A 70238-nucleotide genomic window follows, 5' to 3' on the forward strand; every position below is an offset into this window, starting at 1 on the left:
AAAAGAAAGGAGGGGGGGAGAAAGAAAGGGAAGCTGGGAAAAGAGAAAGGGGGAAAGACGGGATAAAGAAGGCCGGGAGAAGGCTGGAACGCCGCTGCGTGAGGGCACAATGGTGATCCGGGCAGCGGCAGTCAGCGCGCATAAAGGCTGCAATAAAAAAAGACAGGAGATATGAATCCAGATGTAGAAGGAAAAAAAGCCTCTCTTTTCTCCTCCCCGTCTCACAAGGGAGCGTCTGTTGCCTCTAGTGAGCTTTTAAACTTATCATAAATGTATTAAGATTGTGCCGGGCCATGAAACAGCTGTAGACAATTAATCTTCTGCAAATCTTATCCGAAGAATTGGTTTCTGCAAAGTAACATCTGCTGCGAGGGGAGATTACTCATGGGCGGCGCGGGCGCGACGCACTTTTATGCATAGGGCACCATCATTGCCAATGAAGTAAAAATTTATAGTTTTCCCTGTTCAGTAAAAATAACATTCGGCTGCATTAAAACGTCATCCATCAACATCGTCCCTGGACTCTTGGTCCGTCTCAGCCCCAGAAAATTAAGAAAATATTCATTTTAATGTGAACTTGTAAAACGCGCTGCTCCGTCGGTCTGATGTTTTCTGCGTTTGCGCGTGTGGGTGTGTGCATGTGTGTGTCTGCGCATGTGGTAAGAATGTGTGTGTGCGCGTGTCTGTGCGTGTGTGCGTGTGTGTTTGTGAGTGCATGCATGTGTATATGTGTCTACATTCAAATTTTTTTATAATCATTCTATTCTAAATTGCTATTCATATTTAAAGCCAAGCACATTTGTAAGGGCAAATGTGATTTTCCTTTTTTACACTGTTTGTAGGTAATCAATAAAAAAACAGAAGAACCACTGTGTTTAACTCAATACACATTGGAACCATGAATTTTTTAAAATTACATGTTACATTTAGAGCCCAAAAAGAGCTATTTTCACAATTGTTGGGAAATTTTGATATCAACGTTTTGCTGCAATACTTTAGTTAGAAATCTAAGTGAGCATTGCAGCACTGGGATTAAGAAATGATAGTATAACTGGGCAGAAGTGTGGTAGAGTGGTTAGGGGAGTGGATTTATAACTGAATGTCTATTGCCAGGTTTGGCACTGCTGTTGTACCCTTAAACAAGGTACTTAGCCTGAATTTCTGCAGTAAATATCTCACTGTATAGTGATTATTTGTAAAGAATGCAAGTCACTCTAGATAAGAGTGTCTGTTCAATGTAAATGCGAGGTAATACGAAAGAATGGAAATAGGTGTGGAATTAAAAATGAGCAGAGCATTACACTGGTTTACTAAAAGCCCCGCTGACTGTATTATTTGTGATCTTACCATATTGATCAAAGAAAGGATAATTATGTTTGCCGTACATCCCCAAACTGTGGGCCACTGGGTGCATACACACTACTATTTTTATCTAACAGTATTTATTCATCAATTTTTATCTGTTTAACTCTATTTCTCAACTTAATCCAGTTCGAGAACAGGGCTTCAACCTCGGAGTCAACCCTCGGATTAACTACCAGCAAGGCAAGAATCGATTATGGCACCTTCTGCAGGCTTGTGTTGTGTTGAGAGTTTAATGGTTTGCACTAGTTCTGCTGCCAAGCTTAATATTAACGGTCTCTGTAGAAAGCGTCGGCATAATTTAGCACTGGTGCAGAAGGTAGCAGAGCCAGAGGCCTGCATCTGGACATTATATCAGATCCAGGGGAGTGAGGTATCGATCTTCCTGATGTCTTCCTCTCTCTGCATTACTTCCTCAAAAAGCCTGCGAATAGCCCACTACTACAGAATAAAGCGCTGATTGCAACGATACCCTGTTTATTAGCGACCAAAGCAGATCAGCAGACCAAACTGCTTATTACCTCAAAACCAGCTAAGTGTCCGCTTGATCCAATCCCAACAAAAATGGTGAAAGCTCATCTTCCTAAATACATTCAGCGCTGGCTCAGGTCTTTTTAATGTTCAATGACGGCTATTCCTGAGGTGTACCTAAATGCTGCGGGTCTCATTCACAGCCACATCTTCCCTTTCTTATGAAGCCACACCATTGTAACAGGCAAACTCACAGAACTGTACTGAGCAGAGATTGTAACTTGTGGATTTTATTCTGACTAAACCATAAAAGCAGAATTGAGGCCAGATTGATTCTGCCCTGCCTCTCTCTCTCTCTCTCTCTCTCTCTAAATTAAATTCAAGAATGCTTTATTGACAAAACAAATGACTAAATATTGCCAAAGCTTTAATCACATAAAACTATATAACAGTATACATTCAAGTAATAAACACACTAAGAAGAGGAGTAAAAATGAAAATGCATTTACGTGCAGGATACACATGATGATGTTTCATCACTGTCCCCCAGGTTATGGCAGGCAGCTGCATATTGTACTTGTAAGTTTGTGCAGCTCACTTATATTGTTATGTAAAACAATTTAAGTGAGCGGCACAACATTACCAGAACAATATGTATATTGTATACACTATCCAATATGTGGAAAGTGTATACAGTGTATAGGCCCACAATGTCCTAAATTATAAGCCTATATACTGTATACACTTTCCAAATTCACAGTGAGCATAGAGTGCAGTTCATATACATTTGGACAGTGACACAATTTTGACACAAAACTGTTTTGGCCCCGTATTTCAGGACATTGGATTTGGAGGAAACTGCCCTATAAGCACAGCATTAGTTACAACATACATAAAGTTGTTGCGCATTGGAAATGGAAATGGAAATGGGGGGGGGAAATCCATATTAATGATATATTTAAGCATATCAGGGCATGTTTTAATAAGTAGTGGGTCAGAAAATGTATTTGGTCATTAAATGGTCCATATGCCCTGAACGTTTTTTTCTGGAAATGCAGCTTTGAGGACTAAGGAGCGTCATATTCAGACAGCCATGCCCTAAATGCCATAGTTGGCAAAGCTGCAACTGGCTGGTGTCTGGCTCCTAAAGCAGAACAAGTCCTGGCTTCATTCAAAAAGTCCTGAATGGCTTCACCAGACTATGCTGCTGGGCCTCTAATGACAGAAGGCTTTATCAACACAAACATTATTCTGTACAAGTCGGATATATTGGAGGGGAAGGGATTCATTCAGAGACAAAGAAAAGAAACATTTAAGGAGTCCCTCAGGGGCCCATTTTCTGCCTGTCTTTATTTTCTCTACATTAATTACATTCCTGTGACTTTTTCATTCCCCAACTGCCGTCTTCACACAGATGGCAATATTATTTACAATATAGGCCTCTGCCTGGAACCAAGCCAGATGCAACCTTAATAGGAATTTGATCATCTGTAAATTTGGCTGCTTGTCAATTAGTTCATTTATTTATTTATTTTAATCTTTTTTTTTTTACAAACAAGCAAACAAAGCAATATGCGGTGCCTGTGCTGCGGCAGAATGTGCTGTGCATTGTTTTTATGTCAGCAAACGAAAGGAAAATCAGACCCCTGCAAGTGCTTAAAGAGTACATAGTCTCTGTTGTCCAGATAAAAAAAATTTGAAGCATCAAATTAGAAAATTAGCATATACTTAGCCAGCGCTGCTTGTCAGATCCTTATAACAAATATAGCAGGTCACTGTCTCTATCGTTATCTAAGAGTTCTACTATAGAGGGTATTCATTAAGATGATAGAGGACAACAAGTGCTACCTATTTCCGTGACAAGAGGGAGAGAGTGGGTATAAAAATATTACAATGGTCTTGTGACTTGCCAGATCTGTCCACACAGAATCACAATTACACGAAGCCAAAATTTTCACACACTGATCATTCCATACATACTGATAATCATCATGAATCAACCCATTCATTTTGACATTATACATTTTGTTAAGAGACTGTGATCCTTGGGTTATAAAAGAATGCTAAAGTTCACCAATGGGATTCAATTTGACTCTTACACGCTAACATTTCCACACTGGTATCTGTAAATATTTCTAATATGAATCAAGAATCCCTACCTCTCAAATATATTCTTATATTCAATCATATCATTCCTATTTATTTTTACATCATTGAAACACTCAGTAAACACTGGGTATCACAATCTTAAATTTGATTACTCTCATAGTGTTATATTTACTGCTGGCAATTATAACACAAGCACAATGGGTATTTAGGTTATTCAAAGAAGGGATGTCAACATTTGTGGTTAAATTTAGATGAAACATTCTGCACATGCTAAATTATTCCTAAATTATAATTAAATTATAATAGTTCATATTTATATTCAATAGTTTTCATTGGAACAATACTTCATATTTCATTTCATGAAAAGGGGTCTCCATGTTTGTGACACCTCCCACAAATTCCCTTCCCATTGCAAGTTATCAAAAATCTACCCCTGCTCACAACAGCTAACCATGCACTGTGTACCAACAAGTATTGATTATAACGGAGTATGGCTACTGGGGCAAGAAGTTTAAAATATATTCAAGTCTCTTATTGCTGTCTCATTTGTCCCGTCTGTGAAAATTAGAAGATTATGCTATGTTGAAAGGTCTTGAGAGATTCTACTGTGTCTCTACTCTGAAGGGGGGTCTATCGCAGGTCATCCTAAATCATTTGATTCCAGCATGACCCCCAGCTTCCCTTCACTGATAATGATATAGCACTGTCTTGATCAAACAGAGCTCAGAGATATTGTTTGATGCCACTGCTTTGTGCGAGCAGTGAAAACACAGAATCCATCTCTGGTGTTGTTCAAGGAGAAGAGGTCTCCATTTCAGTCTGAGCTTCCCATAAATCTTTAATTATGCCTCCTCCGCGGGGAGCACTTTTTAAAAACATTTTTATTAGTGACCCAGTGCCGAAAAATGGAAAAATTCACTGCGGGGTGCCTTTTTAATGGACTGCATTTTATATAGTATAGTTTTGTAATTTTTGTTAAATTCTGCATTTGTTAAGATCGGGCTGTTAGAAAAATGAAATGAAGGCATACCAATAAGCACAGGGGTATTGCGGCAAAAAGTCCCAAAGATGATTACTTCTTTAGAATTGATTTTGTAATTGTTTGAATGGAAAAACTTTGCCTTTACTAAAACAACTAGACCTACTGGATGATTGGATGCCACAAAACAGAGACCCTAATATTTGAATGCGGTATCATTTAATATCAGGTCCATTTATTTTCTAAGAGTGCTAAATCAAGTTCTAATCCACCTTTGAAAATGTGGCAGCAGGGTCCAGACCATATTTGTACACACAGGCGCCGGAAATAGGCCGTGTCTGAAATTTCATGTTCATTTGTCAGAGCCGTTAAATTATATTTCTGAAAATCAAACGGAAAGTCAGACTCGCCATGCCCCGCGCGTCCGATGGAAAACGCATTTGAAATCTCTTAAGAGTTCTGTTCGACTGAACTACCTGCCGTTGCACATTATGGTCCAGAAGTTGAGATTATCTTTAAACCTCGACATGTATTGTTCAATGTGACATGCTCAATTTATCATTAGTTGTGAAGTGAGAACGGATGAGTACACTTTCAATTTAGTTCGGAGGTTTTCTACATTCATCTTGCTTCTTCATCATCCATCATTTCCCCCTGTTTGATTCGTACAAAAACACACTTTCATAAGTTTAATGCAATTAATCATAAGGAAAAGATAATTTTATATTAATGGACCGAGGCATTTATTTTATTATTTATTTGATGAACTTGCACGGTGATTTTGATGGAATCTATTCCAGATAAGCTATTATCTCCCGCTCAGTAAGCACACATTTGTCCTCCTTTAAATATTTCTTATAGTTTCGTCATCGTAGACCCCCCTCCCCTCGCATCTTTGTGTATATTTCCAGCCAGTGTTTTCCCATTAGAATTGCCGGTGCAGGCTTTGTATCTTCATCTATCCGCTCATGATAAATTGAAAAAGTAGCGCTGATAGATAGGAGGTGACCCGAAAACAAAAGCAATTACGGGAAAGGGTGATGCGCTTGTAACACTGAACCACTGAAAGGCTTTGAACTAAAGGTGCAATTTTGTTGCCGTGGCAATAAAAATCTAATAAAATAAAGACCACTACTGAAGTGCAAAACGCAGATCCAAGCACAGCTTGCAAGCATCAACATCAGCACAACAAACGACTTTCTTCTCATAATTTGCCACTTTTTGTTCCAAATTGTCCCAAGTTGTCTGTCTATTAAGACAGCTGAGAAAATGTAGGCTTTTAACAAAAATTTGCAACACAGGCAAAAATTGTAAAGGCATTGCAAAGAGGCCACATGCAAGTGCAATAAGATGTAAAAACAACTATGATGTAAAAACAGCATTGGTCATGTATGAATTCACTTTTGCAGTAAGTGACTAATATATTGCATATATGATATTTGTTTACACTTTTGTGGCAGTAGGTTGCCAGGTTGGCTACAATGAGAGGAATAGAGCAAAGATAAGAACAAAGAAGAAGTCTCAGTAGTATGAGAAGCCCTTCTCCCATCCAACAACAAGCTTGCTAAATCTGAATGACAAATTCAATAATATTCTATGGCTCCTGTTCTTATCACGTGTTCTTCCTGATCACAGCACCTCACCCGAAGCAACCTGAGATGGTCATCTTCTAAATTTGGCTTCCCTTCGTCCCTCTAACTATGACTTCCTCTTCAGTCCTCACAGTCCATATTAGGAACATGATGCAATTGTGCTGGAAGCCTGTTTCGTGAGATGCCAAGCAATTTATGTGAAAGCATCCTGGAAGAAAAAAATGGATTCTATAATCCAAGATTGAGAGGTGAAAAGCTTCTGTTTATTAGGGTCTTGTATTTTATTTGGGGCAGCAGAGAATGAGCCTTTTTACACAAGACTCCTGTCTCTGATGCCAAGCACCTTCCACCACATACACAATACTCTGCAGGAGAAATGGTACCTACCAACTGTCAGCCTTTCCACATCAAGCAAGTAAATGCAATAACCACATGCCTATATCTAACAAAGGTTCATTATAACCCGATTGTCTATTTCTCTACCAATAAAATGATATTAATCAATGAGAAAAACTAAAGTGTAGTACAGATGAACTTACATATACAGAAATTTGTCTGTGTAGGACAATTCTGTGATTCTGCGAAACCCGCCTGCCTCACATCTCCGACCCCTCCATTGGCAATATGGGAAAGAGATTAAAAAGGAAAAGTTCCTGCTCGATGATTATGCAAATGGGTCAACGCAATTCACTTAGGCATCTGATGATAACTAAATAAGAACATAATTATTTCTCAAACTGAATGGTCTTGAATCTCACCACAAATCAATCAGATCTCTTCTCTGAGAAGTTCGGACTCTATTGTAGCTCAATCAAAAAAAATCAATGTGGACCAATTATAGCCTGTTTCATTAGAGTATGCAAATGAGAGAGGCTTGTAAATGAGTTTCTCTTTTCTGTCGGCTCCTCCGGCCTCCCATCGGCTCACCCTGTAAGACCACACAGGCGCATGCTTACTGGCCTCTAGTTGTAACTGAGGGTATTAAAATAGGACTCTCTGCACGTGAGGATTCAACACACTAAAAGTAATAGAGCCACGTTCCCTCAAACAGGGATGTGATTTGTTTCTGATTAATAAGGAAATAATGATATATAACCCCAAATGTCTCTGGAGGCCTCTGGAATTCTCTCCTGTGATCAGCCGTCAAAGAGTGCAAAAGCAGTGTGTGTTTGTGTGTGTGTGTGTGTGTGTGTGTTTGCACGTGTGTGTGATTGTGCTTATGGCATACCCAGATCTTATGCCTCTGGTTGAGAAATGTAGTGTCTGAAAATCAGCATTCACTGATTAATCAGGAAAAATCACATCCCTGCACAAGTGCTTCTGGTATCGCCTGATTGTCTCTCCGTCCCTTTATCATATGCCCTTCCTAGTACATCTCCTCTAGCGTATGTGTTAACTATGTTCAGATTTTAACCTGTGCTTTGTGTCTTACACGTGTCATCAACGGGGCGCTAGCATCACTGGCATTGCAGATAGGAGGAACCTGACTCACATCCAGAGAACTGCGGGTTGCAGTCCCAGGGCTGTCTGATGCTGCCATGGCCTGGAGCACTATACTTATCCTTGAGTGCCCCCATAAATACCCAGTTGCAACAATGGAAAAAAATTCTACATTTTTATGTCTTTTTTTTACTGGATGCAAGAGAAGACGACTGTGCATCCAACAAGCAGGGTAGCCCCTGTACTCATCTCTGCTCTGAGGACACTCCTCCACTGGCTGTGTTCATCAAATATGGATTCCATCCATCCATCTATTATCTATACCTGTGTATCCTGGTCAGGGTCACGGGAGGTGCTGAAGCCTCAGCATGAATTATGTGAGAGGCAGGACAGTTCACCAGTCCATCGCAGGGCATACAAACCATTCACTCACACACTCCTACAACTATGGATTCAGCTTTATCAATGTAAACTTTCCATTTGTGAAATGAAATGGCATTCTTTTGAATGTTCTCCTCCAAAACAGATGATGTCAGCTGACACTTCTTTATCACACCATAGTTCACAAGTCAAGTTCGCACAGACACAGTACATGACGCTCAACAGGCAGACTTGCAGGTCCCCAATCAACCAACGGGGGGGGGGGGGGGGGGTCACTGGTGTGCAACAAGACACAATTATCCCAGCCAACTAGAACCCTCCCAACCCTGGGCAATGCTAGAGCCCACCCATACACCTTAACAGGATGAGCTACCCAGTAGCCCCATGCACAAAGGCAAGCTTGAAATGGCAGCTAACATTTCTGATTGCCTTTTGTCCTTGGAAGATGCCTACAATACCACTCCAAAAGCAAAGGAATAAAAAAATATCCATTTACTGCATTTAAAAAGTCTGTTTTACCAGCTAAATCTAGATAAATGTAAACACTTAAGGCAATCAGAATGTCTTGAAGCAAACACGTTTGCAGCATGAAGAGATGTAATGAGATTAGGTTTTTGATAAAATATTTGCTCGTTGAGATTACAAAAAGCAACATTTTCACATTAAAAATCAAAGTACTCGTGGATCCACTATCAGCCATTACGGGGTAGAACTGACAGAACTCTTATGGTGCAAAATCAAGGCTGTGGTGTAACCTGTTGCATTCAACAGTGAATGTTATTGCTTACTTTTAATTTGATGTAGATTTTTTGAATACTTTCATAATTTGCTTGCATCGTTCTGAACATAAAACTCTCCATAGACAGGCCTAATCTGGCTTTACTGGTCACTTTTGGCATTATAGCAGAATTGCTGCATATAATATTGTATAATGTAAAGTTTATTGTTTCATGTACTGTATTTGACATTTATATATTGAATATTTATTGATATATTTGAGGTTGAATGAGAAGTCCCTGCTTGAATGAGATTCTACTTCTCTATTGTTTGATAACATTTTAAAAATATTTGTTTCAAATAATAGTTGTGACACATATGTTATTCCATTTAAGTGCTCAGTGTGGTCACACATCAAGTAATAAACCTTTGACCACACAAACTGGGTTTGATTGCAAGATGTAAAACCAAGATTTATTTAAATTTAGCTTGTTTTCCACATTCATAATTCATTTGTCATTTGAATTGGGGCAAAGCGTTAACGGCTAATATTTGATTAGATTGAAAAAGCTTTCAATATCACAAAGTGTTTTTTCTTTGACAGAACATTTTACACCCTTGCCACCCTAGTGAGAAATTTATTTTTCAGAGTAGCACTAATGTCCCAAGAAATATTTCAACCCCCAACCTCCATGAAGTAATAATTCTAAACTTTAGTATCTTTTGCATTGACCGTATGTTGTTGTAACACATAAAAAGAAATGAAAAACACTGAGTATGGACTTGTGGATGTACACATGCAGTTATATGGGTTTTAAAGGGTACCAAATCTAGATTTCGACATATCAAATCAAAGAAAGTTATATAAATCAAAATACCATCTATAGTAATGAAGTGAGTAGATTTCAATGTAATGTACAACTACACCCCCATATCTAGCTGTCCTGGAGTCAGGGACAGGAAGTATGTCCAATTTCCATTACACCGCAGCTAGAATGAAGAAACTATTCTACTCTTCAGTGGGAGATTTATTGGGTTCTGTGTACAGCAGTTCTGGGATTCGGCAGTTCGAACAAATTGTTTCATGACATTAAAATTACACTTATACTTTAAATAAAATGAATTGTTTTGTATTAATAACACCACTTGACCATAATGAAAAAAACCTGTGCATAAAACCCAGTTACGCTTTGGTTTCAATGGAAACTAATATTTAAATCCTATCTTGAACGCTTAAAATTTATATTAATCATCAGCATGCTCTGTGCCATAAATGTGGTCATTAAAGAATCCATGGCACTTTTGGAAGAGTACCCAGTAAAATTTCCAGCGTTAATTCAATCTGTTAGAGTTGAATTAACACTGGACATTCTACTGTGTAGGGGACCAGATTTTATTTATCTGGTCACCTAATAATCCCCTACATCTGATTGGGCACACAAGCCCCTGCACTCCCCACCAACCACTTTGATTCTCTGGGTTGTCACTGCATTACAAAACAAAAAACTATTCAAAAATGAAAGCACATATTTTTTCAGGTAATTTTTCACTGAAGGTGATTATCTTCTTCGAATGGGAATTTAAGATAATTCACTTGTATGTGCTCATTGACAATAAGGTGGAACATACGGTGTTTTTCTGAAACAGTTTCAAGGACAAAGTCAACGTGGGCTAAAATAAATTAAGCACAAGCATGCGCCATAGCAAATGTTGAGCAAAAAGCTCATTTTTGATGGTTTTAACATTGGCATACGTCAAAGTAATGTCCTCTAAATGAACAGCGTCTGGTTTGCTATGCGGTAAGATGTCGACTGTGATTACAAAAACCCAAAGGATGTAAAATTGCTATATTTGTGCTTGTCCTCGCTGTTCCGTTTCCAATCGTCTGCAATTCCTTTCGCTGTGGACCCAACTGGGGCGCCAGGCCTCCCCGTGTGTGGTGGACGTACTCTGACCCGTGTCGAACCGCGTCAGCCTGGCCCAGGCCTTTTGGCACGCTGGAGCACCCTGCCCCGCCGCCCCGCCCCTCCCCCCTTTCATTCCGGTTACGCTCCTTTCACGAGACGCACACAATCTCAGCGTCATGTGGACCACATTCTTCTCACATCTGAGGGGCGCTATGCCTGTTAAACGCCGTTGAGTATCCCCCTGGCAGACACCCTCACATCTCATCCATTTTCATCCTTCTGATCCGTTGACGAAGCTGGATCTTTTCTGGCGCTGATCACGAGTCGCCCGTGCGTCGTTCAGGGTCTGATCCCTGAAGGTTTCAACCTTTTGACTGCCGTAAACAAACGCCTGGATTCGATTCAACGTTTGTCCTTGACTTTGGCTTACAAATAAATGCACGTGTTTGTTCTTTCACGAACACAGCACCACAACGCGTGATCTCTGAACTTGCCAAACTGTGCTTCATGAAGAAAAAATAAATTTGTAAGTCAAAGTTAAGGATAAATGCTGATGAAATCCAGGCCATTGAGGTGTGCGTGTTCATGAGCAAGTCTGTATACTACACACAGAACACTGATCATGTTTTGTTCTCATTTTGTGTTTAACTCAGTCAATGTGAATTGTTGATGGGTACCTTTAATACAGATGAAACCAGCTTTGTGCAATTTATCGGTTTAATTGAATTTGATCCTCAAGAAAACCCTACCAGCTTCCTCTTTGCTACTTTTGCACTTCTTGTCGAAGCCATAAACCTATGGATTAGATATGCAACATGTAAATCCTTGAGACACCCGGGCGATTTGGACTCAAGATTCGATTGAGTTGCTACATTCATTTTTTTTCCCGCCCTGGATCTTATCTTTCCTACACTTTTCAAAAGACTCTATTGACACTTAACCGAGGATTTGCCTCCTCGCTCTGAAAACCAGGGAGTGAGAGAATTAGAAGCGAAAGAAAGCACAGATTATGCAGAGCAGAGACAGACAGCATTCTCCGCTCTTCCAATGGGCTCCTCCTCTGAATAGCAGTATATCCTTCAGATGTCAGGCTACAGTGACATACAGGAAGTGCACGGTGAACACCAAGGCACATGATCCAGGCAGCACCACAATGACACCTCAGTACTCCGTTGTGCGTTAGCCTTGAGGATTAAAGGTTACCGCGTGTTAATAATTGTGTGAAAACACTTACCATCTTATAAAATCATATGCTACTAAATGACTCACAATTCAATTTCAAAAGAAGAATGAAAAATATGGGTAAAAGTTTTTTTATGAATAAATATTAATGTGATGGGACACTTATTGCCCAACTTGAAAGATTAGTTAGGAGCAAAGTCATTTCTGACAGCTGACCCAACATAAGACAGTGGTGTCAGAAGTAGGATTTAACAGACGACTAACCGATTGTATTTGTGCCATAGGCTACGTGGGGACACGTAATATTCTTTAGATGAGGCCTAATTTAAGACTAAGCTACTACAGACTATCATAAATATGTTAGTTATAATTCACATTTGGGCATGAGAGACAAGCATGTGTTCCTATCCGGTGTAGCCCACTCTTCTCAGATACTTCACATTTTTATTTACTGATTTTTTGTGAATGGTATTTTGCCAGAAGTGCCCTTATATTAGAATAAGTGTTCCATTTAAATCAGGGCAGGGTCTGGAAAACGACCTTTTCCAAAACATTGCGCTCTAACAAATGACGGGTCATTTATGCCCTTGTGGTTAGGCGAGCGCTCTATAGTTCCAGGAAAACAGTGATTTAAAATGATGTCGTACTTGAACTACATTCTCCAGCAAAATAATCGAATTTGGCCGTTTATTCATATTTACTGAGTATACCTGCATTTCATTTGTATAGATCACATCGGGGATAAAAACAGAAACCGAGAAAATCTAATCAGAAATGCTGGGACGTGGCGGACAGTCGCTTGAAGGCTGCCTTCTGAAATGCAGCGAGGTCACTGCCTAGCTTTTCATGATGTGTCTTTGAAATCTATCCGAATCACATTAAATTGGATATAAAGATGTGCAGACACATACATCACAGTAAATGGAGTGCTGGAGCGTTGCTCGTGGAGAATCCCACCTCAACAATCGGGTTATAAAATCGGCTTCAGATCCGATTAATAATTCACAATCCTGTTAGGGGAGAACAAACATTTCTGTTCAAGCAATTTAAGTTGCGGAATTGTTATTAAACCCGGGTGCTTATACGGACCGGGAGATGGTCTCGATCCGAGAGGCAGAGAGGCTGTGAAATGTAAGCTGGCTCTAGCTCTCTGTGCCGGAGAATAACTCAGCGCTATTTCACACTCGCTGCTTTCTTTATTAAACTACCGTCACAGTAAACACACATTACCCGCTCTCATCTTTTCGAGCTTTTTTTATTTAGGATCACGGAACCCACTCCATCTCGGTGCTGGCAGGATGACTTTTTCTCCCATCTAGGAGTTTCAAGGTTTGCCCTGATGAGGAAATGATCTCCAGTTTTGCAATCAAGCTATTAGCATGATGAGCTAGTCATATTCCAATCAAGCAGTCAATGATCCTTTTAGCTCCTCCCAAACATTAGGGAACCAGAATTTTTTTTTCAACAGGGATAGGAGACTAAAGCCAAACAAGTCAGAGTTGTGGTAATCTTTAAATGTTTTAAGGTTTTAAAGAGCACATTTGCTTGAAAGCAAAAAGCAGGCTACGCGGTGCATGAAGGTCGTGACGGCTCATACAGCCAGAGTATTTATACAATAACACTTTTGCAACTTCTTTGGAATGTCTGACACTGAATTTACACAACATTTAATAAAAGAGGTCTAGTCATTTGGAAGATTTTTTTTTTGTTTGTTTTTGTTTTTTATGTTTGACTTAATGAAGTCTACATAATACACTGTGAAATTATGAACGCATTATGCTTTTATAATTTATTACATTTTTAATCTGATGTCCTTTTAAAAAATATTTTGATGAACATTTTATATTTTTTGAAACTGTTATTTACATGAAATTTAATTTATGAATGCATTTAAGTTGTGTTGTCTGGTGATCTTTTATATGTGATAAATGTTTCAGATTTTTGAAACTCATTAGTTATGAACATTTCTCAATCGTGTCAATTACTCTTTTTTCTGATTTGTCTCTTGCTGTGACACTAGGAAAAAACCATCACTACCAGCATTTTCCTTCACTATTTTGGTCATGTTGAACTCGCTTTTTAATCTCTAGACTAAACTATAACATATCCGTTTATTTCATGTATTTGCATTTTTAGAGTATAAATTAATGTAAAGGCACTTCGATGCATTTAGGTGAATGTACTTTTTCTTTCGTTTTCTTGGCAACGTTTCTTTGGCCAAGACTGCCCCCTAGTGTTACGCTTTTATTATGACAATGATGGCAAAACGGGAAAAGACATGAATCAAACCATATATCAATTTCACAGTATTTATAGTAAATATTGTTTTAAAAGAAACCTTGTCCTCGTTTCAAAAAGTGTCTGATAAATCAAAGAATGAGTGTAATTCTAAAAAGTTTAAATATGATTTGGATCAAGTCAAACAGCTGAAAGTAGAGTAGCCTAACATCCAACAGGGCCATTTAAACACATAGCAATGACTTATAAGTTATTAAAGAGCGCGATCTGCCCGGTGAAAAATAATTCAACACTACCTTATACCACTGTGCGCTTCAAGAGTGATTTTCATCTCTCTGAAAAGACAAACACAATGGGCCTGAACAATCAGAAGTCTGCTTGGGGTTTTGCGTGCTCTGTTTATATTCAAGTTTACATAAGCACGGGTGTCCTTATGATATGCATACTATTTTTGTCTAATTTGTGACACCTTTCCACTTATATATACTGCTGATATATGCAGTACATATTTTTAATTGCAGAATATTTGTAGCTGACCTTGTGCTAGACATACTTAACCCAGAAATTGTGGATCTGAGAAACAGCCCCAGCCTTCATCATTTGCATGTTGTCTGCCACAGGTTCCCTCTCTAGAGCAGGGGTGTCAAATCACTGACATTACACACATCACTACCGATTTCTCAGACACACTGCCATTATACAGGTCCATAATTATCTCAGTCTCACCACCATTATACCAGCCTGTAATAATTTTGCAGTAACACCACCATTACATAGTCCACCACAGAGCAAAACGAACCGAGGTGTGTTTGTTCTGAAAACATTTCAAAAATGGAATATTATTTCATAAGTATTGAAAGGGTTCATTTATTTTACAAGCTGAAACAGCCAAAGACAAACAGCTTTTGATTTATGGGAGACAGTTTTATCAGGAACTTGAGACTCAAAGTACACTCTCAGAAAGCACAGCTGACTGAGAGCTCCTTACAGGCTGAGAGTTGCCACAATTCCAAACGTATCCCTGAGAAAACAGTGTATAATAAGCCACCACAATTATCTGCCAATGGGCAGTGGCCCGGCTTAACGAGGTTCTGATCACCAGCCAACTCAATGGCTACACAATGGCTGCCATGGCGATTGCATGAGAATGCACTTTTGTGGTAGTTTAAATCAAGACTAGTTTTTCAGTACTTTTCTTTCTTTTTCATCACTAAGCAACAACACCTGGAGACAGAAACTGGATGCAATGAAACATACAGTCCTTCTTTTAGTTGCCTAATGCTGCAAGACACTCAGACTATATGATGGTTCATCCAGTGTAAAAAGGTCCCTACTTTTAACATTGTGAACATTATTATGGATAAAATATGTAAATAGTTCCTAGACTTCTTTTTTTTTTTTTTTTTTTTTTTTTTTTAATTGTGGTGCCCAACCTGGGGCTGAACATATCCAATCCTCACCCAGCCTGCTTCTTCTCACACCGCAGCCCACAGCCAAGATCACAGAGAATTGTGTTGGAGGAAGATCTTTCATATGCAGCTTTGTCATTCTGTTAACAGGCACCTGATTGGCCTATGGGGCTCATCCTTGCACCACAGTGTGGTGCCTTAACCAAATGAACCACCCAGCAACCCCTTTCTTTGACCATTTAAGTGAACAGAAATCAAGGACGCCCAGCACTTCTTACCTTCCTCGTGACCACTGAAAGAGTTCAATTAAAGTGAACTCCCTTTAATGTCTCTGTCACAGATTTTTGCTGATTCTGTACTTCTTTTAGCTTTAATATACAAAGACAGCACTTTTTTTAAAACCTCCCTGGACCAATATTCATAAAAGCTAGTGGACATGTTACTGCCAATTGTTGTAGGAAACACCCAACAAGACAATGGATGTCCTATATTGGATACATAAGTTGAATAATTGCCATTTGTCTTTCAGAGCAGTGCATCAAATTTATGTTATTTTAATCTAAATCTACTTGCACTGTTTCTGTGAGACTTGTGAACTTTGATTTTCTTCTTACAGGTTCCTTCTTTGGGATTTCTCATAATGACAAAGTACTTTAGATTGTGCTGGGAAAGAATGTTTTCTGTTGGTTTATTTAACAGTATACTACAAACTTCCATGTCAAACACTCAGTAGTAGTGCAATTAAAAATCTTCCTTAAATCCACATTCTGAGAGAGTGGGAATCATGTTACACAGGAATTTTCTGTATATTGTCACAGTGCAAGCTGGCGAACAGTCATGGTTATTTCATTTGTTGATTTATTGGGTGAATATTACCTGTAGTCATGTGTGTAATAAATAACAATGATTTAATTTTTTGGCTACATGTGGCTGTCGGTTTTCATAATGAATTTCCATTCTTTTCAGGAGTTTGCTGTCAGGTCCAGGGTCCCTGAGCATCTTCTAATGATGTACTTGCGCCCCCTGGCCTACACCTTCACAACGACAACATGGACATGCTAACCTTTCTGACGCTTGGAAAGAAAAATCTTTACCTTGTTTGTAGCTACTTAAGTTAACACTCTCTGCAATGTCCAGACTGAATGCAAAGAATGACAAATGTGTAATCAAATATCAGCGATAAAAAGGCATTTAATGAACCATCATACCTCAAATAATAATGTTTGCATTATCAAAATACCAAATACGGTCTTCTTTCATGGATGATATTTACTCGGCACCAGTGTTCCCGGAACTCATTTATCTTATAGATCACTGCCACATTCCTAAATCGTTTAATTTAGCAACCAACTTGTTTCGCTCAGCGAAAGATTGCAGTAATCGGTCCCGCCCGGTTCCGCCTCGCAAGTCACAAAGCACGATAGACCAATCAACGGTCTTTCGCGGTTAGATTTCAATACCTATGAGGCAGCATGGCGGAGCTCAATACGAGTGTTTGTATCTCAGGATTTGTTCTCGGGTCATTGATGTTTCAGCACTTCAACAATGACTCTGATGTAGTAAGTATTACGAAGATGAGCTACAATGGCTAAGTGTGATGCTGTGATCAGTGGACGCCGCTTGTTTGATGCTTACATTATTTGCTGGCTATCTGGAATTAAAACTGCCTAGCTGGCTCAATGGCTAATCGTCTCATTGTCGTTTATGACATTGCCTGGTGAACTGTGATAGCAGCGAAAACTATGTAGCATTAGCTAAAAACATAGCATGCTAACTTTGCTAACTGATGTACTGGACAAGGAATTCTGTCTAGAACGCTTTACAAGGTATAGCGTTCGTTAGCTAGTTATCGATAGCTAGTTAGGGGAACTATTTTGGAGCAATAGCCTACGCAGTGCAATGTAGCTAAGCAAGCTAGAGAAATGACAGCTTAGTCCAGGCCAGAGGAAGAAATAGCGAAGAGACGCTTAATTAGTTGGGCACCCAGGTAATGAACACATCAGCCAATTAACGTTATACTTCCAAAATGAAACGACATAAAAAAAATAACTGGCTAGTGATATCAATGTTTACAATCGCTTAACTACTGACATGTTTTGTGATTCACACGAATTTGAGTTTAGTTGAATTACTTAAATGTATTGACGATTGTTTGAAGTTATACACGTTTGTTGAGAAATTGCTGATATCACTCAAATTTATTAAAATTACTTTTTTAATTGAAATTTATTAGAACTATATACTGTCGAGGTGCAGCCCCATTTTACAGTCTACAACTGATAAGATTTCATTTCAGCAAGAAATTTGGGGTAAATCGTCAGAGTACCCCCTATGCCATACATGCAGCTATCAGCCTTTTGTCAGTAGCTGCTCTGTTAAAAATATATTTTATTAAGGATTTATCAGAATTTATTTTCAGTTGGACTCAGTTGTATGCTTCTGGTTACAGGAAGGGTTCATTCTTGGGGAGTGCAAAGCTGAAGAACGGAGCAATATCACAGACTCCCAGATAGATAATATTCAATTTGAACACTTAATAAGTGAGTATTACCAGCATCTTGTGTATTACCAGTGGACACTATCAACTTGTGCGATGTGTTAGAACTGGCCTGAATGATCTGTATGCGTAATATGTAACAATGTTGTTCTCCCTCCCGTTCCAGACATCGAAAAACACATTTCCTGTCACAGACTCAGGAGGTCAGTAGAGCGGTTGCCACTGTAATTTCTGTCAGCATCATGCAATGCATTATTGGCAGAAAGATGTAGAGATGGGACTCAAAGCAGGACCCACAAACTGTCTAATTTCTGGTGCTGACCTGTTATTTTTTCTTTTCCGTTTTGCCTTTTCCCTCATTAGTTTTTATAATAACACTGGAGAGGTGAACCAGGACGACATTCAGCGTATTTTGTCCTCTTGTAAGGAGGTAAGAGCTTGTGCGTCACCCCTACCTTATTAATGGACATCTGGTAACTGTTCACTCACAAGGGTTGCTGTTCTCAGACGACCCCGAAGGTGGAGGAGCAGGATGTGGCAATCCTGGGCTTACAGGGTTACATGTGTCCAGCAGTGCAAATTCCCTAAAAGGACATTGGAGGCAGATTACAGTAGAGAAACAAACATTCACTTCTCTGGCAACAGCCTTGGTGGACAACCAATGTGCCAACTGCACACTCCCTCAAGATTTGGGACATCTGTTGCGTCGCAGTGTGTGACAAAGCCGCAGATTTCTAGAGTGGCCCTCCTTTTATTTCCTCCACCACAATAACGGTCACGCCCTTTTAATAAGCATATGCGTATGCCACATCTGCCTGGTGAGAAGATTATGCTGGCAAAGGCGAAATGCTTATTAACAGGGATGTAAACAAATTTGTGCACAAAATTCAAGACCAATAACGGTATTGTGCACATGGGATCTTTTATGAAACATGGGACCAAAACTTCGTTTCATTTTTTTCCCCCAGTGTATTTTATTACTTTTGCATAATGAATGGCAGTTTTGCTTATGCAGACGTGCACATCTGAAGGGGTGAGTGTAGGATACTTTGTTTAAGAAGAGTTTGAATGTGTTGTTCAGCAAATTTTAAATTGTTTGGGTCTTTATTCCCTAGGAGAGAGTGATTGGTTGGTACAGACAGCGGAGGAATACAGAACAGCGAATGACCTTTAGGGAGCAGTTGGTCCATCAGAACTTGAAGAGAGCGCTGTCCAATCACGAGCTGGTCTTCCTGCTTCTGACGCCAACTGAGGCCACACCTTCTGGCTCCACACACCGCCTGGAGTACTCTGTGTACAGGTCACATGGAAGGTCAGCACTAAACTAGGACTGTGCTCGAGGCAAATCATTTTTCGTCAATGTTCCATTCATTCTAAATGGTAAACAATCTTTGAGATATGTTGGTTCCAGTTTGGCGTCACCAGAAGCAGCAAATGATGCATTTAAGAGATTGTGCCACACCATATACAGTCACCCTCTCAGCCATAGTAAAGGTGATCTGCAACCACACACGGCTGCTTGAAAAGTAAACATATAAAGTTCATCAAGTCTTTTACAGTCACTTATCAATAATCTCATATTTGGTGCCAGTGAGCGCTGAAACACAGAACCACACAACCCCTCCACTTTCAACCCTGAAAAAAGTGAATGTTTCAGTTTCTTACCATTTCATGGTAAATGGTAAATGGACTGCATTTATATAGCGCTTTTATCCAAAGCGCTTTACAATTGATGCCTCTCATTCGCCAGAGCAGTTAGGGGTTAGGGGTTAGGTGTCTTGCTCAAGGACACTTCGACATGCCCAGGGTGGGGTTTGAACCGGCAACCCTCCGACTGCCAGACAATCGGTCTTACCTCCTGAGCTATGTCGCCCCAGTGTTATTTTCTTCTTCACAGCCAGTATCATAATCTCCCTGTCCTGGTCAGTAACCTGGGGATGCTGGAGCAGCAGGACTACTGGCACTCGTCTGTACCCTGTTCCTCCTTGAGCTACAGCCAGGCAGTGAAGAAACACAGGTGCTGTTCTCTGACCTGTTCTTGGGGTGTCATTTTATTTTATTTAATAATAAACATGCATTACGTTTATGTCTCTAGGGCCACAAGTCCTTATGGCTGAAAATTATGGCCCTTATGTACCTTATGGCTGAACATTTTCTCGAAAGTGCCTCTTGTTGAGACATTCAAGGTCTGAAAAAGAGGCGTTTCATTCATTAACAAGGAAAAATCACATCCCTGGTAATCCTTAAGTACTCTGTGGGTCTCCCTCTCGGCCTGTGCAGGTCCAAGTTCTTCTGCTTAGATGGGTCCCTGAGCGAGGTCAACGAGGTGAACAACATGAACGACACCCTGCAGGCTGAGCTTCAGGTGAGCAGGAGTCAGGAATCAGGTGGGAGTGTGAAATCGGGAGGGATTTCATCCCTGTGTTTGCTTTCATAACAGGCCGCCTGTGCGGAGGTGGAGAAGAGTGAGCGCTCCGTCGAGAAGCTGCTGGCAGATATCTCTGCTCTCAGGAAAGCGGTCACTGAGAAGAAGTGGAAGCACGCTTCTGAAAGTAAGACACGGGGGAATTTTAGCCACCTCATATTGCATTTTAAAAAAAGGTTTGAGGAGGGTTACTAAGCAGTTTTGGCAGTTGTCAAAAGTTGCCGTTTCTCCTTTCACTTGGTGCACACAGAAGAGATGGTATGGTGCTACACTGAGCTCTCATTTCATTGACTTTTGAACCAGTCAAGTTTTTAACATGGTAAAATGCAATTATTTATTCAAATTGGTAAAATCAGTCCCACCCTTTTTTTTTTTTGTTGTTGTTTTTGTTGTTTCTTGTTCTTGCAGTTGCACGAGAGTGACTGTAGCTGCAGGTCTGTCGGTACTGAAGTACAGTGCTGGACACCTGGCTGGTAATGAACTGTTGAAGTATAACCCACCAGACATTGTGTCTTTCCAGAAGATCAGCATCCAGCCTCAAACCCGCTGCAGGAGAATGTGATGCTGTGCGAGGCCATGAGGACTCTTTTCCCAGAATCCCCTCTGATGCGGACCCAGACGCTCACCTTCAGGGGTGCCCCGGCGGCGGAGTTCTGCTGCGGCGCCAATCACGGGTTCGACATCTCCGCGTCTCTGCCCCTGATCCTGACCCACTGGGACGCCCACGCTAGGAAGTGGACAGGCAGGAAGGCGCGGACCTGGGGCAAACGCCGCCTCACAGACACGTCCCAGCCAACAAAGAGGAAGAGGAGGGGCGTGGCCGATACGGACAGCGAAGGGCCGCTGACGGTCAGCGGGTCAGAGACCGAGGATGAGCTGCTGGCCTCTCAGCACGAGAACCGCGAAGTGTCCAACTCCCCAGTGTTCTGATGACACCTAATGCCATTATGCCTTAAGGTTTCCTCACCTTTTCGGCAAAAGCTTAAACAGATTTACAGACATGCAATTAACGTTCTAAAACAAGATGCTGACTAGACTACCTTTTTAATTTCAAGTTGTGTGCATGATAATCAAGGATGGTTTTAAATGAATGCAGCCTTTAAAAAAGGCAGCAGAAGCAATGTCCTCATTGGTTACAGTACTCTAAACTGGAGCAGACAGCCAGGAAAACGGGTCTGCATTAGTCCAGTCAGCTTCAAATGAAAAGATTTCAGTCACACTAGAACTGCACCCATCAAGGATACATGTGAAGCCTGCAGCTGTAGCTCATGAATTAACAAATATTTAAGAGAAGTTGACACAACACCCTAAAACAGAGCAGCACCTTTGAGTTGTATATTTTGACGCTTAAGTTTGGCCTTGTTTATTCTCAGCATCAGTAAGGTTTACATCGCTTTAATTTCATATAATCAAAGGTCTTTGCTTAGCTGGTTTGCGGACATTTATGGCTGTCTGCACTCTCCTGAACCGACTGTGGAAATTCTAGAAATGGGTGCAGAGGAATATGATTGGGCATTTCAAATTGTAAGAAATGGGGAAAAATGCATTTCAGAAAAAAAAAATTGTTTAAATTAGGCTTTCCCTTTCAGTTAAAGAAAAAAGCTGTACTGTATAAGATATAAGATGACATGATTATATAAATTAAATTAGTCTTTCAAACATCTGACCTTCCATAATGTGTTCTCAGACACCATAATGCATGATAAATGTTTATTAACTTTAACAAAGCCAATTAAATTCTTTTAAATGACTGGAGTCATACAGTAAGCAAATCCTTTCATAAAACATTTTGTACAATTGAATGCAGTTATTGCAGTATCACAGATGGCATTTGACTAGCTGAGGAGGCTACTCCGGATGTTTGATATTGCAGATGTTGGGGTCTCGCAGGAAGGTGGGGTCTTTCAATGTCACCGACATAAAACCTGCCAAGAAAAAATGTTCAGGTATTCATTCATGAATGATTATCCCACAACGCACCTTGTGTTACTGTTTGTGTTCTTTTTACTGGCTGTTTCAGTTGCAGATATTTTTGAATGCTTTTCTCTTTTGTTCAGAAATTATCTTCAATAAATTTTTGAAAAAAATAAAAAAACTATCAAACTTAAAGCTGTCCAGTGATCCATACATGGTAGAGGCACATCATTGCAGTAGTTTGCGAGAAAAAAGTCTGAAATAACTTCCCAAATTGGCTCATTCACTTGTTTGGAGTGGCCACATTTTCTTCTCTGCACATTACATTCAAATGCTGTATAATGACTGGCTTGTGGTAGCCATGTTGTGTCACCTGTTGTGTCTGATGTTAAGTTAATTTATTATTTATAGCAAGCATTACAGCAACATGCTAAGTTTTGCTTAATGGCAGCAAATTCAATATTGCAGGCATTGGGTCCTTGAGATGAGAGGAAAGAAACCTTGGAACTATGGCTGTACATGAAAACAAAGATGTTGTCCATCCAACCTTTATCTATAGAGCATGGACAGGTGAAAGCACTATGGACAAAATAAAACTAGTAAAAGTAAGGTGCCATTTGATGTGGTTGTTGGACAATGGTTCTAGGTCTTCTCTGGTTCCCAAGAGATAAATATTAGTATTGTATAATAATCGTGTGCCTCTCTGCTATAAACCTTAATAAAGTTAATTAATAAAAAATGATGTGCATACATTGATGTGCAAGGCTATTAACTATATTGGCTATAAACTATATTCTCCAAATGAATCACATAATTTCAGTGAAAGGTAGAGGTGCAAAATTATAAGGTGCTTGTCTGAACAGGGTTGCTCCAGTCTAGCTTGCACAGACTCATTTTAAATTGCACATATCATATGACTAACTGGCACCATATTGATATGGCTTAAATTAATTACAACCATCTACAAACAGTGGCAGTTTGGTTTTGGAAAATTGTTTTGTGAGGGTTTTAACAACCCATACATATTTTGCAGGCATTTAGCCAAAGTATTGTAAAATGTAAAAAAATAACAGTACAATGCCTAAGCATCTTTTATGGCTTGTCCTTTAGTAAGAGGAAGAAGACAGTGTCCACTTCTACAGGACAACCAAAACCAACTTACCCATATGCTGAGCTTTCTTTATGGCCTTTGAAATTTCTTTCTGTTTCCGACCACATAGCCCTGAATGGGGAAAAGCCATGTCCTCTGTTCATTAAAACAATCTCATCTCACAGTAAAATAAAATACACAACACAAAAAAGTCCTACCGGTGATGTGGCGGCCATAAATGCGACCTGTGTGTGGTGATACGAACTGAGACAGAAGCTGTAGAAAAAAGGTGATCAGCTTTCAGAAAGGATTTGAAACGGAAAGCGCATGTGAATAAAAGATCATATTAAAATGGTAACACAAAACTGAGCATTAAAACGTACAGGTCTGTATTAAAAGGCAAAACATCTGTAATTAAATTGAAGCCGACCTGCACATTTTTGTAATCCACCGTGATATTGCTGAGGATGCAACCCTTCTCTGGTTCCTTGAAAGGATTTTCCATCTTAATGGGCTGTGTAGGGAAGTAGAAAAGTTGCGCACTTTCAGGAAATCTTGCAGCCTAACCTCTAACCAAGGACAGTGACAGCAATACATGACCTCACTTCGAACGTGAAGGATTTCCCTGGTTTCAGTGCTCAGCACTGTTAACATCCTGATGAATACGCTGAGATCTCACGACATGAATTACGTTGGCACCATTTTATATGTTCTGTTCACGAAATCATTAAAACCATACTGCATGATCCTGTGAACGTAATTAAATCACCATGGACACCACCTCCCAGCCATGATGTAGGTTGCCTTTGAATATCTTACCATATCTGCTTCACTTTTCCGGATCTCAGGCGCAGTACTGGAAAGGCTTCGGACAAAATGCCCTACATGAGAGAAAAATACAACCCGAAATACAACTTCAAAATTAGCAGAGAAGACTGAGACTGTGGTAGTTAGCTAACACTAGGTTGCGGTCGAGAAACAAACGACGAGTCAGCTAGCGTGCAACCTCTGCATTAATTAAAACATTGAGGGGTACCTGTTACGGTAGTTGAATGTTTTGCCGTATGCTGCGAAAGAACATGGTGAGCAAACCGACAACCTCTAACAACGAACATCTTATAACCGCGTTATTGTTCCAGATACACCTTACTAATTTCACGTAATTCCCATGTAGCTATAAGAGAACTGGCCGCCTCTGTCATTGCGTACGTCCCCGATTATTGTCCCGTTGTGGAACTGAAGTTATAAAATAACGTTCCTAGATGTACAAACAAACGTAAAGTTAGGACCGATTAAAGATTACTGTTATTAAATTAATAGTAGCACTATATTGTTGTATTTTACTATTAATTTATGTCAACTAAAATTAGTCTGAAGGCATGAATGCTTGTTAACATACTTTTTCCGCCCGTACGGCATTTAAAGTGACAGTATGACCTCGTTCCTGATTGGATCCTTAGGTTTAAATAACTTTGCTGCACACCAACCGCTAACAGTATTAGATGAGTAGTTTTTTCCGGGATAAACGTGGAAGTTATTGTTTTGTTTACAAATGGAATTTTGTATTAAAACGCGCACGAATAGCGTTTTAATTTAGCTTTCTAGCAAGGGGGCTAACGTTAGTATGAGCGTGAATGTGATGCTATGGTCGCTTTATGGCTTGGTAGCAGGGGAAATTTAAAAACGAAATTGACTTTCAGTCTAATGGACCATCCAGTAGATTTTGTAATGTGGAAAATGCTGTACAATAGTTAGCGTAATGTTTTTTATTATTCAGCTACCAAAGTCAACAGTCGAAGCACGTAATGGAACTGTGTGTGGATATATGATACATTTTTAATTGTGCACGATATAGTTAAAAAACCAGGAAGATGGTGATATCATAACGTTATAATATCATCAACACATCTTGGATAGAAGAATGAATGACATTGCTGTGCATCGCGAAATCAAAATAAAACGCGTTTCTTCACGTAAAAGATCAAGGGATTCCCCGAGAAATCCTCTCACTCCAGCTATGAAGAGGGCAACCTCAAATGAGGAGCAATGCGCTGGTCTGCATCGCCAGGATGGTACAGAGGCGAAAGACAGACCTATAGCTACAACTGGACTTAAGTTCACTGAGGTAAGCTGTTTTCAAATCCAATTCACAATATCCCATCAGTCTAAAACGGCTCTCAAACTCGGCCGTGGGCACCATGTGCATATTGGTGGTCAAACCACAATTAAAGATATTGAATAGTGAACTGTTCTTGACTAAACACATAGTATCTGTTGAGGAACGATTTCATTTTTAAGCCACGTTATGGACGAATGCGGTATTACATGACGTGAAGAATAAATATCCCATATTTATACATCCCAGGACCTTTAGCTTACGTCAGATAAACTAATGCTTCTCTAATTCTGTTCTCTGTTACTGCATGGTAAATGCTTTTTTAATAAATTAAGTAAAAGGTGAAATTAGCAAAGTTCTAATTAAAGGAAGTGTGGACACTTGCTCACTGACACTAAAGCGTTTCGGCGAAATGTTATGGGACAAATGGAGACAAGCCAAACCTGCATTATTTTGATAAGTTTAAGGGAAGACTCTAGAACTTTAATGCACATTTACAATTTCAACAAACTTAACTGATCAAGAGTTTGGCTGTGAACAAAAATGGCTGGAACAAAAATGACTGGGCTTGTGAGGCAGTTCTTTGACATATCAATTGGCATTATGTTGGCCTTGGATATTCAAATCTGACCCTCAAGGGCAGGAGAACCATGGGTAATTATTTCCCCCCAGTCAGGGATTGATTTAGACCTGGGATGCCAGGTGAATTGAATCTCTTGCCAGTCATCAATTCAATCCCTGACATAGTTTGTATTTTACATAAAACATACATACGGCATGATGACACGATGACTTGCTGATGTTTCATGCTCTTTGTCGCCCCCTTCAGTACTGTAGTGACAATGAAGATTTATTCGGCGACTATGACAGCATTGCTGGTGATACCTCCTTCCTGGCTAAGATGGATGACATGGAGCTGAACCTGGAGGGGCCCTGCTCAGACTGTAGGAGTGAGAGAGACCCTTCCTTTGAAGAGCACACAGATGTCAAACAGCAACTTGAGCGCCCTGAGGCAGACTTCACTGCACTAAAGACAGCAAAAGAGCAATGTAATGAAGATCTAAGAGATTCTACCTTTGTCTCGAGTTTAAGGGACCAGTCATTTGCAGAACTTCCAAGCTCCCAGCTTGCATTTCAGCAGGAGGTTGTGAAAAAAGCTGGACTGGACCAGAGGTGTGCTGCCTCCACACCTGAAGTGAAAATCAGAGAGAGATGCGTCACCCCGGAGAGGAAGAAGCCAAGGAGGAGCATGACGGAGCAGCTGAAGAGAGCCATGGCTGGGAATGCAACCACATCCTCAGCCCTCGTGTCTAGGACCACGGTTCAGAAAGAGGCTGTGGTTACCAAGGAGATCAGTGTTGCCACACATGCCATGGAGTTCATATCCAGTGAGACTGATCTTGGTCCCTTCTTTGGCCTCCCTACCAAAGTAAAGGACCTCATTTCAAGGCTGCGAGGAATCCAGGACCTGTATGGTAAACAGCTGTCCACCACACTGTGGCACATTGTCTTGAATTACACCACAGTCTGGTACTATATCTTTACACAACACCTTGGTACAGTATCTTTAAGTGTACCACACCCTGTACAATATCTTTAATTATGTTACACTGGTACAATATCATTAATTACAGCACCATCTGGTACTTTAATTGCACATCTTGGGAAAACTGGAACAAAATTATCTATTTTGGTGTGGGCTTTTTTAAATCAAAGTGTAAAAGTGTTAGCAAAGTAAAAGTCTGAAATTTAAATATGTGAATGGTATGAATTATACTCTATCCAGGATCTCATTTACCAATCTGTGAACTTTCACTGTGTTCAAATGTTGCAATATGTAGTGTCTTACACTAATTGGAAAGTTTATATTATTGCTTCACATTTTTTTTTAAATTGGTATGAGAGGATCTGGTTTTATCTCTCTGAACTGCAGTGCTTTCACCAGGTGTGCAGCAGAGGCCTTGTAGGCCTGGCATGTGAGGCTAGCTTACGCCCTTTCTTCCAGAGTGGCAGAAGACGTGCCTGACGCTGGACTCGGTGCAGCAGAGGAGGAACCTGATCTACTCCCTGCCCACAAGTGGGGGGAAGACCCTGGTGGCGGAAATCCTGATTCTCAGAGAGCTGCTGTGCAGGCATAAAAACGCGCTCCTGATCCTTCCATACATCTCCCTGGTGCAGGAGAAGGTAGGATAACACAGTGCAGTTAAAGGGGCAGTTCACACAAAAATGAGATTAAGGTGTGTTTCCACTTACCCAGAGTGCTGTCCATCCAGATAGTTTTCTACATATCTGCTGCAGTTTTAACAGCGTTGACGCTGCGCCCCAGAAAACAGGAGTGCTTTGGTTGAGACTTCGCGTGGAGATTAACAGTCGGTATAGTTTGTGGAAAGTAGTTCTCGATGAAACCGTGCACAACTTAAGCTCTGTGGATGTTTGTGAGTAACCATGAGATAATATTTGGAAAGTGACATTGTTGAGTTTTTCAGATGTTAATTTTTGGTGCTTTGAGGCTACAATAGCTACGGGCCTATTAAGGTCCATTGTATCAGGTTGAGCTGCAGCGGATATCTAGAAAACTTGTCAAATATCAGCAAAACTATACGGATCGATATAGCACTCTGGGTAAGTGGACACATACCTGAATGTAATATGTGAGTGAACTATCACTTTAAACAGAAGCTTATCTACAGGAGAAGGCAGGATAACAAAGTGCTGTAAAAAGGCTCTGGTTCATGTGGATCGTTCTCCAAGTATGAGGCCCTGGTTAACACACAGCCTTTCATAGGTATAAGGCCCTGGTTAACACACAGCCTTTCATAGGTATAAGGCCCTGGTTAAAGCATATTCTTCCATAGGTATAACCCTGGTTAAGGCATATTCTTCCATAGGTATAAGGCCCTGGTTAAAGCATATTCTTCCATAGGTATAAGGCCTTGATTAAAGCGTATCCTTCTGCAGGTGCGAGGCCTGGCTGCCTTTGGCCTGGAACTGGGCTTCCTGGTGGAAGAATACGCCGGCAGCAAGGGCAGGTTTCCCCCCGTCAAGAGGATGAGTAAAAAGTCCTTGTACATCGCCACAATCGAAAAGGGCCACAGCCTGGTCAACTCCCTGGTGGAAACTGGCCGGCTGGACACCATCGGCCTGCTGGTGGTAGACGAGGTAAAAAAAAAAATTAAAAAATTAAAAAAGTCCAGAGGACAAAATGTATTCCAGAACATTCTGCTGAACATTCTCTCCTGCTATCAGAGTGTCAGAGCTCTTGACATACCCAAGTCCTCTGCCTCTGGTTGACATTTAGGTCCTGAAAACCAGTATTTCCGGATTGATTCTGAAAAAATCGCACCCATGATTACAGTAAAACGCCGAAGCAGAACAGGCTTGCCTAAGACTGGGTTTCTGGTACCATATCTGTGTAGTTGCAGTGGGTACGAGGATATTTGGTTTGCACTCCTGGATAAGACCTGTTGAGTATTCAGTGTCTTGTGCCTGCCTGGCAGTTGTACAGTGGGTCTGAATCACAGGCTCTGGGTGAACCTGGTCAATCAAGTCATAGTTTCCTCCCCTTTTTCTTTGCACTCAAGAAAAAACTAACAAAAGCAGTAAACTACGAGGATGCCTTTGTATAATGACCTTGTATTTAAGATACTACTACTACTACAATATCAGATGGAAGGTGAACAAATAAAAATTTACAAGACACAGAATTGGGCAACTTTAACACTGAAAACAAAAACGATAAAACCAAAAACAGGAAAAGTGAACTGTTTAAACCTTGAATAGAAAGCAAGCTTAGAAAAATGAGGTTCAATGATGACAAAATTATGTAATTGAACCTCAATAGATTTAAGTTATGACACTGACCCAGCAGTTCTAGTGTTTAGAGGAAAGCTGTTCCAGAGTCTAGGAGCTGAGACATAAGGCATTACACTAATACTTTGTTCCCAGCCCAGGTGATGCTTTGCAGGTAAACTTTAAAATCAATTCTGAACTGTGCTGGCAACCAATGTCGAGATGTTAAAATTGGAGTGATATGTGATGTCAGATTTTTCCTGGTCAGTGGTCATGCTGGTGAATTTTGTACAGTTTTATGACAGGCCAAAGCTTGACTTACTGCTTACGATGTTATCTATTTGGAGATTTGCTGAGACTTAGGAAATGCATACAGGACAGTGGTCTTATTTAAGGGATTGTTGGACATTGCTGTTTTTTCAGCTGCATATGCTGGGTGAGGGGAGCAGAGGGGCAGTCCTGGAAATGGCTCTGGCAAAAGTTCTATACGTAAGCAGTAAGTTTCACTCCATGGGAGTTAAAATGATGTTGCAAGTCATTCAACTGCGGCACTGTGCAGTGTTTTCTGTTGCTGTTTAGAATGGCTCATACAATTTCAGTTCATCTTGAGTTCTGTGGTTTCTGTGTCATTTAAGATCTTTTTTTTGTGTTTTGTGGAATTCATGAGTTAAATTTTAATTCAAATTTTTGATTATTATTATTGTTTTGACAGAAGACACACAGATTATTGGAATGAGTGCCACTCTCAGCAATGTCGAGGACCTGAAGGAATTCCTGAAAGCAGACGATTACACCAATGAGTTCAGACCCGTATGGAATTTTTTTTTGCATTAAAACGCGTAACTCCACTCCAAACGCATGGGTTTGATTGAGGAAAATGATTAATTTGTTTGCTGAATTGGTTAAATGAAGTTTTGGTGTACTGGGGTTGAACAGGAGCCCTACATCCACACAGGCTCTTCTCACTTGAGATCAGAAACCTTTAGTTTTCAGAATTCCTACTTTCTACAACCAAGGTTTCACAATTTTCACAAATTTCACTGACTGTCTACATGCAAATAACATTAAGCAGAAGAAAAACAGAGAATGTGGCGATTCATTTGTGATCCTGAACTTCACTTGAACTGAAAATAAAAGTGGTTTGCTTTTTGAATTGTTTTAGTAATATTAATCACAAAGCACATATCCATAGGCCATTTTCAGTGTAAGATGGCAACCTTTTTGGGTACACACTTAAAATTTCATATTCAGCTGATGCTCCTTGGGTTATTGCACTGAATCTGGTGACACCAGCAATTTAAGCAGGTATTGGATTTCCCCAGTGCTTATGAGGGCCTGAGACACATGTCTGATAACCTTTTGTTTTTGGGTAGGTTGGGAGTTATCTAACACTGTTGCTTTAGTCGTTTCTTTCTTATGTCCAGGTCCAACTGAAAGAGTATGTGAAGTTGAGGGATTCCATCTATGAGATTGACCCGAAGGAAGAACAGTGCTTCAGACTATTGCGACCTTTAAACTTCAAGGTGAACAGGCATTTAGAGACTATCCACGTTTATCGCTTGCAATGGTAATGGGAATCTATTTCATGAACCCATTTCAAGTTCCAGATGCATGGATGAATGGATGAGTGACCCTCCCCTTATTAAAATGTTGCCTGATGCCAAATATGGACCAGAAACATTTTACCCTATGCAAAAACAGCTGCTTGGCTTATCTTGATAATGCACTGTTCCTGTGTGTGGGTGGGCTGCATGGTTAGATAACCAGACTGCACCATGCTAGTGCCAACTACAGCCACACATTTATTTTGAATGGTGTCAATGTTGATTATACATATATGTATATATACATATATGTAAATGGTAAATGGACTGCATTTATATAGCGCTTTTATCCAAAGCGCTTTACAATTGATGCCTCTCATTCGCCAGAGCAGTTAGGGGTTAGGTGTCTTGCTCAAGGACACTTCGACATGCCCAGGGCGGGGTTTGAACCGGCAACCCTCCGACTGCCAGACAATCGGTCTTACCTCCTGAGCTATGTCTCCCCTTGTATGTATATGTATAACTTGTATACAAGTTATTTTGTCATGTGTATCCTGTGACCCACCTGAACCCCTCCCATGCCCTGCCGGTGGGTCCAGGAGATGTGATTGTGAGTTTGGACCCTCCTCATGCTCCTCGTGTGATGCTGTGTTCCTGCAGTACTCCAGCACCATGCAGAAGATGGACCCGGATCACATCATCGCCCTGGTGACAGAGGTGATCCCGGCACACTCCTGTTTGGTCTTCTGTCCCACCAAGAAGAACTGTGAGAACGTGGCACTGATGATCTGCAAGTACCTGAAAAAGTATGTGTGCATTCCCGACTGCTTTTTACCACTGCTTACCGCTTTACCACAGTTTCAATTTAATTTTAATTTATGTATTTCTGTAGCACTTTTTACAGAGAACTGTCACAAAGATGCTTTACTGACTTTACACACTCCCCACTGCTTTGAACCATTTTACAATACACACTCTCCACTGCTTTCACATCTTTTAGCACACATTCTCCAATGGTTTCTACAATTTTACCGCACAATTTCCCCACTGCTTGAAGCTCTTTCGCCACACACACTTCCCCTTGCTTTAAACGGTTGTGACATACACATTCCCCTCTGCTTTAAACTCCTCCCGTTAACTGAAAAAGAAACTCCACCCAAAATATGAGTTTGGTATGTTCCATGTTCCCCACAGAACAAATGGTGTGACCCGTATGGCATGAATATGGTCTTTTGGGATATGACTCTTCCTCTTCTTATCAATTAAGCAAACAGGGGTGTTTGGAATTGTTGAATATTATTTAATGGTGACAAATCAGTTTTTTTCAGTATATTTCTGAAGTCACATACAGAACATTTTACAGTTTCCCCCAAGTTGAACACCTGCACTGAGCAATGGAAAGGTAGAGGGAGTGCATAACCGTGTGTACTGTACAAACAGTGATTTTATAGCCAGCCTATGACTTTGCTTACAAAATAGGCTCTTAGACTCCTCTTCCTGTTCTCCCCGCTCAGGGAGTACGTGCAGCACAGAGAGGGGGAGAAGGCGGCTCTGCTGGGGGAGCTGAGGGCCAGTGGGAACGGGTCCCTGTGCCCCGTCCTGCAGAAGACCGTCCCGTACGGCCTGGCCTACCACCACAGCGGCCTGACGGGGGACGAGCGGCGGCTGGTGGAGGAGGCCTACATGGCGGGCACGCTCTGCCTCCTCACCTGCACCTCCACGCTGGCGGCCGGGATCAACCTGCCCGCCCGCCGGTGGGTCCCTGGGCCCCACCCCCCCCTACTACCCACCCACACCCCACCCAGCCCGGTCCCTGTTTTATCCACAATTTTTGATCATATTAATTGCCAAGAATTCTGGCTATTGCTGCACCAGGCTATTGCTGCTGAAGAAAGAAAATAAAAATAAGAAAGCAAATTTACATACAAATTATTTACATACAAAAATTTTTTTTACATAAATAAAAATAAAAATTCTTATTATTAAAGACTAATTGGGGCTCATCACATAAAGAATCTCAGGATATTTGTGTATCCCCAGAATAATCTTAACCGAGGAATATAGTTGACTTTTCATTATTTGCTGAACATTTGCTCCTGCCAGCAGCTGCCAAAGTGCAAAGGCTCTTTATGGGTTGATTTGCTTGGTTGATTGGCTTTGCTCTAAGTGCTGTCTGTGTGGCATCGTCAGGGTGATCCTGCGGTCTCCCTACGTGGCCACAGACTTCCTGAAGAGGAGCCAGTATAAGCAGATGGTGGGTCGGGCGGGGCGAGCGGGCATCGACACATCAGGGGAGAGCATCCTGATTCTACAGGAGAAGGACAAGCTCATGGTAAAGAACCAGCATGAGGTCTCTGTGTGTGAAGGGCTCGCTGGCCCTGCCGATGCTATGATAACACCACGTCTTCTAATCCATTTGCCAGTTTAAGCACTGCATCTCTCCCATGTGGCTTGTGCAAAACACCACTGTCTGCTCTTTACCTAGACCTTTATATACCTGCCTTTTTATAAGTTAGTCTGGATAAGAGTGTCTGCAAAATGTAAACAATCCAAAATGTAAACAATCCATTTTCATGAGATTTCATTCATTATATTTTTATTGCCTTTGTGGTATTCTGTTATATTTGTCATACATGTACCCATATCCACATTTCCACAGCCAGTTCAGGCCAAGGTCATCACTGGTAGTCTGATGCAGTAAAGGAGAAGTTAGTGGCTATCTTTCAGTAGTAGCATGATGTTAACAGTGGGAGGCATTGTGTGGGAGGGATTTACAGTGATGCTGGCACCTCGGAGGCCTGGTGGTCATTAAGCAGCCTGACCAGCAGTGCCTGGAGTGACCTTTAGCCTGAGGCTTTAGGTGCACACTCACCTGAGCATTCAACTCGACCTGGTTGGGCCTGACTGTGGAAATGTGGATTATAATATGTATATAATATATGTGGATATGGCACAAAGAGACAGGTCGGAATGGCTGTTCAGCAGCGCTGTCTTAATCACCTGTGTTTTCAGGCACAAAAGCTGGTATCCGCACCAATGGAGAAGTGTTACAGCAACCTCATGCACAACGACGGCAAGGGCATTCAGAGCCTGATCCTGTCACTCATCGGCCTGAGCGTGAGTCCACAGCCAGGAGACCCGCAGCACACACAGGCTGAAGACAAACTGCAGGCCGCGTTTCACAGTGTTGTGTGAATATATATCAGGCCTGTCAAAATTGCTTGACTATTGCTGTTGTGGTGTTACCTGAAGTGTATTTTCTTACTTTACATCACAAACCCCTCAATGCCCTGCCAACTTCACAATTCACAATTCTTAAATTCTTAATAAACCCACATGTAAATCCTCACATGAACCATACAGATTAATTTGTTTTTAAATGGTTTCATTTTTAAGGTTTAAGGGAGACTAATTTTGTCCGTCTGCTTTTTGGCCTCTTCTCTCCAGATAACGAAGACGGCGGACGAAGTAGAGCAGTTCATGTCCGCCACTCTGCTCGGGGTGCAGCAGGCCCACGTCGTCCTGGAGAAGAGTCTCTCGGACATTACCCAGGATTCTCTGCGTTTCCTCATTGAGAAGGGGTTGGTTTCCGCGTCGTCTCCTGATCCAGGAAAGGGCACTGCTCTAAGCATCACCAAGCTGGGAAGAGCCACTTACAAAGGTGACATGCCTACCTGGACAGAGGGCTACTCCTTTATCTCCTGGGGTCAGTGAAGTGATTCACTGATGGGAAGTGGGTCCTGTAGCAGTGAACGTGTTCTGCAGATGCATGCATTTCTATGTTTCATGGTTCACTGTATGGCCTCACTGTGCGGAACCTTTTTTAATTTTTTTTATTTTGAGGGCGGTGTAATGCACTCAAACTTAATGACTAGCAATGTTTTGGTGCAAGGCTGAGTAAGTAAACGCTTACTTTGTTCACATAGCTCGGTACAAGAATGTAGAGAGTTCTTGTCTGGGTTGCTTGCTATTTCAGATTTGCATGTTTTATATACCTGCAGGCTCGATTGATTTGACCTACAGTGACCTGTTGTACAAAGACTTATCAAAAGGCCTGGAGTGTCTGATGCTGGACAGTTTTCTTCACCTAGTCTACCTGGTAACACCGTATGACATGGTCTCTCAGTGCAAACCTGACTGGATGATTTACTTCAGGCAGGTGAGCCAGCAGCACTCCTAGAACAACCTCTCTTTTCCAACCAACTCCAAGGCTTTCAAAGTATGCCACTGTAAAAATAAAGTACAAGAATCAAATGGCTTCATACTTTTAAGTCATAACTGGAAGAATCATTTTTCACTTAAAACATACGCTTCAGTAGACTTACATGGTTGTCATTGTTTTTCTCTGAGGCAGTGGTTCCCCACACCCTACTTCATTGTACTGCAAACGACTTGTGCCCCACCCTGTCTGTGAGGTAAAGAAAAAAGATTATATGTAATGATCGTGTTTCCGTTCCAGTTCTCCATACTGTCTGCCGCAGAGCAGAAGATGTCTGCCGCTGTAGGCGTGCCCGAGAGCTTCGTGGCTCGGAAGGCAGCTGGTCAAAGTGTGAAAAAGGTGTGGACACGACGCCGGCCTTCACACAGCTGTTGTTCTCATGAATGAATGCACCCCAGGACAAAGTACTTTAGCTTATGAGAGTATTAACACTCACAGCACTTTGCTTTACAATCGTGTTTTCACTCAGGGAAAAAAATATTATCCATCTGAGGATTACTGTGGTAGATTTGAAGCAGGTGTCTGTGTTTCAGCTAAATGCAGTGCTTCAGACTCTTGACAACATGAAATTATTCACTGATGTTCCTACTTAATTTACTGACATGGCTTTCAATGGGTAAATAATAAAGGCAATATGGAGACTCACTGGGTAACCTCAACCTAACAATCAAACCTGAAGTACGAGGAGATTTGGAGCGCAGTTAACGAACGGGCAAGAACAAACGCCTGCATGTTTTCAAAGCCTGTAACGCCACCAGATGTCTGTTATCATGGTATGGTGATGAGCAGAAAAGAAGACTGTACTAACTGCACAGTGCAAAAAAAATGCATCCGTCTGACCCATAAAGGCACTGATTTATTCCAGCTCACATAATGCCGGCACAAATGTGTGCAAAAGAAAACAAGAAAAAAAGAACACATTTTTCATCAGTACTTCACGTCAAGGAAGAAGAGTCTTAAGAATCTTTTACTCATGTTCAAAGCTGATCTCTCTCTCTCTCTCTCTCTCTCTCAGGCAGTGGACACAGTGGCAGTGAACAGGCTTTACCTGGCCATGGTTCTGTTCTCCCTGCTTAAGGAGACAGACCTGTGGAGTGTGGCTGACAGATTCCAGCTACCCAGGGGCTTCATTCAGAACCTTCTTAGCTCCGCCTCTGCATTCAGCTCCTGCGTCCTGCACTTTACAGAGGTGTGCCCTTCTATCCCCTCCCCCCTAAAGCGGGAAGGTGTCCACCAATCACCTTGCTGTTCTGTTTGTTCTGTCTGTTTTGAGCCCTCTCCTCTCTGTTTTCTACTAATAAGGTGACACCACAACAATCTTATTCCTAATTTTTTTTTTTATTTCCTTTGTCCAGAACCAGGAAGTAGGCTATGCTTACGTGTCATTGGTGATGCACTTGTCTTTTTTGGTTTTAAAAAGTCACTGCATCTCTCTCTCTTCCAATCAGGAGCTGGAGGAGTTCTGGGCTTACAAGGCGCTCCTAACGGAGTTGACCCGTCGTCTCACCTACTGCGTGCAGCCGGAGCTCATTCCCCTGATGGAGGTCGCTGGAGTCCTGGAGGTATGCAGTCTTCCAATCAGCACAGCTGTGCTTCAGCTCACAGTGACAACGAACAGAACAATCGCTACAAACAGTCTTTGCAGATGGGGATGGTTCAGACACAGGCCACCAAAATTATTCTGAGGGCAGTGCAGAACGTACTTTGATGTGATATGTTTTTTGGGCAGAGTTCCCCTGGAATCTCATGGGTGCCATCTCGTCTCTTTCACAGATTAGAGCCAAGCAACTGTACAACTCTGGTTTCAAAACTCTGGCCCATTTGGCCAATGCTGACCCCCACGTGCTTGTCCGGAATATGCAGAACCTCTCCACAAGACAGGCCAATCAGATTGTGGCGTCTGCAAAAGTGAGTAAGTCTTGGGCAGGTCTCCTGTACCTGTTGGTAGAGCTTCCATCTGTAAAACTGCGACTGATTTTCATTTGGGCAAAATTTTGACACCCCTGACAAGTGTACATGTTAGGCATGTGGACTATAGGACTGGTGCTCTGGTCTAGTAGTTCTGCTGGTTTTCTTTCTTAGCTGATAGTTATTTGTTTAAATAATGCTACTTAGAAATCCCACTGACCTGGTGTCCCAGATGTAAGTAGGTCCCTGATTAGAGGGGAAGACCGAAAACCAGCAGTACCACATTTATGAAAACCAGCTACCATTTACTTGTAAGTCAAGGTTAAGGACAAATGTTGATTGAAAACAAGTCTGTTTTCGTACCTTGTGACTGGGTTCTGAATTCCAGTTTGTATGTTTCAGATGCTGCTGACTGAAAAGGCTGAAGCTCTACAGGAAGAGGCGAATGAATTGCTGACTCTTCCTTCAGATCTCCCTTCATTATAATGACTGCTGTGCAGTATATTTATTAGAAATTTTATATTTCAGGCTTTTTGGTTTTTATGTATATGAAATGGCTCTCTCGGAGGAGAAGCACTGTAAAACAAATAAAATATTTGGACACCTACTAATGCATTGTGTGTTTTCATTTTCTTGCAAGTGCTATCCTGAGGAAACCCAATATGATGGACAACATTACAGGCATTTGGCTCTTATCCAGAGCAACGTACAACAGAGTGTATAATCATAATCAGGAACAAGTGTGTTGAAAACCCTAGAGGGAAGTACAGTACTAGTTTAGTTGTTTAACTTGGACCCTGTAGGTTAGTCTGATCAACACAAACAAAAGCAGTCTATGCAAATAATACAAGCAATAATTAAGTAACAAATAAGATTAACCATCTGGATCATTGTTTGGCAATGGGTGCACCCTTTCTGTTGTTCATTAAATGTCCTTCCTTAAGGGCCTGTTTGCATTTGGTGGATGAATTATTGGACAGCAATTTTAATTTTGTGACATTATCTTTTTAAGCAGAAGGGAATGGAATTTGGCAAATAGAATGGAATTCAGTTCTTTTCTCTTTAAGTATTTAAGGGTTTACAAGTGAGAACTGTTTTCTGTGAGCATGATCACTTAAATGGAAAGATATTTAAATTGATTATTTTAATAGCATATTAAATATCTTTAGTTTTCCGGCACATTTTCTGAATCCAACTGATGTGATCGGGAGTAAACGTCAGGAAACACAATTGCATTTGAAAACCAGTAGCATTTTACCAGTAGCATATTTCTGTTACTGTTTCAGTTGTTACTCGACCTGGCGCTCCTGGCATAGCTTGTGCAATGGTTTATGTTTACGAAGAGTTTTGGTAAAACGTGAGAAACGGGACGTGCTCAACAGTGTCTTGTAGTTTACACAGAAGGCAGTTGAAATAGTGTATCAGTTACAACCGGGTCAGCAAGGTTCTCAGAAGGAAATAATCGCAACCCCTGTCCTCCACGAATGAGACGCGATTAGTCAACTCTTACACTAGTTAAAATGTTTCCTGCCATGCTCCTCCCCCACATGGTTGTTTGTTAGCAATCTGCCCGTTCTAGTTCTATATGATGAGCGTCAACAAGAGCACGAAAGGATGAACCTCATTTCCTCAATGCTTGCCTGGCAGATTCTATTTTCAAAGAGTTTAAATTAACGTTATTATAGTGATCATAGTATGTAACTTTAGTGCTTAGAGAGGCGAGTGTGTTAATTAGAACGCATGTATATCAAGCCAGAGGCAGTAGGATGTTTGTTTCGTTTCTGTAACGATTTCTGTTGTCCTAATGTGATAAAAGCTGATGCCATCATGTTGGGATATTTAATTTTTGCCCTGTTTCAGGGACTAAACCTTGGTGCATACACTGATGTTAAGGATTACGATTCTGTATCTGTATCTATGCATGTGGATAGAGTATACAGAAGAGTGAACGACCACTTTCTGTCGGTAGCGATAGATGCCAGTTTAGTCGCCGAAGAGAAGTACATGTACCTTTTGGGGTGAGTAAAATATTTTCAGGCTTTCACTTTTGAATGATTGTGACTGGCTGTTTGGTTTTGTTTATATTTAACACTGTTTCGCTTAGAGTGAAGATTGTATGAACGTACGGACATTTCTTGGGAAAATAGGATAGCTTAGCGTAATTTACCGACTTGCTAGCATTGTTAGAACTGATGGCTCTATGTATCAATCGCTTATAAGCTTTGTGTGAAACACAAGCTTTGTAAATTCCTTGATGATTCAGACTGCTTTCTTATTGTCCTGCCTAGAGCGGAAATAAGCTGCATATGTATTCATTTTATCCGAAGCTCGTTGTGTCTCTCTGTAAATTGATGCAGTTTATCAATTGATTGAATTCATTGCATTTTCAACTTTGTATTCACATGTAGCCTAGGCTACTAACAATTCCTATTAATTTTGTCGCGAACATGGCAACAGAAGCAAACAGCGTGCGTACTTTGCTTCAGTTCGTTTCTCTGTTTTAGGGGCTCCGAGAGTAATAATTTAAAAAGTTCAAAAGAATTTCACCGCAAACTGAATGAGTGAAGTTCTATGTTAGTATTTTTAATAAGCAGGTTTGTACTAGAGCAGTTTCTTCTCAATCTTCCCCAGCTCTCCGAAACTAAAAACTCTAGCAAAAGAACTGACCCCTGCGTTTCTGCGATTTGGTGGAACGAAACAAGACTTCATGATATTCTCTCCTGAAAACGATTTATTAAAATCAAGGGACTTTACGAAGACTTCGGAATTTCATCAAGGTAACCCATCCTCATGTTGCTGACTGTCTTAACGTGGGCACCTATTTTTTGTTTACTTCTAGATCCCAGTTTACCCACACATAGGCCTAGTAAGCATGTAACTCCTTGAAGTGCCCCTTTAAAACGAGCGTGTTGAAAAGTTAATTTCGGCCGCCACTGCAAGTATTTTTATTGATTTATGCTATGAGAGGCTTTCAATGCCAAGCTTCCGTATACATGAACATGGGCAACATTCAAGATCGCACAATTAAAATGAGACAAATTTTTACGCTCGCAAGTCAGGCTATAACAGTAAGCTAAATTCCCGAAAATGTTAATATTATTTCGGGAAAAACATAATCTTGTGTATGTGTGCTTTTTCTCTCTGGTATCACAATAAGATTATGTAATGTGATTCTGCTGAGCATAGACAAGTTAGACCATTTTAAATCGATAACGTGAATATTATCCAACAGGTTTTGTTCAAATGAATTGAGTGCCAATGATTCTGCAGGACACTGTGTGTGGTATTTTTCCACTAAATTTCGTTTGCACTTTGGCCCTTGTGTTCATTTTTGGTCAAATTGACCCATTTCAAACTTTTAGTAGAAGAGGAATGACATTATGGAGATATGTATTTCATAACCAGTGACTAAGTGTAAATTTGGTTCTTGTTTGGAGTTTCTATTTGTTGTTCATCGTGTTTGCGTTATATATTTTTGCCTAATGGTTTCTTTGAATATAACAAGAAAAATGTGGGGGACAAAATTAGACTGTCACTTCAAAACAATAAACATCAATGCTATAAATTATTTAAAATTCCAATAATGTCCTGGGTATATTTGACCCAGACCGACAGTATCACAGGTGCAAATACGTAAATAGACCACATGAGTTAAAGTGGCCTGTCATTTCCAGAGTACTGACAACATTTGCACACATTATCAATTGCCGGCAATTCCATTAACTAATCTGGTGTATTAGAGGACGTATGTCAGAGACTGGAGTTACCCTTACTTCTGGAGGACAGGCTGAAGAAGGAATGGGCCGAACAGGAAGTCCTCCTTCAGAAAGAGGAAATGGAGGGCATCTATAAGAGAGTCAAGTTCTCAGGTAATCTTGTTGTTCGGTTTATAGAACTAATTCATAGGACTTGGCATAGATGAGGACATTTTCTATGTATATTTGGTTACCAATGTTTTGGTTTCCATGTTGCAAGTCATTGAACCTTGTGACTATTGCATTCATGCCTTAAATGTTTTAGCAGTGACATTAATTCAGGAAAAAAAAAAATTGTTTCTTAGCACATTGAAAATATTTGCTGATACCAAGGTGACCAAATGACCTCAAATGTCAGAATGACTAATCACGATGCAAACAAAAAACCCCATTGGACTTCCCTTATTATTGTGCAACAGAATCAAAACTTTGAGAAGAAATGAAACTTTATGTGTTAATCAGATGTACACCCCTATCTTCTGCACCCTTCCAGAATATGCAGTAGACCTGCTCTACACGTTTGCAAACTGCTCTGGGTTTGACCTCATCTTTGGATTGAACGCGCTCCTCAGAACGCAGGGAAATTCCTGGGACAGCAGGAATGCGGAGTTGCTCCTGAGCTACTGTGAATCCAAACAGTACAACATGTCCTGGGAACTGGGGAATGGTAATGTGTCAACACAGCCCAGAAAAGGCTCTCTCCCGGCAGATGTGGATTAGGATATAATCAGCAGCTGTCCTTAATTTACAAATATATGCAATTACTTTTTGTTATGCTCTTCAAGAACACAGTTTGGTGAGTTATTTTGGAAATCAGCATGATTGGAAATGACACTTATTAGTTTGCAATGCAATGTATGGGCAAACTTTTTTGTGTGTCTTTTTTACATCTGTCTCGATCCTGGGTGATTAATCAGAAAAATACATAAGTGCCAGTCCTAAACTCATGTACCACGGTGCTATTTTAGAATCGCACCTTCCAATATTACTAACTGCTGGCTCTGTTTGTCAGAGTCATTAATGGCTTTTCTGTGAGGAAATGTCCAGACCTCACAACATAGACAGCAGGATCATCCATTTAATCTTGTTACCTGAAAACATAACAAAAGAGACATGCAAACAACTCTAGACCAATCACTTGGGTATAAGGTATTTAGAGACAGCCTGATGCATATAAATCCAGTCCAGAGTCACTGAAATACTTTGATCTTGTGTTTCTGTTAGAGCCCAACAGTTATGAGAAGAAGGCAGGGATCCGGGTGGACGGGCACCAGCTGGGCCAGGACTTTGTCCACCTGCGTAAGATCCTCCAGGAATCCAAATTTTACCAAATGGCCAAGCTCTACGGTCCTGACATCGGCCAGCCCAGAGACCACCGGAGAGACTTGCTGGAAGGGTAAGAAAGCTAAGAAAAGTTAAGAAAGCTACTCTCCCGTCTCACACTTTAACATTAACTGACGCTCTTCCTTATCTTTGCCACATCATACTCCAGGTCATGATGTATGAACTGTGTGAACTTATCCAAAAATACAAAGCACACACAAGATAGGCAGTGGTATCTCTAGCCACTGCAAAACAACAACAACAGTGTTAAGAGATAAGATGATTTAAAGATGCACTGCTTTTGGTTTTGACTTGAAGGGATAACATTTTTGTCTATATTATTACTGTATTTTATTTTACTGGTTATATAAGATATATGTATTCTGTCCAGTTCAACGTTGCTTGTTATCCTATGTATGATAAGGGATTGCTGAATAACTGTGAGTCCGACACCAATATATTACAGGCCAGAAGCTCCTACAGGCATTGAGCAAAAAGCAAAAAGGAGCATGTAGAACCTTTACTTTTCTACTTAATGAGGTGGTCATCCTTGGTACTGACATGCATACGGTTGCACATTCTCTCTCTGAAGGTATAAAGGCTCACTGTAGATAATGCTGCTTTAGTATGGTGTTGACTGTTGCCAGGCATACTATTTCTGTAGAAATAAAGACCATTATTATTAGTAGCAGTAGCAGTAGTAGCAACAGTAGTAGTAGTTGCAGCATATTGGCAGCTAAGAAACAAAGGTGTGACAGAATAAATATGCCTAACCATACCACAAGTGTGTCCTTAAACCAGTGAGAGCCTCAAAACTAGTTGCACAAGCGTCTGCTCAAGAATTTAAAAGAGTTTCGTTGAACTAGTAATGTAAATTTGTATTGTCCAAGTGCTGGCTTGACTTTCGCGGTGTGTCCAATTGAGTAACTGGTCCACTCTCTCAGTGCGTTCTTTAATAATGAGTTATTTGAGTTGCAGAATGAGGTCAGATGCCTTAAGAGCTTCTATATCTCCAACAGAGCAACACTAATTGTGCATGAAATTAAGTTTTAAAACCTCAGACAACTAGGGAAAAGCTTTCGGTACCCTATTTATAGGATAAAATAGTCATATGCACCAGGATATTGAATTCACAGTGGTTTACTATCATTATAAGCACATCATCATTGAAAATGAATAACTCAAATACCACTATGTTGTGGATAAAAATATTAATTAACATCATTAAATATATAGATATTGAAGGAATATTTATGCATGTATACTAGTAATAAGCACACTAGTTTGTGTGGCATAGTCTAACTAACTTCTGGAGAAATTTATCATAAAGGACTTGTTTTTACCAAATTAAAAGGGCAGATATTTAATAAATACCTGGAGTATAATTTCTACCTTGATCGACTGGTAGTATTTATAGGATGTAGGGCACTTATGAAAGAAATGTCCCCAAAAAATGAAAGTGAATCTTTCATCAAGATAAGTATTGCAGATAAGATGCAATAATGCAGCACAAGTCAAATAGAATTGGAACAACTTACCACTGTAAACATGGGTGTCGTAGAGCTCTGGTGCTGCTTTTCCTTTCCTTGTGGAAATGTGCTCAATACCTTTGCAGTTACATTCTGTTTTTGTGTCTTTTCCAGGTTTTTGGAGAGTGGTGCAAAGGCCATAGATGCATGTACTTGGCACCAGTAAGTTAATTGTCCGCATTTCTCAAAATCAGGGGAGGATTTACTCTGAGGGGCAGGTATTGGAGGAGTGTTTTTCCCTCACAGAACATACACTGCTTGGTCTACTGAACTGAGAGCAGAATATTCTGGTGACAGTTTTGATTCAGATTTGAAATTATCAGCCCCTACTGCTGTGATGTTGGTAAACCATACATTTTTATTATCTACAGAATTATGCGACCAGTTGACGGAGACAAAACTGTTGCACCTGACATGACATGCAACTGGTATTCAAGCATAGTCATGCCTCTTCTGAGTACAAGTTTGGATGAATCTAGTTATGCCTCATTTGGATAATAATTAGTATTGATATATTCCTCTATTAAGGGGCTCCTTGGTTAGAATGGCCACAGTTGTGTGTTCCTTTCTAGTGTTTACCTGAATATGATATGAATCAAATGTGCCCTGAGTAGTCACACTGTAGATACTGTAAATGTCTTCACAAGATGTTATTTTCTCTGAGGTGATTCTCCAGGCACAAAATCCCGTTAAGCTTTCATTAAATCGATGTGTTAAAATGAAGTGGAAATGAGTGCGGGTCTTTATGCGCGTTTCCTTGGGAAAGTTTCATATGTGCTTGTGACGTTTGCGAAAAAGAAACTTCCCTTTTTCGAGATCCTTTATTAACTGTCAGTAACAGATGTGGTCAGTTTTGGCAGTATTTGGTTTAACCTCCTTTTGGTCTGATCAGAGTGCATTTAACTCTCAGGAGTAGTGTTTCCAGTTTTGGCTGTTGCTTTGTTTTGTTCAAGTGGCTGTGTATTTGTTGGAATTACTGAATGAAGTTGGCTCTCAAACCAAAGCTTCCCCAAGCTTACGATGTTTTCCCATTATTGCAGTGACTGTAGGGCTAGGATTGTAGGATGTGGATGGGCAGTATTTCAAATACATGTATGCAAATGGAGTTGCATGCACTTAATATGTAATATGGGTTGCTCATATATTTTTTTAATGGTGTCACCTGCAAAGAAACCTACACTTTTACTCACCATTGCAGTTTATTGGTGCATTTTTTTGGGAGGACATTTTGCCCATCCCTGGCCAGGGTGCTGGTATTTAAGGCCATATAGGTCATGCAGACCATGACTATAGAAGAAGCTGACTGTAACCATGGGAATATACACTGATGTGGATGGCATGTTAGGAATGGTTGAAAAAAGCATAACATTTGCTGAAGTGTAGTACTCAAACCTAAGAAAAACTCAGTTACACTGTTCAGTTACCCTGAAATGTCCTTGGCAGACACACAAGAAGGAATGATGAGATGCCTTGCATACTTAAAATACAAACACAGCACTGTTCTTATTCTATAGAGCAGTGTTCCTTTCTCTAGCTGCAGCCGTTATTGGATTTTGACCTGGCCTGGTGATCTCAGTGGCTCCTTATTTAGGTCACATGGAAGTTCATCCTGTGTTTGCCCCCTCTCTGTGTGTTACGTGTTGCTGCTGCGGTCACCCACATGCACACACACATCAGACCTTCACATTAGCTGTCAGTTTGGTCTGTTAAAAGGATCAAAGCCATCTCCAGATGCACCAAAGCTTTTGAGGCATTCAGTTTCAAGTCAGCAACTGCCCACTTTCTTCAGGAAGTATCACCACTAGTGAAAGGACATCGCTAAATAAGTTGGAGGTTTGCTGATATAGCCTTAGTGTAATTTTTTTTGCCTGTTCTAAATAGATATTTCTGTCAAAGCGTGTTGAGCTTGAATAGGCTTAAAATGTTTGATATGACTAACTGAAATCCATAGATTTCCATCGATTTTTTGCCAAAATAACAAAAAAAAAAAAAAAATCAGGTTTCAGGTTTTTAGGCAGGACAGCGCAGTACAGCTGGGAGCAGCACTCAGACCACCCGTGTCATGTGTTCATTTCTGCGGCACACTTAGACCACACGCCAGTTCCTTAAAAACACACATGATGTTATGTGACGTCTGAGGGCTCAGCCACAGACAACAACAGACAGCTGTTTTCCAGTCGTTGCTCCCATGTGAACATATTGGCCTTTGTGAGCACTGACATTTCAGGTCAGGCATCTGTTTTGTCCTGTTCATAGCTACTATGTCAATGGAAGGGACACTTCATTGGAAGATTTCCTCGACCCTGAAGTACTGGATACCTTTGCTACAAAAACCAATGAAGTCCTTCAGGTGAATAAAAAAGTAGAACCTAAATCCCTTTATTTTATGGATATAAGAATTCAAATTGGGGAAGATCTACTAATCTATAACGTCAAATGATGCATGACTACTATATTTTACTGTTTATATTTAATAAATGATGCGACCTGTGTCATGCAGTGATGATCTAAGCTATTTGTACAGATCTCAAGGTGCACTACAAATACACACATATTTGGAGATATTACATGGAGAATGATTATTTATAAAAATTACGTAGATATAACACCATTTCACTGAAGGTCACATGTTGAAATCATAAAGAATCCTTAGCCTCCACTTAACCAGAAAACCTAAGAGTCTGGGTTGTTGAATTCATTCTGCCAGATGGCACAAATGAACAGGCTTGCTTCTCTCTCTTGATAACAGACCATTGACCTGGTGTCTCCTGGGAAGAAGGTGTGGCTTGGAGAGACCAGTTCCGCATACGGGGGTGGTGCTCTGGGGCTCTCCGACACATTTGTTGCTGGATTCATGCGAGTAATCCAGCTGTAGTTCTGCTGTAGTTTCACTGAATGATTCTACCTGAAGCCTAGTACTGTTCATAAAATCTGCTTCTCTGTCTGTGTTAACTAGCATTTAATCATTTTTATTTGGTCCTCAACCAACCTTATAAATGGTGTGTGTGAGTCCAGATGCTCCTGATATCCTGATCATGTCAACCTTACTAAAGACTGATTGGCTGTTCACTGTTGTGTTGGCTACCCAATCCCTTGCATTCTATACCCATTTTGATTTCCCAGGTGGTCACTAGAAATAAGAATTCAGTTGACCTATGGTCAAATAAGTAACATAAAGAAAAGTAAATATATTTAGTGGTTAGGTCTTATAATTACACCTGTAGCCTACCTGGAATTACAGAAACTTTACTCATTCAAATTGCTGCAGGTGGCTGGACAAACTTGGCCTTGCTGCTAAACTGGGCCTGGATGTCGTCATCAGGCAGGTCCTGGTTGGTTCTGGAACGTACCATCTGGTGGATGCTAACCTTGACCCACTTCCTGTGAGTACTGACTCAAATTGGAAATCATGGCCTTGACAGTATCATTCTAAAATTAAGTTTATTTAGTATTATTTAGTATCCATATTTTTATGTAAAACTCATTAAAAAATAATCATATGAATGTCCAAAGATTGGACATTAGCTTGAATGTAGAATATTGCTAGAATTAGTTTACTCTTTACTTGCCTGAGTCAAGATTTCTCACCTTCATCAAAAACAGTCAGTATTTAAATGTGGAGATCATTGACCGGTGAATCCAAGTGAATGTACAGTAGTTGTGATTCATCTCTCTGATTGGTTGTCCCTCTGGCAGGATTATTGGCTGTCAGTTCTGTACAAGAGGCTGGTTGGACCGGAGGTGCTGGATGTTGCGTTCACCATCAATGGGGCAAGGAAACGAAGACTGCGCATGTACCTGCACTGCACTAACAAGAGAGCGTAAGACAGCCCTACTCATAGACTCACAGTGCAACACGTTTTTCTGAATCCAGAATTACTCTAGCCTGATACTCTAGCCCATTTTTTTATTTATTTACCTGTGTACTGTGTTGCCTGTGTTGACCTGTGATTTCTCAACCAAGTCTCTTCATTCAGTTTAATTTCTTTATTTTATCTATACTTTTGTAAAGAAAAGCACTGTGAACCAGTGCACCAAGTGAGATTATTATTATTATTATTATTATTATCATTATTATTATTATCATTATCATTAGTATTATTGTTAACCTGGGTCTGTAAACCACCTCTCTGTCCTCTCCCCAGCCCAAACCCCAAGACAGGCGCTGTCACCTTGTTCGCCCTGAATCTGAGTCACGGCCCAGCAAGAATTTCTCTGCCCTCCCAGTTTTCGAACAGCACGGTGGAGGCCTTTGTGCTGGAGGGCGGGGAGACTGGAGAACATGGGTTGTACTCCAGGTACCGCAGTCAACTTTACTCATGCAGTCATGTCAAGAAATATTGCTAGTCATGATTCCATTTACTTTAATAAAAGTTCCAGAACCCACTGATGTAAAACAACCCCAAAACTTCATAGATACACCGCAGTATTTCACCGTAGGTATAATGTCCTTTTCAACGTAAGCATCCTTCCTCCAGTGCCAAACCCACCACCGGTGTACCTGGCAAAAAGCTCTATTTTATTATGGTCAGATGAGATGAGGCCAAAATGTAGCCTTTTGCCCAATATGGGCAGCAGTGTAGTATAATGGGTAAGGAACTGGGCGTTTGATTGTAGGACACTGCCATTGTATCCTTGAGCAAGGTACTTAACATGCTTTGCTTCAGTGTATATCCAGCTTTATAAATGGATGCAATGTGAATGCTATGTAAAAGTTGTGTGAGTCATCCTGGATAAGACTGTCTGCTGAATGCCTGTATTGTAATGTAACATACCAGCAGTGAGGTTTGGCATTGGAAGAAGGATACATTTGTTTAAAAGAACACCACCACTAATTAATATCTGTTTTTGTGGCCAATAACATGTTGAATATGAATATGAAGGCCTGTGTCTCTCTGAACATTTTTTCTGGCCACCATTTTGTCTGTGGTAGGACTGTAAAAAGACTGCTGGTGGTGTGAACACCATTCCTGTTCTGAACCAGGAAATTAGCTATTGTTCAGCACAGTGAGCCCTGCCTGCCTGCAGTGGGACAAAACTGGTAATGTGAGATTCTTCTGCCTTCCGCAGGTCTGTCCGACTAAATGGAGAGGTGCTGAAACTGGTGGATGACAGAACCCTGCCCCCCCTCCAGGGGGCGCTCCTGCCCCCAGGGGACCATCTCAAACTTCCCGCATTCTCCTTTGCCTTCTACGTCCTGAGGGACGCCCACGCGCCGGGATGCAGATGATGTTGAGCGGTTTGAACCGGTTTAGTCAACCGACATCTACCGAGAGAAACCAGTTCAATATGACCGCATTATTTGTCAGAAGATATCAGGTACTGAGAGAGAGAGAGAGAGAGGGGCCATAACCGGTTTATTTCCAAAGTGACTACTGCCTGTTGTTTGCCTGTTTTTTTTCTTTCTGGAAAATTGATTCTGTTCAGTGAGTATGTTTAATGTTCAAATGCTTTTCCATACTTTCATTAAGGTGAGGTTGAGTGAAAAACTGTTATACATCAAGAAAATGCAAGTAACTAAATATTTAATTCATTTAAAGGGATATTGCATATATTCACCTAAAATTAGCAAACCAATTTTCTTTCTTTTTTTTTTTTTTGCATTCATACTTGACCAAAATCTGTTTTCAGTTTTATATAATTTGCATTTGAAAAATACAATATCTAGTATCAAATCTGTTTATGGAATAATTATCAGAGCTACTTCAGTTTGGGGGTTAGCATAAGAGTTCTTTGCAAATGAACATGTTGGCCTAAACTTTCCACTGGTCTGACTTTAAATCAGACTGTAGGGCAGGATATTTTTTATCCTTAACTTGATGAAATCATCAAAATGCACATTTGTCTTGCAAGACTTTGCACTATAGGTAAATATGATATATTTGTTTTGAGTTTTATAGTTCAGCTGAATGTATTGTGCAACAAAATGGCTGCATTCAAGCCCTGTAAATGTATGATTCATTCATAATGGATCTTGAAAATCTTGGCAATGTGTTATACTTTGGAAGCATTGCCTTTTATGTTAATGTCACAGTAAACATGATGTGGGATATAATGAGTAACTATATCCCACATCATAGCTCAGGAGGTAAGAGCGGTTATCTGACAGTTGGAGGGTTGCCGGTTCGATCCCCCGCCCTGGGCGTGTCAAAGTGTCCCTGAGCAAGACACCTAACCCCTAATTGCTGATTGGTATCTGATTGGTACCTTGCAATGGCAGCCTTTCACCATTGGTGTGTGAGTGTGTGTGTGAATGGGTGAATGATAGGCATCAATTTTAAAGTGCTTTGGATAAAAGCGTTATATAAATGCAGTCCATTTACCATTTAATTTAATAGAAGACAAAGGAAACAGATAGGAAATGTATTCAAATATATTCATTTATAAAGCACTGAAAAGAAAAATGTACCTGTAAATTATGATTTTTTTTATTTATACACTATAATTTTTTTTACAGTAGATTTTATGGTGAGGTTAAAATGTGTTGTATGTACATAGTAGTTTTTGTGGGAAAATAAATTCACGTAAGTTTATATAGTCTGTTATTGTTTGTTTATTTGTGAAGCCCAACACCACACTAGTCTGTTTGACTACCTCACTACTTCCCCACTATTCCCCCACGCTTGTTTATATCTGGTCTAATATGAGCTACTGCAGTTGTAAACAATTGTACTTTTATTATTATTGTTAGCTGTATCATTGGTCCATAATGGTCTTATCTTAAAGGAAATTGCTAATTTACCATATTCAACGGCCTGAACAGCAAAACAGTCATAATAACTTTACATGCTCATTCATATATTTGTTTTACAAATCTTTACTGACCCCCTTCCCCTTAAAAGCCTGTTATTATGGCCAATAGCCTCTTATGAGTGACCAAAGAGATTTAGTCAGATTCATTCCACACAATCAGGAAAAAAACAAGACAAGTTCTCGTGGCACGGTTTTACTTCAGCTAAGTATTTTACAATTTGAAAAGAATTGAATTGTTTGCATTTAGCATTGGACCTTGAGCCCTGGAGAATGCCTGTAAGACTAGAGATTACAGTCAGCACTGAGCAAACAGCAGTGACTCTGGGCACTGGGCGGCTCTGTTACTCTTCCTGCTCCTCCCCATGTGTGATGATGTAACAAAGGGATTTGTAATCCAGGTTCCCTGATTGGTCAATGGTGGAGGACTGAAACATCTGCTTTACCTGCAGTTAGCCACAAAAAAACCAGTAAGGGTGGGAACACAGTTCATTACAGTCATAAGGAATTTTTTTTTAAGTGCCTACCTCTTCTGCTGTGAACTTGTCTGCCTGTGTCATCAGAATACGTTGTAATCTACATGAAGAAAAACAAATTTTAAGACAGAAATTTAAGAGCAGTAGTACATTGTATGGAAAATTAATGTTAAAAACGTCATGCAAGGTAAATGTATATATATTTAAAATACACTTGTATTTTAATATGTGTAAAATATGTGTATATGTGCATTTGTGTGTACTAATAATTGTTTGATTTATTATCTGTGCTAAGGTTTAATTGTGCGATTGTATGAACTTACTCATCTTTGTGAACATGTCCCTTGCCTTGAGGATCAAACATTTTAAAGGCATTTAAAATGGTTTCCTCTGGGTCCGTGCCTACACACAGATGAACATATTTATTTAGTACTCTCAATCATAACAGATGTTTAAAGCAGTGTACGAATGTCTAAATCCATTACATCACTTGTGCTACATAGCTAACCCTTGTTTACAGCTCTCAATGACTGTCATTTCAATCCTTCATGCAAGCTCACGAGTAGGTATCTTTAACTAGTGATTCATTGTGTGCTTTTTCCGTATGTCAACTTTTGCTGGAATAGTTGAGAGAACACAACTTTTCCAGCAACAGTGCAGTGTGCTGCATTATAAAATGATCACCTTTAACATTGGTGATTGAGAGGAAGAGAGGGTATGTACGATGTAATTTTTTAATGCTATGTAATATAACCATAATGGTACAGGTGTTTCACAAGAACACTGCGTAAGGGACAAAGGGTGTAATTGGAACTTTTTTAAAAAAAAACCTTTTTGGCCTAAATATGGAACATTCCCAGCTAATTTAGACTGGTTGGCATCCCATAAATGGGTTAAGGGCAATAGGGCGGTACCATGTAGCTTTTCTCCAAACAGGTTAAGGAACATGGTGAAGTTTATGGGGCCACTGGCTTCTTTCAGCATTTCCTCCAGCTCATTGTCTTTGACGTTCAGTTTACCTGGTGAGTGGAATTAGTTAGCACTGTTGGAATAGCAGCTTGTTTTGAACACACATACACAGACAATAGAGTAAAATACACACCCAGAGAGGCATACGTGTCCTTCAGGTCTTCCTTATCAATGAACCCATCCCTGTTCTGATCAATGAGAGTGAAGGCCTGAGAGAGAGAGAGAGAATGTATTATGCATTATGTGAATCTTTTGTGGGGTGAGGTCTTGTTATAATCCCCATAGGGTTTCTTTTACTTCACCTGCACATTCTGTTTTTGTTGGATTTATATGCTATCTAAATTCACTTATGTGCAAATAAATAAAATAAAATAAAGCAAAACAGAAAAGGTCTCATTACATATTGGTTACTGTACATATAGTCTATAATACTTCACTGTAGAAACCTAAATGACTCATGATTACTGTCGAGAATGAATTATTACATTTTATTACAAACCTTTCAAGAAAGTTTCATTAATGACAAACAACCCTTGTAATCCAGAGTGCACTGTTGGTTTCTCGACTTGCATCTGTCACCTCTGACAAAGAATGCTAGCTAGCTAAAGCAATAGAATCTGCAGACCGATCACAGAACACACAGTCGGGCTTATAGCTGTGACTGTCTAAATCTGTGCCAGGTGCTTACTGAGCCCATGGCTGTAGCAAAGCTGTGTTTCCCTCATTAGTTAATTGCTCAAACACGAGGTGTGATGGAATTTGTCACAGCTGGGCCCGCTCACCTCCTTGAACTCCTGGATCTGTGTTTGCTCAAACATGGAGAAGACATTGGAGGAGGCTCTCTGTGCCCTCTTGGCTCCTCCTTCCTTCTTCTTGGTCTTTCTGCTGGCCTGGGACGGGTTTGGTTTGAGGACAGGGGTGCGGTCACAGACTAAGTATTCCTTCTGAACATTTCTTATAACAGTATTTAGGTCATTATTCATTACACCTTGTTTAAGTCAATTCACTGGTATGGTGATAGATTTCTAGGTCAATGGTTAAATCATTCCAATCATGCCCGAATATACACTTACACATTTTGTTACGCAAAATACAAAGTAAATCTACCTATGAAATAGAATCAAAATGGTGGAGGTGTAGGGTTCTTTGCAGGTGGCAAAGAAATTACATATGAAATACATGTAAATACATATTTTAAATACTGCATATCCATAACAGCAGGGGTGACAGAAATGCAGGTAGGGGTCCCGAATTTCCAAACTGGTAATGATGGAAGAATTGATCATCTGTTGATTTTGAACTTGAAAATCTGATGATTTTCAAAGTATGTTACTTTATAACAAGGCTGATCTCGATGACCATTGGAGTGTACAGAATGGTGAGAATTGTCACAAATAGCTCTTGTAGGAAGCCATGTCACAGAAAATAATTTAAATGAAATGGTCTCCCAATTCCCCTCCCTCAAATAGGAACTTTGAAAAAAAATCCCTTTCATTGAAAGTTATTTTTCAGACCAAGACCCTAAATAGATGCCTGTATGCCACCAAATGCAGAGATGCTGCATATTAAAACAAGTAACTTTCTTTCTATATCTACCTGAATTGTACTAATTCAGAAGATGGAATAGCTACACACATGAGCAACTATTTGTATTTCCAAGGTCATAATAAAATCCTCTTTAACTGATTATACCCACACGTCTTAAAATTCTCATACTGCCAAACACAGAAAGAGACGTCGGTGATACTCACCATGTTTTACTGGTGCTGATGCTCCTCCACAAGAATGCGCCCGGAGAACTTGGAGGAAGACAGCTTAAATACGACAGCTGTCTGTAACAGAAACACGGCTGGCATGGAGGGGATCCCGGGGGGGGTCACCCTGATCCGACAGGGACCCCCAGCCCAGGCAAAACCCTCCATACATGGGCAAGTCATTAGGCGAGGCCCAGGCCCCTCTAGAGGCCTGGCAACTGCTGCTCATATTCAAAACCTTTTAAAGGATTTGCACATTGCCACACATGGCTGGAGACAGACAAGCTAAATTTAATGGAGGATCTGATTTTGTACTGCGTTCACTTAATGTGTTTTCCTTTAATAGCACTGTAATAAGAGGTGGTTATTCTCGCTTTATTTGTTCCATTGACAAGTGAAGTCTGGTGTACACTAAGACATCTGACTTTCAAGAATGTGTTAATTCAATGATTTTTGGTAATGACCAATTTAATCTTTACTTTCTTGAGCTGCTCAGCTTATACATTATTAATATGTGGGGATAATGTCAATAAAGGTCATGTGATTTAATTCATGGCATTCACAATGAGTTGACGTTCAGTAAGGGGACCCTTGGAACTACGTGTTTCACCAAAGTTCTCACACTTCGATGGGAAATCATACCATTTTAAAAGCCTGCCACATTACTAAAGAGAGTAACTGTATGAACTGTTTAAAACAGAATAAAAATGGCTCCCATGGCTCAGATATTTTCATTTGGCTCCAAGTTGAGTCACCTCAGTCTGCCTAGAGACTGGAATTAGGAGAGAAAGAAGTCCTAGTGCTGGCTAAAATTACCCCCAGAATCTGAAGCAGACCCAAGAGAGTGGCCAGTTAAGTTACTCAAACTTCATCTCCAGCTTTAAGGCATCTTGGACCTCCCATGTGTCTAGTGTGGATATTCATGTGGGGTTGTGAAACTGGATGGTGGTCAGCCTGACTGGCACTCTCTATGACCATCTCAAATTCAAAAAAGTATACACTCACATGGTGAGTAATCTTGGAACTTCCAACAAAAAAGTACCAAAACAATGAATGGTTGACCAAAATACATGTATCAATAGAGATCCATTTTCACAATTAATTAATTAATAACAGAACATACAAACTTTGTATTCATAGACATCTTTTAATTAGTCAAGAATTGTATAATTAATGTCTGTGCTTACTGCCAAACGTATCCTCAATACATAACACACAAAAATATGGCTTTATCCGGCTAACTACAAGAACAGCAACAATGTTGACTGACAGAATAAATTTAAGTTGCATACTACTAGCTTTTCACTGTGAGTTTACAAATAAAACAAGCACTAAATGGACAGCAGCTCTGATGAAAGCTTTAGGCCCCAGCCTTCCCATATGGCACATTAATAGTCACCGTCTCCACCCTGAGTGCCCATGTACTAATACGCATTTATATTATACGCATCACATGAAGTCTATGAACCTGCAGCACTGTAGCACTGTCGTCGTAGACAAATCTTCAGGTCAGGTGCAGCCTGAACAAATTACCACCCCATCCAGTCTGACCTCCTTGGCCCACTGAAACACAAAAGACAATGGCCACTGTTTCCGCTGTGCAGAATAACAAATTATCTGACACCCTTGCATTCACTTATCTAATCTAGATCAATTTGCAAAAAGTGGTGACCGTCAATGTTAATCTTGGGAATACAAAAGTGATATCACCAAGAAAGCACAGAAGGGGTTGATTTGTTTGGCTAACTTGTGAAGTTGGGATATCTGAAATGTGACCATCAAGATCAGTAGTACTGCTGGTTTTCTCTTCTGCCTGATGACCCACAGGCTCCCAAACTCTGTTCTGGAGCCCCCCTGTATGCTGATTTTTGTTCCATCCATAATATTTCCACCCGTAGACATTTCTGACATAATGTGGCTTAAAAGGGTAAAACCCTCTAAATATGAAAAGCAACTAATTAATAAAAATGAACAGCTCTTTAAGATTCTGGGATTACAACTGTGGTTGGAACAAGAAACCAGCATAGCCTACATAGGGGGGGCCAGGATCGAGTTTGGGAACCACTGTGATAGTCCATAGTCCAGTAATGTCACTGATTAGCCAGAGATTGCACTCAATAACATCCCTTATGGTCGATTTCAAAGGCTGCGCAGAATTTGCGATAGTGATGCTGATTTTAAAGAGAAAAGCAGAGAGATATATAGTCGCTTTGGGGAATGTGGCTATTCGCCTAAGATTTTACAAACAGCGCAATCGAAAGCCAATGCTCTTGAACGCGATTCCCTATTGACTAGGAAGCCCCAAAAAACTAAAAGGGACCGAGTTTGTTTTTCCACCCGTTTCCACCCACTGGATTTAGTATTACACTGACCTCTGGTGGTGACAGGTCTATAGTGTTTTATGTACCAACCGATTCTCTGATCAGCTGTTAGTCATTTGAACTAATTGCTGCTCCTTTGAATGTTTGCCTGAATTGCTTTCATTGTTACGCCCTGATGAAGGCCGTGTGAGGCTGAAACGTTGGTGTAGTTTTTAAATGTTTCTATGTGAACTAGCCCTTCATTAAAGGCTGTTTATTCTAAGAAAAGTGCATTGGACTTGCTGTACTCATTAATGTGTAAATTATGCTCAGAATCAGTTTTTCAGGTTACTATTTTTTTATTCATAATAAATACCACAATTACTATTTTAATAAGGCTACTATCAATCACTGGCCTTTCCTTATCTATAAAGGTTTTCTTTCTTGCAAGTAAGGTATATATACAAATTAATATATAATATATACAAAGTTATTTATATAGTGATATTTTATTGATTTATTCTGAAACATTGCAGGGAATCCACAGATGGATTGTGGTGCCTTTACACCTGTTTAACCTGGATGTTATTAACTACATCCCAGTGGTAAGTGCAGTATGTTTGAAAGCCACGCGATGTGTGGATTTTTAATTTACCTTGGCATGTGTTGCAAGATGAAGACACCACTGAACTGTGAAACATGCCATATAGTACAACAGATAAATATTTTAACATTACAGGAACAGTTCTTAAATTGATTGACAACGATGACATTGGACCTGCCCTCTGTAACTTGCTCTCAGTTGTAATTTAGGTCAGCTATTTAACTATGTGGAGACAAATAGAGTGCAGTCTGTAACAGTATGGACCGTGGCTTATATTTTTAATGTTTTGGCTCAGTACTCCAGCACATTGGATTTGAAATGAAGCAATGAATATGAAGAAAAAGTGCAAAACAGTCAGTTTTAATTTGAGGGTATTTGCATCCATATCAGGTGAGCCGTGTAGAAATTACAGCATTTTCTATACGTAGTCCCCCCCCCCCCATTTCGGAGGCCATACGTAATTGGACAAATTAATATACAGATGTTGTATTTCGTACTTGGTTGCAAAAGTGGAAAGGCGTTACTCAGACCTCACGGAGGGCACAAAAACATAGAACGCTTCACGAATTTGCGTGCCATCCTTGCACAGCGTCTAAAAAGCATGATCTTCAAATTGTTCCACTTTCACAGCCAATCAGAAGACGCCGTTGTTCCAATTCAGACTTTTACAGACTTTTTATGCCCAATCAGAAGGCCCAGTTGTTCCAATTTCAGTGATCATGATGTCATCCTACACACACACACACACACACACACACAAATACACAAAAACACAAAAAACACCCTTCCTTCTCCTGTCTCTACCCCCCCTTATCCATTGCTCACTGGAGGTTATTTCTCTTCCCCGCCTCCAGACATTGAACAGGAAGTACCAGAGAAAACAGGTGCAGCTGGCTGGTGAAGATGACAAAGATTTGTTTTCTCACTTAATGTTTGAAAAATAAAAATGTAGACAAAGGAGTAGGCACAACTGCCAAGCAACCTGACACGTAACCAATCGAAATACTGTCAGTATACAGACTTTATATAAAACCCCCTGTAAATGATGTCACCTTTGAGACAAAGAGCGTCCTGAACAGAACTTTGAGCTCTGTGTGGTTGCTGTCTTTTCCCGAAGCGCTCGTGTTAACATTGCTCGACAGTCGCATCTCTCACTCTGCCAGATGATCTCCTCTCACTGCAGCCTGAGCCTCCTCTGTCCTGGGACCTGCCTGGTGTCACCAAAACCATTTTCCTCAGCCTGAAGTAGCCAAGAGAGCATCTTACACTGTCTCCACCAGGGGTGCACAACTCCAGTCCTGGAGGGTTGGCCTGCATCCTGGTTTTTGTCCCAACCAATTACTTTAGTTACAGTTTTCTGACAGCTCTATAAACTATGCTAGTCCAGTCCTGTAGTTGAGCACACTGAATTAGGATATGCTTGTGTTACAGGCCCCAGGGGACAGGCCTGATGGCAGATTATATATATGTTCCCGAATAAGCACAGAAATAATGAGATGGACAAAAGTGAAGCAGTTTTCTCTCTCTTTTGTTGGTCTGAAAAAATGAAAACTGACCTGCATATCTATCTGTCTCACAAGGAGGAACAGCCCTCTAGTGGTGGAATCTGAAATTTTTTTTTTTTTTTTTTTTATCAGTGTGAATTCAGTTACTGTAGGCTGGCATTACAGGCATAAAAATGGCTCTTAGGCATAAAAATACATATTTCAAATCACAAAATGTGACCACACGTTTGTGTGCGACACACTTGCAATCTGTGGCTGTAGCTGGTGCTTATAGAAATGTCACATCAAGATATGATTGAGCTAGCCTGACATGTAACCAATCGAAATACTATCAGTATACAGACTTTATATAAAACCCCCTGTAAATGATGTCACCTTTGAGACAAAGAGCGTCCTGAACAGAACTTTGAGCTCTGTGTGGTTGCTGTCTTTTCCTCTCTTTTTCCACTCTGCCAGATGATCTCCTCTCACTGCAGCCTGAGCCTCCTCTGTCCTGGGACCTGCCTGGTGTCACCAAAACCAAAAACCGAAGGCGGCTGTCCGAGCATCTTCTATTCCACGCTGTGGGTGATGCGGCCTGCTGCTCATTTACACACCAGGTTCTGTATTTATGAATCATTCCGTGCACGCTTAGAAAAGGTTGAAATGTGGATTCATGTGGGGAGAAAAAAAAAACAAAAAATGCATTTCTCTAGCATAGCTCAAAAGAACGTAATTTCTGCTTATAAACTTGTATGATCTGTTGCTTTTTAATTTATTATTTTCTTTTTTGCTACATTAAATTACTCCTGCGAGTCACCATTTTTCCACATCAGAATTATGGACCATAACCGACCATAGTACTCTCTTTCAGAAGTTTTTGACTGTGTCGTACCTTGCACCCTAATTAGTAAACTACCTATTGAGGTAGGGACCATTTGTCTGATGAGCACCCGAAAACAACTTTGGGCTGAATCTAGGTTTGTAAGTAAATACGCTTAACTGAATAAATGCTTTTACATACAGGAATTTTTAGACTTTGTGGAGTCAAACTGAACAAACAAATGAGATTTAGAACCAATGTATAGAATATTTACTGGTCTTGAAACCATCTGACTTTTTCACTCTTGGTACTGCAGCCCGTTCAACTGATCCACATTTTAAGATTAATAATAATACTGAAAAAATTTAAATATATTTGGGCCATGTGCTAGTAACCGAAGGTTGATGCTTTGAGAACCAAATTTGGTGGGTGATGTATCTGTGACCTACAAATTTAAGCCATCATAGTGTTTTGATGTTGAGATAATATCAAGATTTGAAGGAACTTGGAAAGCAAACAAAACCATGTGGATTTAGTTCAATTTCAACCCAGGATTCTGAACTTAAGTTTAAAGAAATGTATTTATGTACTGTTTTGATGGATCACAATATACTCATATCAAAACAAAATATGCAAATGAGGGCTAAATACATCAAATATTTATTTATGCCTTTACAGTATGACTACATTTTTCTTAGTTATCCATAAAGACAAAACTTTAAATAATTTAGCAATATTCAAACAAACCCAGAGCAGCCCTTTACCCACTGGCTAAAGCCTAAACCTCCCACCCCCACCCCCACCCCCACCCACACACACACACACACCAGTTCTCGAAGCTCAGCAGCAGGAAGCCTTAATGTAGGCTGACATAAACCTCCACTTCACGGTGAAGAGAAGACATTTGCACATCCTCTCCTTTTAACTTCTTTTTACTTTACAGTGCTTGGCAGAAGATTTGGGGACAGTGAGTTTCCACACCCAACCCCCATTATTTTTTTTTCTTCTCAACACAGTTCATTGAGTTAAATACGTAAAACTGTCTGACAAGACCAGAGGAGAGAGAGAGCACGCGAGAGAAAAGGGGAAGATGTAAAGCCCTTTGAAGGCCCTACAGCTCATCCCTCTCATCCTGATGGTCGTCCTGCTCTGCCCCTGGTGGTGGTCCGCCCACTCCACCATAGAGTTTTCCGATGACCGGATTTACTACCTCCTCCAGCTCCTTCTTCTGGGCTTGGAAGTCCTCCAGCTCGGCGTCCTGGTGCGACTCCAGCCACTCGATCTTCTCGTTCACCACCTTCTCGAGGGTCTCCTTGTCCTCTTCGGACAGCTTTCCGCCCAGCTTCTCCTGGTCCCCGGCCTGGTTCTTGAGCGAGTAGGCGTAGCTCTCCAGCTGGTTGCGGGCGTCGATGCGGTCCTTCAGCTTCCTGTCCTCATCGGCGAAGCGCTCCGCGTCGTTCACCATGCGCTCGATGTCCTCGGGGGTCAGCCGGTTCTGGTCGTTGGTGATGGTGATCGTATTCTTGTTGCCCGTGCCCTTGTCCTCCGCTGTCACCCGCAAGATCCCGTTTACGTCAATCTCGAAGGTCACGTCGATCTGGGGGACCCCACGTGGGGAGGGTGGGATCCCCGTCAGGTCGAAGGTGCCCAACAGGTTGTTGTCTTTGGTCAGGGGGCGCTCTCCTGGAATGAACAGGGAGGAAGGAGATGCAGACTCGTCAAAATGTGCATTTGACAAGATTTTGCTTCAGGAGTGAAGCCTGTTTTTAAAACAGCAACTTGCAGGCATTCCTCAAATCTAGCAAGAAGCCTGCACCAACACAAGATCACGTTATAGTTGCTAAAGTCGGGTCTTTTGGGACAACAATAAACTGTTTCTTTAACTTGGAAGGCTGTGATTGTACAGATAATATGTTCATGAGTCAATGATTTATAGCAATTGTAACAAAGCTAATTACATTTCAGTGGTTAAACAGACACATTGTACAGGCCCATCCAGAAGCACTGATCAGTGATGCCTCCCTCTTAAATCCCCTCTATCAATTAGGATGTTTAGCACCAGAAACATTAATAACAGTAAGAGATGCTCACCTTCAAAGACTTTGATGGTGACAGTGGGCTGGTTGTCGGAGGCTGTCGAGAAGATTTGGGACTTCTTAGCTGGCACCACGTTGTTCCTGGGAATCAGCTTGGTCATGACACCCCCGGTGGTCTCAATGCCCAGGGTCAGGGGGCATACATCCAGCAGGAGTACTCTACCTGTTCAGAGATCACATCACCCACCTCAACACAGTTCTCCTTCAGACCATAGAGCCGTGTAATCCATAACTCCAGCAACTCTGTTTGGACTCTAACATGAAATCGCAGGCTCTTCCAGGAGTCCTGTTCATTTCTGGTCATGCGACCTTCTAAAGATTAGCAATTAATTGCTTCACATTCATAGTTCAAATCCACAAATCAGAAAACTTTAAAGTGATGAGTTATGTTTAACTGCGTGTTTCACTGATGGCTGGAGGAAAAGCCTGATTGACAAATAGGAATTCAGTGGGAATGTACAGAAGACTACATCATGACAGTTACAAACCATCGATGGAAATTTAAATTCTGCCTGAATCGGCATTTTGACTCCAATCTAAGCCTCAGGCACTTTGAATAGAGTATGGATTCTACTCCAGGATCAGTTTATAAGAGAGTAATTACTGAATACATGGACATGAAGCGATGATCAAGATATTTCAGCAAAAAATGCAACCACTGTGAAAAAGTGCTTCTGTTCAGTAGGTGTGTTCAATAACTTTGTCAGAATTTGAGGATTATCGGGGATTTTGATGGTATATGGGGTATGCTAGTCGGGACTAAAATGAGGTAACAGTTTGGAACACCCACCTGGGTCCTCTCCGGACAGCACCCCCGCCTGCACGGCCGCACCGTAGGCCACAGCCTCGTCGGGGTTGATGCCGCGGGACGGCTCCTTCCCGTTGAAGAACTCCTTCACCAGCTGCTGGATCTTGGGGATGCGGGTGGAGCCTCCCACTAGCACAATCTCGTTGATGTCCGACTTCTTCAGGTCAGCGTCCTCCAGAACCTTCTGTACGGGCTTCATGGTCGAACGGAACAAATCCTGTGTCCACAAATGGCATGGAATGAGGATGTGTGCACAACAGAACGAGGGAGAGAATTCTGGAATACAAGCAGCTGTCTTTCAGAGACATTACAGCCACAGGTCCCTAAACTGTGGAATACAGGGTTATTAATGAACGTAGAAGTTTAAAGGCTACCCTTTGGCCCTTAAATTGAATCTGCATCATATGAAAATGACTGACTTGTGTTCAATTGATTTGTCTCGAGATACCTGCGGTGAACAACTATTAAAAGCAGTACACAGACATCCACAGTAACAAATGTAAACACTGCAAATTCACAACATGCATACTAGGCTCACTCTTTAAGTTGGGCTATGGCTCAGAAAATTTGGGGACTCGTAAGAAGATATTCTGTGTTACAGCTGCACACTCACATTCCATCTCAAATGTCAGGTGAACTACTGATCATTCTCCAGAGAGCAGGCTTAACCTAAACACCCTTTTTAAACAGGTTTCAAACAGCACTTGCCATGTTGAGTTCCTCAAACTTGGCTCGGGTGAGCGTTTCAGAGAAATCCTCGCCCTCGAAGAAGGACTCGATTTCGATGCGAGCCTGATGTTGTGTAGACAGGGCGCGCTTGGCTTTCTCCACCTCTCGCCGCAGCTTCTGCATGGCGCGGTTGTCCTTGCGTACGTCTTTGCCCGTCTTCTTCTTGTAGAGCTTGATGAAATGCTCCATGACACGTTGGTCAAAGTCCTCGCCACCCAGATGGGTGTCCCCATTCGTGGCCACCACCTCAAAGACACCATTGTCAATGGTCAGCAGGGATACGTCGAAGGTGCCACCACCCAGGTCAAACACCAAGATGTTCTTCTCGCCATCTCGCTTGTCCATGCCGTAGGCGATAGCAGCAGCAGTTCTGTTGAGATGTAAGAGGGTGATGACATCATGAGGGGGCTCTTTCGTACCCAAAAGCAAGACAGTCAACTTGAATCAGTTATTTATTTATATTAAATATGCAGTTGCTATCAATGTGTGGGTTGAAACTGCATTTCAAAAGAATATTTCATAAAAGGCAGAAAATGCTGGTTTTACGAGGACTATAAAAATCCCAGAGAAAATATGTTGTTGGAAGTGTGCTTCCAACATTTATAAAATATACCACATGAGGGGGATTGACTTACAATATTCTTAGCACATCCAACTAAACACCTTTCACTTAGACACATCTTCATATGATTGGTAGCCTACAATCAATCAATGTCAATCTCCTAGTACATGCAATGACAGCTGCAGTTTTTTTAGCTGCGACCGGCAGCTCTATAGCTCTGTCTGTTGGTTGGTCAGTTAATCGGTCGGTCCACAAAAAGTGTCCCACCCCGTAGCAGCCACAGTTTTCGCCCCAGGATGCAGAAATGTGGCATGGACCTGACCGGAAGGTACAGCTGAGTAACTTTCAGGCTGATTGACCAAGGGGGCATGGCGATGGGCGTGGCCTATCACAAAAAGACGCATCTCCCGAATGGATTCACAGATTTGCACAAGATTTTGTGGAAAGGTTGGTCATGAACCAAAGTACAGGTCATGTGTTTGTGTGAGGGTTTGTACGTGGATGCATGCACACATGGATGCATGCGCATGTGTGGTCGCAGCTATTGCTGATTCGCGCTTGTTTCTCTGGAGTGTCTAGAGTAATACTGCAGAATGCATCTCTTGGTTCCGGTAGTTTGTATTAGTGAGGAGGACCAGGAAAGAGGCTCACGGCTCATTGATGATCCTGATCACGTTCAGCCCGGCGATCACGCCCGCGTCCTTGGTGGCCTGGCGCTGGGCATCGTTAAAGTAGGCAGGAACCGTGACCACGGCATGACTGACCTACAATAAGGCAGAACACAGAACACAGGACTGAAGACCAACACCAGAGATGGGACTGCCTCTGTTCATCCCAAATAGTTATGCTTTTTACTTAGTAGATGCTCTTCTTCAGACAGACTTAACGAGCTAATAACGCATGATGCCTTTATTAGTTACACATCACATTCAGCATCCATTGTCTATACCCACTTATTCTGGTCAGGGTTGCGGGAGGTGCTGGAGCCTATTCCAGCATTAATTAGGCAAGAGGCAGAAATACACCCTGGACAGGTCGCCAATCTATCGCAGGGCATATTTTTATTTTTATTTATTTATTTATTTAGTTTATTTGAACAGGGACAGTGTACAAAGAACATTAACCTTATATAAAACAAGAAGAGATGTAATGTACCGGGATATAGCAATTTGCTCATTTCCACCCGTAGTCCCTTGGCAGGTAAGTAAGACAGTACAATAGAAAGTACATTAAACAGTAAAATAGAAAGGACATTTAAAACAAAGTACAAAATACAAAGATAGTAAGAACGTACAAACACATCCCAACCCAAAAACAAAGCCCCCCCCTCCCCCCGCCCACAATACTAATTTACTAATGTATACAAGTTTGCTGTGTAAGCCACCAATGATCTGTCAGACGGAAGAAAGTGTGAAAATCTGTAGATGTTATTAGTTCTGTTGGAAGATTATTCGATTGTTTTATGGCCATAAAAGTGAAGGATAATTTGCCAAGGGAGGTCTTGCGTTGTGGAATTCTGCACTCCCCCCAAGTGGTTGACCTAGTGGCTCGTGTTGTTTTTTCTGAGCTGAGTGTGACAAAGTTCCTCAAGGGAGGAGGAGCAGCGTTATGAATAATCTTAAAAATTAAACAAACATTTGAGTACATGATTACATTTTCAAAATTTAACATATTATATTTAGTGAGTATATGAGACAATGGTGATATTGGCGTGTTTTTTTATCATTCATTTTAAGGGCACTTTTATGTAATGATTCGAGTGGTCTTAAGGCTGTTTTACGTGCCTGGGACCAACTTGACATAAAGTACGAAAAGTGTGAAAGAATCATTGCATTTAAATAGGTCTTTGATGCCTCAACTGTAAGGGAGTTTCTTATGTAAAATTTGCAAGGTTAAAGTTCAGTGTGTTTCCCATCTTTTTAATATGCTTTTTGAAGTCAAGAGTTGGATCAAGAGTGACACACAGGTATTTAAATTCATCTACATTTTTAATTTTTTGCCCATTTATGCAGATGTCAGGACAGTCTCTAAGTTTGTATCTATTGGTAAAATACATAGTTACAGTCTTTCCAACATTTAAAGTAAGACAGGAGCCATTTAGCAACATTTTCCATTTCCTTTGATAATTTTGTGGCGACTTCTATTGCGTTTTTCCCATGGGTGTATAACACAGTGTCATCTGCATACATCAAGATTTCAACATCATTGCATACAGATGGGAGATCATTGATGTATATACTGAAAAGCAATGGTCCTAGAATTGAGCCTTGTGGCACTCCCATGGTGCAGGCTTTTAGAGGTGATAATTTATTGTTTATCTGCACACACTGTTGTCGGCCATATAGGTATGATTTAATCCAGTTTTGCGTTATGGAAAGGTCATTGTTAGCCAGCTTGTTAAGTAGTGTTTGATGATTTACTGTGTCAAAAGCCTTACGCAGTTCAAGGAAGACTGCTCCCACCACCCCTCCTTTACCTAGGTTTGCTTTAAGGACTTCAAGGAAGTAGCAGCATGCCGTTTCAGTTGAATGTTTTTTTTCTGAATCCAAATTGCATAGGGTGTAAAAGGGCCTTAGAATTAAGGTTTGCAATCAATTGTTCTGCTACTACCTTTTCAGTGACCTTGGAGATGGCGGGAGTATGCTGATAGGTTTATAATTACTTTCCTCCTGTTTATCTCCATACACACCATTGACTCACACACTCATACATATGGCCAATTTAGAGTCTCCAATTAGTCTACCTGCATGAACCTACGCGGACACAGGGAGAACATGCATACTCCACACAGAAAGGCCCAGGCTGGGATTTGAACCCAGGACCTTGCTGTATGGCGACAATGCTGTCCTAAAACTAAATTATATAGCTTAAAATTAAATCATACAGTTAGAGTTGAAATGACAGTAATTAGGTAACAAGCCGGAAATCTGAAATCAGACCTGAAAACAGCTACACTACATTGCATCTGAATTCCTCTAAGAATGAAAGGATAATAGTACTCTTAGCACTGGGCAAAATACAAGACAGTGTTCTTTCTGGCAGTAATGAAGTAGCCACCAATGAAGTACCTTCTTTCCCAGGTAAGCCTCTGCCGTCTCCTTCATCTTAGTGAGGACCATAGCGGAAATTTCCTCCGGAGTGAAGGTCTTAATCTGGCCACCACCGATGTCCATCTGGATGTGAGGCTTGCTCTTCTTCTCCATCACCTGGATGGGAGGAATTGGAGGGACAGGAACAAGATTCAAGTGCAAGACTAAGATTAAGCTGAAATCAGGTCTGGTTTTAAGTGTGTGAGATATGCATCTTTGAGGCTTCAGGTTTTGGCCCAGGTGAAAGGTGTGATGGCTCACCTTGAAAGGCAGATATTTGATGTTCTCCTGAACGCTGGAGTCAGACCAGGCACGGCCAATCAGCCGCTTGGCATCAAACACTGTGTTCTCAGGATTGGAGGTCAGCTGATTCTTGGCGGCATCACCAATCAGACGCTCCCCTTCTGCAGTGAAGGCTACATAAGAAGGAGTGATGCGGTTGCCCTGGTCGTTAGGGATGATCTCCACGCGGCCATTCTTGAACACGCCCACACTGTGTTGAGTAAGAAAAAAAGGCATTGTGGGAATATTATCTAATATAGGGCACTCAAAAGGTCTTGAACTCAAGTAATTCAAATTAAAATATCAAATTTAAGATCAGCGATGATCACAGTTCCTTACAAATACAGGACTGAGATCTTTTATTCAGGAAGAAGCTTACCATGAGTAGGTTGTTCCTAAGTCGATTCCCACCACAGTCCCCACGCTCTCCTTCGTATCGTTCTCCTCAGCTAACACGCTGGTGGCCACCAGCATAAGCACGGCTAGCAGTTTCATAATTATAGAGTTCTCTTCCCTCGTGTCTGAAGTAATCTGATAGTCACAACAGGTAAAAATTAACACCGGTGAAATATGCTTTATGGTTGCACACACTAAAATAATACATACATAAAATCAGATTTGTGTGTAGCCAGCTAATGTTTTCCTTTCGTGTGTTCAATACACGAGAATACTGACCGTAAAATATTGGTTATAAATATACACGGCATATTGATTATAAAAGAGATAAATATAAATATATCAGTCGTGCTTTCAATGACTGTCGAACATCTTGTTATAGCCCTCATGAAGTAGCCTGCTACGATATTCAAGGTTCTATTTAAAACTTATTTATTCGCCTATTATCTAATCACCTGCGAACAAACCCACGAATGGTATCAAAATGGCAAATATGTAAACATTTATATTAAATATTAAATTATTGTCATCTAAGTAAGATACTTAGCTGACAGTTAAAATAAGTTGCTCAACGACACAAAATAAACGACACGAAATGTGTCAAGTGGAGAAAGTTAGCCACGTACCATCTGTATGAAAATAAATTGCTGTGCGCTCCTCAAATGCGATCGATTTTACTCTTCTCATTCACTCAAACTCTCTCTGATGCTCTGTCAATATTATGGTAAACGGCATGTGGTGTCGGTCTTTAATATACAGTGCAGTATCGCTTCCCGGTCGTGCAGGCACACCATTGGTCCACCATATCTTGAATGGAGCGCGTTCATTGGCTAGGAAAAACCCGGTGGTTGCCGCTGATTCGAACACGATTAGCTATACATCGGCGGTTAGTATTCAATGAATTAAGTGACTGACGAAATTTCTTGGCACAGTTACCATATACAACGACATTACATGTCTTATGACGTAAGATTTTTGTTATGGTTGCAATACACATGTTGAATCAGATCCTGTGATACGGTATGTCTGTAGCCTACATGCCAGACGTACACATTCGACTGCAGTATTCCCGTAACCTTCGGTTTTAAATGGCAAATGGGTCAAATAATTGACAGTGATCGGGGATGAAGGATTAAAATACGATCACAGGATTTTAAAATAAATGCTGTATATTTACTGGTTTATTTTGAGGACAGAGAACATTCATAATATTTTACTTTATCAGACCTCAATACACGGTCAAAACAACCCACATGATTTCGTATACAGCACACTTGAATACCACATTTTGGTGAGTTATAAATAATTACAGGCCCAGACCTAAATTAAATGCTCTCAAAAATAATATTTATTATTTTTTTTAATAGTCATTTTGGGGTAAAAGTATAATATCTTATCGGCTGAACTGTCACTGCGCAGAATAGTAGGCTACAAAGACTGACATTTTTAAAAACCGTTTCCATTTTTTGAGTTCGCTGTAGGCAACATTAAATACAAAAATGCATTTAAAAATAAATAACAAACATGCTTTTATAAACAACATACTTTTGTAATAAATAACATACTTTTATAAATCTTTGAATGACCAAAACATTGTGTGCTTTGTACTCCAGCCACTTATTATGTAAATATTTCAGTAAATCATGTGGTCATACAAACTGGCCAAATGTAAAACAGACCGCTATAAATAAATAAATAATAATAACTGCAGTAGTGAAAATCCCATTTGTACTCAGCACTTACACCCATCTGAAATTGTTTTCACGGTGTATTTCACAGAAACTATCAGATCGTTTCCCTGACCTCTCCTCTGCCCCCTTGTCTATCTGTCTGCCTGCTTGCCTGTTTACCTGCTTGCCCGCGTGTTCGTCGGCCAGCATGTTGGCCTGTTTATCTGCCCCCCAGGCCGTCGGCCCGTCGGCCAATCTGTTCTCCCGCCTGTCTGCCTGTCTGTCGGTGTGTCAGTCTGCGTGTTTTTTGTCCTGTTTGCCAGTTTGTCAGTCCGTGTGTTTGGAGTTCACCCCTCTCCTTCCCTGTCTGTCTGTCTCTTAGTGTGTCTGTCGGTCTTGCCGTGTGCCTCCCCGCCTGCTTGTCCCTTTGTCTTACCTTGTAGGTCTCCCGGTGTTGTTCCTGTGTCTGTGTCAGTCCGTTTCTTTGTCAGTCTCCATCCACCCGTGTCGTCGGAGTCCAGTGTAGTGTTCCAGTCCAGTTCCATGTAGTGTTGTGAGTCCGCTCTGTGTCTGTCTTTTGCCCAGTCCTGTGTTGTGTTTGTATCTGTTTCGTGTAGGGTCTTGGTGTTGTTTCGTATGTGTCCGTTTGGTCCAGTCCGTTCCTGTCTTGTTGAGTCCAGTCCCTTCCTGTCTAAGTCCAGTCCAGTGTACTGTCTCGTCTCGTCTCATTCCAGGCCAACGTTCTGTCTCATTCCAGTCCAGCGTTCTGTCTCGTTCCAGTCCTGTGTTCTGTCTAGTCATGTTCCAGTCCGGTGTTTCTGTCGCGTCCCTGTCCAGTCCGGTGTTTCTGTCGCGTCCCTGTCCAGTCCGGTGTTTCTGTCTCGTCCCAGTCCAGTCCGGTGTGTCTGCCTCGTCCCAGTCCAGTCCGGTGTTTCTGTCTCGTCCCAGTCCAGTCCGGTGTGTCTGCCTCGTCCCAGTCCAGTCCGGTGTGTCTGCCTCGTCCCAGTCCAGTCCAGGTTTCTGCCATGTCTCAGTCCAGTCCAGGTTTCTGCCATGTCTCAGTCCAGTCCTGAGTCCTGTTCCCGTCCGAGTCCAGTCCTGAGTCCTGTTCCCGTCCGAGTCCAGTCCCGAGTCCTGTCTCCAGTGTGCTCCAGTCCCGAGTCCTGTCTCCAGTGTGCTCCAGTCCCGAGTCCTGTCTCCAGTGTGCTCCAGTCCCGAGCCCTGTCTCCAGCTCCTACCCTCTGTTTCACTCCCTCCCCAGGTTGGCCTTCTGGGACGTCAGGAGCCGTCCCTGGGGGGGGGGGGGGGGGTTCTGTGTTTTCCCTCTGTCTTTCCTTGTTGGTTGTTTGTTAGTGCGTGCCTCTGATCATGTTCCTGCCCCGTGTGTTCCTGCCCATGTTCTGTTTTCAACGTGCTTTTGGACTTTTGGATTTTCTTGCTTCCTGTGTTTTTTGAAGTTTTTCTTTGTGTTTTGTGAGAGTTGCCCTGCAAGGCCTTTTGTTCGTTTTTGTTCCGGATTTGTTTGTCCTCTTTCTTGTTAAGTAAAGCCT

The 70238-nt window shown here is 41.0% G+C and overlaps 6 protein-coding genes across 8 annotated transcripts; 3 read left to right on the forward strand and 3 right to left on the reverse strand.

The window, feature by feature from the left end:
* The first annotated feature begins 16918 nt into the window (after positions 1–16918).
* On the forward strand, positions 16919–22892 carry abraxas1 (abraxas 1, BRCA1 A complex subunit). Of its 2 annotated transcripts, none has more exons than XM_035389731.1 (9): positions 16919–17346; positions 18237–18327; positions 18451–18487; positions 18648–18714; positions 19400–19596; positions 20182–20301; positions 20565–20649; positions 20725–20836; positions 21233–22892. In XM_035389731.1, exons 1-9 carry the CDS (start codon positions 17260–17262, stop codon positions 21637–21639), a joined length of 1203 nt encoding a protein of 400 aa, XP_035245622.1. In that variant the 5' UTR covers positions 16919–17259; the 3' UTR covers positions 21640–22892. The 2 variants fall into 2 exon arrangements, with proteins under 2 accessions (XP_035245622.1, XP_035245621.1); XM_035389730.1 differs by having other exon boundaries at positions 16927–17346; positions 21230–22892.
* On the reverse strand, positions 22406–25051 carry mrps18c (mitochondrial ribosomal protein S18C). Its single transcript, XM_035389733.1, has 6 exons — positions 24750–25051; positions 24533–24594; positions 24144–24227; positions 23932–23989; positions 23786–23845; positions 22406–22634 (listed from the first exon to the last, which is right to left on the reverse strand). Exons 1-6 carry the CDS (start codon positions 24826–24828, stop codon positions 22558–22560), a joined length of 420 nt encoding a protein of 139 aa, XP_035245624.1. The 5' UTR covers positions 24829–25051; the 3' UTR covers positions 22406–22557.
* Positions 25052–25166: 115 nt separating this feature from the next.
* Positions 25167–37900, forward strand: helq (helicase, POLQ like). 2 transcript variants are annotated; one of them, XM_035389727.1, is made up of 18 exons: positions 25167–25838; positions 26659–27304; positions 27835–28013; positions 28788–28988; positions 30042–30114; positions 30331–30428; positions 31043–31141; positions 31823–31968; positions 32677–32916; positions 33353–33494; positions 34175–34279; positions 34610–34823; positions 35164–35321; positions 35622–35720; positions 36397–36570; positions 36830–36943; positions 37155–37289; positions 37692–37900. In XM_035389727.1, exons 1-18 carry the CDS (start codon positions 25635–25637, stop codon positions 37773–37775), a joined length of 3111 nt encoding a protein of 1036 aa, XP_035245618.1. In that variant the 5' UTR covers positions 25167–25634; the 3' UTR covers positions 37776–37900. The 2 variants fall into 2 exon arrangements, with proteins under 2 accessions (XP_035245618.1, XP_035245619.1); XM_035389728.1 differs by lacking the exons at positions 25167–25838; positions 26659–27304; positions 27835–28013; positions 28788–28988 and having other exon boundaries at positions 30042–30107.
* A 930-nt stretch (positions 37901–38830) lies between these two features.
* hpse (heparanase) lies at positions 38831–49908 on the forward strand. The gene is made up of 12 exons (XM_035389729.1): positions 38831–39307; positions 39921–40066; positions 41030–41158; positions 41538–41711; positions 42269–42440; positions 44011–44058; positions 46153–46246; positions 46646–46752; positions 47165–47279; positions 47593–47717; positions 48042–48194; positions 48967–49908. Exons 1-12 carry the CDS (start codon positions 39030–39032, stop codon positions 49124–49126), a joined length of 1701 nt encoding a protein of 566 aa, XP_035245620.1. The 5' UTR covers positions 38831–39029; the 3' UTR covers positions 49127–49908.
* A 918-nt stretch (positions 49909–50826) lies between these two features.
* Positions 50827–53921, reverse strand: LOC118212118 (myosin light chain 5-like). The gene is made up of 7 exons (XM_035389732.1): positions 53843–53921; positions 52874–52981; positions 52225–52300; positions 52037–52141; positions 51446–51524; positions 51174–51222; positions 50827–51092 (listed from the first exon to the last, which is right to left on the reverse strand). Exons 1-7 carry the CDS (start codon positions 53843–53845, stop codon positions 50991–50993), a joined length of 522 nt encoding a protein of 173 aa, XP_035245623.1. The 5' UTR covers positions 53846–53921; the 3' UTR covers positions 50827–50990.
* A 5957-nt stretch (positions 53922–59878) lies between these two features.
* On the reverse strand, positions 59879–67793 carry LOC118212094 (endoplasmic reticulum chaperone BiP-like). The gene is made up of 9 exons (XM_035389684.1): positions 67645–67793; positions 67002–67153; positions 66602–66833; positions 66320–66457; positions 63903–64015; positions 62669–63059; positions 61943–62177; positions 61148–61315; positions 59879–60739 (listed from the first exon to the last, which is right to left on the reverse strand). Exons 1-9 carry the CDS (start codon positions 67645–67647, stop codon positions 60168–60170), a joined length of 2004 nt encoding a protein of 667 aa, XP_035245575.1. The 5' UTR covers positions 67648–67793; the 3' UTR covers positions 59879–60167.
* Positions 67794–70238: the final 2445 nt, after the last annotated feature.

The sequence above is a fragment of the Anguilla anguilla genome, chromosome 14, assembly GCF_013347855.1.
Source record: "Anguilla anguilla isolate fAngAng1 chromosome 14, fAngAng1.pri, whole genome shotgun sequence".
Lineage (NCBI taxonomy): Eukaryota > Metazoa > Chordata > Actinopteri > Anguilliformes > Anguillidae > Anguilla > Anguilla anguilla.

Excerpts from the sequence above, each read along its gene's own strand:
- helq (XM_035389727.1), top strand. The coding sequence starts at position 25,635 with ATGAATGACATTGCTGTGCATCGCGAAATCAAAATAAAACGCGTTTCT. Across the intron at positions 25,839-26,658 it reads CTGGACTTAAGTTCACTGAG|TACTGTAGTGACAATGAAGA; the intron begins GTAAGCTGTTTT and ends CGCCCCCTTCAG. Across the intron at positions 37,290-37,691 it reads AGATTGTGGCGTCTGCAAAA|ATGCTGCTGACTGAAAAGGC; the intron begins GTGAGTAAGTCT and ends TGTATGTTTCAG.
- mrps18c (XM_035389733.1), bottom strand. The coding sequence starts at position 24,828 with ATGTTCGTTGTTAGAGGTTGTCGGTTTGCTCACCATGTTCTTTCGCAG. Across the intron at positions 24,228-24,532 it reads GGAAAAGTGAAGCAGATATG|CCCATTAAGATGGAAAATCC; the intron begins GTAAGATATTCA and ends TTCCCTACACAG. Across the intron at positions 23,990-24,143 it reads TGGATTACAAAAATGTGCAG|CTTCTGTCTCAGTTCGTATC; the intron begins GTCGGCTTCAAT and ends TTTTTTCTACAG.
- abraxas1 (XM_035389730.1), top strand. The coding sequence starts at position 17,260 with ATGGCGGAGCTCAATACGAGTGTTTGTATCTCAGGATTTGTTCTCGGG. Across the intron at positions 18,715-19,399 it reads TTTTGTCCTCTTGTAAGGAG|GAGAGAGTGATTGGTTGGTA; the intron begins GTAAGAGCTTGT and ends TTTATTCCCTAG. Across the intron at positions 19,597-20,181 it reads GTGTACAGGTCACATGGAAG|CCAGTATCATAATCTCCCTG; the intron begins GTCAGCACTAAA and ends TCTTCTTCACAG.
- LOC118212118 (XM_035389732.1), bottom strand. Across the intron at positions 52,301-52,873 it reads AGATCCAGGAGTTCAAGGAG|GCCTTCACTCTCATTGATCA; the intron begins GTGAGCGGGCCC and ends TCTCTCTCTCAG. Across the intron at positions 51,223-51,445 it reads GGACATGTTCACAAAGATGA|ATTACAACGTATTCTGATGA; the intron begins GTAAGTTCATAC and ends TTCTTCATGTAG.
- hpse (XM_035389729.1), top strand. The coding sequence starts at position 39,030 with ATGTATATCAAGCCAGAGGCAGTAGGATGTTTGTTTCGTTTCTGTAAC. Across the intron at positions 44,059-46,152 it reads GATGCATGTACTTGGCACCA|CTACTATGTCAATGGAAGGG; the intron begins GTAAGTTAATTG and ends TCCTGTTCATAG. Across the intron at positions 47,280-47,592 it reads CTAACCTTGACCCACTTCCT|GATTATTGGCTGTCAGTTCT; the intron begins GTGAGTACTGAC and ends TCCCTCTGGCAG.
- LOC118212094 (XM_035389684.1), bottom strand. Across the intron at positions 64,016-66,319 it reads AGGCTTACCTGGGAAAGAAG|GTCAGTCATGCCGTGGTCAC; the intron begins GTACTTCATTGG and ends GCCTTATTGTAG. Across the intron at positions 62,178-62,668 it reads AGTTTGAGGAACTCAACATG|GATTTGTTCCGTTCGACCAT; the intron begins GCAAGTGCTGTT and ends TTGTGGACACAG.